Source organism: Vigna umbellata, chromosome 6, assembly GCF_029865625.1.
Source record: "Vigna umbellata cultivar VRB3 chromosome 6, Vumbellata_1.0, whole genome shotgun sequence".
In the NCBI taxonomy this organism is placed as follows: Eukaryota; Viridiplantae; Streptophyta; class Magnoliopsida; order Fabales; family Fabaceae; genus Vigna; species Vigna umbellata.
In genome coordinates this window covers 20,709,965-20,782,053 of record NC_142170.1, presented here as the reverse complement: position 1 = coordinate 20,782,053, position 72,089 = coordinate 20,709,965, and the positions used below count along the sequence as shown (strand labels likewise).

The window sequence follows — 72,089 nt, the reverse complement described above, 5'->3', positions numbered from 1 at the left end:
TAACATCACTTTAGCTAGGCACCCTACACTCTTAGATATTTAAAGTTAGGGTGATAACCTCTCTACAACTCATAGGGAGTTTTATCAGTTTTTTTAAGAGGTAGTCTACTTTGTAAAAAACATGCAATTAGCAAGGCTTCTCCCCAAAGGTTATCAAGTGCACCATAACTAATAAGAATAACATTCATCATCTCCTTAAGAGTTCTATTATTTCTCTCAGCTACTCAATTAGACTCAAGTGAATGTGGTGGGGTTACTTCATGGATAATACCTTCTTTAGCAGAAAATTTATTAAATAATACATATTCACCACCTTTAGCTGGCCTAATGCTCTTAATTTTCATATTTAATTGATTTTCTACTTTTGCTTTATAAGTTAAAAACATATCAAAAGCTTCATCTTTATTTTTGATTAAGTACACTTTAGTGTATCTAGAATAATCATCTATAAAAGTCACAAAACAATTTTTACCTCCTCTAGACATGGTTTGTTTCAAATAAGCTAGATCAATATGAATTAACCCAAACAGTTCAGTTTGACGTTCTATAGGATAACAAATTTTCTTTGTCACTTTAGATTCTACACATTTACTACCCTATTTATTATGCATATTAATTAATCATAGTCGTTGTAATCTCAAAACACATAAGGAATTCACATGTCCTAATCTAGCATATGCCATATATCATATGAGTCAAAAATATAAGCAGAAAAACTTTTATGGTGGCTGGTTGTGGGGACTATAATCTCCAATTTTCAGGTCTCTGCCAACATTTTCTTGTTCATTGTTCTTTCGAATAAAGGTGGAACTTATTTTGAGTACGTAAACAATGTTTAAAACTGACAGTTTCTTTTTTGTATGTCATTAAATTGAAAAGCCAAGAAAAAACAAAACATGTTTCCTTTACACGATAATGGATACAATTTCTTACCACAACTTTTGTATAATTTTCTACTTAAAGACTTTTATCTTTTTATCAATTTTTTATTTACATAAGTAACCGTATAAAGTTTTAATAAAAAAATTATTATATATGACCTTTTCTTTATGTTAAATATTGTTTTTAAGAGTCGAGTATATTTTCAAATAGATGGTAAGCTTTAGGAACTTCTCAAATCTTTCATGGTCAAATATTTTTCCTTTCGTCCTCTTTTTGCTACTTGTTCTCCATGGTGGTGTGCATGCAAAAAACATTTTGGCACCCAAGTTAATCGGGTGCGTCAAATAACAGTTAATGATATAGATGTGAATGTAAATTATTTACCTCGATAGTAGTATTTTTTTTATAGGATAATTATAAGTTTGTAAGCCCTCACCTAAATGGGTCAAGGTGGGTTCAATGACCCATTTATCTTTTATGAAGATTATGCCAAGTTAAAATATAACACATCAGTAAAGTATGACATACTAGTTTATGGTCGAGTAGTAAAATGCTTACTTGTGGTCGTGTAGGAACAAGTCAGGTAGGAACATGCCAGGTAGGAGCAGGTTGGATAAGAATAGGTCGGGTAAGAACAGACTGACTTGTATCTGGATAAGAAGACAACCATGACCTATCAAGGTAGGAACAGACTGACTTTTTAAGCCTTTATATTCTTAATTTTCCTACATTTGCCTTGCCACATTACAACCTATGAATGCATGTTTTCCAAAAGTATGTGAATATTAGAATCTTGCTAAGTTATGGTAATGTTTACTTACACGAGTATTTTGAGTGCAAACATAAGCCTAAACACTTAAGAGAGCATTGGTGAGAAAATATACATTTTAACTTGAGTGATCTCTTTCATATTAAATTACTTGGTAAATTTAAAAGATTAACTCATGTGTTTAAAATAGAATTTTCCCATTCGCATGATTCATGACAACTTGATTTAGAAAGTTGATTAGTTTCCAATGAAGTTCTTTTCCTTTGGTTTAATGTCGATATGAATATTGATCTGGAATAAAGTTTTAAAATTACTCAGTTTTACTCAGGAGTGAAAAAGAATAAGTTTGGAGGTGTGATGAGTGAATATTTATACCCTTATTTAGCCTTTAATATTGAATTATTAATTGATTTTTGTACTTTAAAAGAATATTTTAGTTAGGATTTGTTATAATTGGGTTTATTGAGCATGAGATACAAAAACATGATAAAAATAGCTTTTTAATTTCATAGATGTTCTTTAGATATTTTGAGGTGTGCTAGTGCAGCTACAACTAAGTTGAGCTCATGGAGGTGTGAAAATAAATTGGTTAAAATGTCATGGGACCTTAAAGATAAATCCAAGAATAATTGATAACTCCCAATTTTTTTAAATTATTCTTAGATTATAAGTTATTATTAGGTTCTTTTAGTTTCTAATTTTCTAGGATTAGGTTAGTTTAGAATTTTTGCTTTAATTTTAGGGTTTAGTAAAAATAGTGTTAATTTTGTGCTTTTACATGATAAATAGTATTTTTTTAAATAAATAGTATTTTGCTCTTTACTTTAAATGTCAAATTAAAAAAAGATTTTGTAGAGTTTTATTGTTATAGGCTTCCATTTTCTCCTTTTGCTAATTTACCCTTTTCAATTTTTCTTTCTTTTTGTAGGATTGGGCTGATGATGTTAGACTGAATTAAAAGTGAGTGTTGCTCCCTCCACCACCACTGCATGCTCTCTGCACCTCCTCAAATTCTTTTATTTCCAAAATTTCTTTAGGTTAAAGGTTAAAACTTTTTTATTTTTACAATGTGTTTTTAATTTATTTTACAAACCCTAATTTTACCTTATTCATATTCTCTAAACACAGTAGCTGCATCCCGTCCCATGTCTACTCAATATTCTTCTACCTACTTGTATCCACATCATATATGGATTTTTAATTATCTTTTGTTGATGAAATATATAAAACTATCATGTATTCGATTATACCTAATAATTATCATTGAATTTTAGTTAATTAATCTTTTAAATTTGAATGATGAAAATCTATATATGACGTGGATACAAGTAGGTAGAAGAATATTGAGTTGACATGGAGGTGGAGGGTGCAACTACTTCGTTTGAAGAATATGAATGGGGTAAAATTAGGGTTTGAGAAATAAATTAAAAATTCGTGGTAAAAGTAAAAAAGTTTTAACCATAGTTTTGGAAATAAAAGAATTTGAAGAGTTGTAGGAAGATGTTGTAGTGATGGAGGGAGCAACCCTGGTTAAAAGTCTAGTGTTGTTTTGGTCTTGAGTGCACCATTGTGTTGGAATGGACTGAAGCCCTTTTGGGTTAGTTTAATGAAACACAATGTTTACGCTGCTGTGATGAGAAGCAAAGAGGGTAAAGCTAGAAAGCTCGATCAATTGAAGGATTTTTCCCCAATTCCCTACCTTTCGAGCTAGGGTTCATCAGATGCAAAGAAGAAATGTTGCAGCGAAGGCGAGATGGAATCTCCATGGCCCAAAGGACGCTGACCCAGAAGATTGATCAGTCAGAAGACTGAACAGAGGCACGTGCGGAGCTGGAACGGGCTGAGAAGAGCGAAGCGGTTCGTGATCAGAAAGTTAGTTAGAAATTCGATTCGTGAAGCTTCCAAGTTCGTTACCGGTTCTTTTCCCTTTCCTCCTTTTCCCCTCTTTTCTCTTCTTAATTTCTCCTATAAAAAGGAGTCTTGTAATGTACTAGAACACAGTAGGCAGTGGTGGGTGACAGACATCACTTTAGGGCTTAGATTTCGATTCTTAGTTCCTAGTTTGAGATTTCAAAGCTTTCATAGAGGTAGAAACTTTGCTCTCTACACTGGAGTTCTTGGAGATTATTATTTGGGTGACAAACTTTGGATTCTCTAGACTCTGGTATTCATTACTTTTGTTTTCAGTTTTCATTAGAAATTTTATGCAATAGTTTACAAATTTTTTTATTGCCCTTTTAATTCAATTTACATTTCTGCACATGAGTTTACTTTTCCAACATTGTTGTTGATTCTACAATTAGTTTAGATTTGTCTTTATTTCTTTCTTGTACTGATTCTATCCTTTTATTGTTCATTTCTGAGTTTGATGATGTTTCATATTGTAGAGTTGATGTTCTGATTTTGATTCCTGTTGATTTTAATTTTAGATTAGTATAGTGGTGTAAATAACATATATAGGTATTCTATCTTTGCTTTTAGAAGAAATTTCGGATGAGTATTATGGTTAAGGATATGTTTCTGGATTGTATAAATATTGAATTGCAGAATTGAGTAAGAGTCACCATTTCAAGTTCTGAAATATGAACTCAAAGACCCAAAGTGGGCTTTATGTTACAGGATGTCTTCCTTAGAGTGATTGAGACTCTTTTCATGAAATCAATGTTTGCTAAGTCTGGAAATTGTCTTTATTAAAGTTCTTTCTATGATTTCTTGCTTTATTTGATTTGATAGACGATAGAATTAGGATAAATTGCTTAAATTCAATTCTGTTTCAATTTTATATCTTCTTCCACATTTTTATTTCCATTTCAGTTTTATTTTCATGCTCTGCATTATAACTTCTTATTAATTGAATTACGATTCATCATTTGCATGTTTCATTTTCTGCATAATCAGTTTACTATCAGATTTTGATTTTTAGCATATTAGTTGATATTCATTTCACTATTTAGGTTCTGACTTTTCCTTTGTATAAATAGTCATAGCATAAAAAAATTAGTGGTTGTTTCGAGTAAATTTAGACTTTAGTTTAGGTTTCATACAATCATTCATTTCTAAAACATTACCCATTGCTGAATCTATGTTAATAATTTCCATTAATTCTTTTACTTTACAACTATTCTAATAATCATTTACATCTTTTCTTCACTGTTATCTAGGATTAGGCATTTGTTTTCTTTATTTGTCTTTCATACATCCTTTATATAGATATAATCATGCATTGCATTATCAATTAATTACTCTCTATAGATTCCATTTAGTTTTTCTTTTCCTCACTTAGCTTTAGTTTTAATAAATAACAATTAGGTTTTAATTCTACAATTCTAATCTTAACAAATACCAAGTCCATGGATTAGACCCTAGGTTGCCCTATACTACATTAGTGGGAAATTTAGGTTTTTTAGCTTTGATGCGACTAAAACGTTCTTTCAACAAATGGCGTCGTTGTTGGGGACATTGATGACTTAAGTCTTAGAATTGTAGAGTTAGCTTTATAGGGTTCTGTTTTTGTTTTTCTATTCTTGTTTTTTCTTTCCTGTGTATTTACCATTAGTTTCTGCAGTTTAAAATTTGTACATAGTTTAATATTTTGAACATTAGCCCAAAATGATAAAATTTTGCGCTTGTATTATGTTAATATGTGAAATTGTCAAAGCGCCTGCTGCGGAATGGTTAGCGTGGGATAACAAACCAAGAGGGTTTTTAATACGAACGTGTGCCTTTTAATTTCTACTCAATTAAACTTAGCAAGCAAATAATAAAGACAAATAAAGAGAGTAAGGTTGAGAGAAATTTGCACAGATGATTTTATCCTGGTTCGGATCTTACCAATCTTACGTCTAATTGCTTATCTCAAAACAAGATAAACAGTTTACTACTCACAAAACAATTACAAGTTACAATCACAAAGAAACAATTTGTAAAAGTTTAGAAACCACCTCTCTTGATACCTCAAGAGATGAACCTGCACCTCCTTTGAGTCTTCACAAAGGATGAACACTTTCTCTGAATACTTCACGAAGGATCAACTTCCTCTTCCGAACACCTCCTTAGACACACCAAGGATGAACCGGCTATTTCCTCTGTCACCGTAGCAATACTTCACCAGCTCCATAGACACGAGTTTCACAAGCCAAACAAGAACACACAAGTCTCAATGATTTCTGAGTACTAGAGCACAAGAGAAGAGTTGTTGTTGATGGAAAATGAGAGCCTATTTATAGACTCATGCAAATACTCTTCCCATTGTCAAGATGAAGGCCTTCCCTTTGTCCCCGTAAGATGCTACCAAGGAGTGGTTATTTTCCCATAATGTACCGTAACCAAATAGGGAGAAATGAAGAGAAAATTCCTGGAGAAATGTTTCCCTACATCAAGAACAACAACTGTGACGAAAGAAATTAGTGGGATTAGACAGTTGCCTAGGGAGAACTTATTTGAGTATTAGGAGCGCTTCAACGGGTTATGTTCTACATTCCCTAACCACCAGATTAATGAGCAGTAGTTGCTGTAGTACTTTTATGAAAGGTTGATGCCTCAAGAAAGAAACATGATAGATGTAGCAAATGGAGGAACTGTCATGGACAAGACACCCTTTGGAGCAAGAAGCCTCATTGCAAACATGGCTGAAAATTACCAGTAGACTTACACAAGAGGTGGCAGTAGCAAAGGACTCCATGAGATGCAACTGAATGCAATCTCAGAAGTAGTGAATACTAACATATTCAACGGAAGTAATAACTACACTAGAAGTTTTTCTCCCCTTTTTTATCATAAGCAAAAAGTAAATAAAATCTCCCCCTCAATTGTTGCTCCCCCTCAAAAAGGGAATAAATGCACTTCAAGAGTTAATGAAAATTTTAAATTTTCATAATATGAAATAACACAATACATTAGGAAAATAAAACAAACATAGAAACTCAAATCCTAATACAAATAGAACTCTAAAAAAGGAGGGGATGGAGGATAGTTTGGAGGTTGAAGATTTAAGTGCCCCTCAATATTACCCAATCTAGTATCAAGATCTTGAAACCTTTCAGTGACATAATCATAGTGAGTTTGTTACATTTCAATTATCTCATCAAATCTTGCTTGATGAGCCAAACTCATGTCCTCCATTTGCTTTGAAAGATTGACAAAATATTCTTCCATTGAGAATGTTGAAGATGCAGGAATTGAGGAAGGACCATTAGTAGATGGAGCAACCTTGCGTACTGGTTCTGCCATATGAGCATCTTCATCATCATCTTCATCACTTTGATTTTCTTCATCCTTGTAAAGAAATACATTTCCCCGGGCAACAAAACCCATTTGGCGAAGGGTTGTTTCTCTAATTTCTGTGCCAATGGATTGAATGGCTTGAGTGTGCTCACCTTCCAAATTTACTTATTTAAACTCAATAATTCGAAAAATGAGGAGAGCATAGGGAAGATGATAAGCTGAATATTTTTTTTGCCTTGAGCATAATATCGGTAATGAGTGCAGGCCAATCAATATGAACATGGTTCAAAATTCCATATAGAAGGAGAAGATCTTGCTCAGAGCATTGAGCATGATTTGGAGCACGAGGGCAAAGGATGTAGACAATTAGGTAGTGGATCATCCTCTCCTCCACTTTGAAGCCACCTACTAGTAATTGGCATTGATTTGATTGTTGTTGGGGATTTCGCAGAAAAGATTATAAGCGAGAAGGCGGTTGAAATTTGGAACGCCGAGATGAACTTTTACTGCATCATCCCATATAGTGAGCTTGGCGACATTTGTCCAGATATTGTCATCAAGAATGATTGAGACCCCTTTGACTTCAGAAGTCACAATGTCATCATGGTATCGTAGATTGTGGTAGAAAACCCTAATAAGGTCGGGATAGATACACCCGTTTTGCTCAACCAAATGTGTGAGACCTTGGGTTTGAAATAACTTAGGGAATTGAAAGCCATAAAATCTGTAATATTTCAACCTGACATACTTGACTCCCATTATGCGATGCTCTTGCCAAAAATGAGCAAATTCTGCTTGCTTCTCTAGATCGAAGATTCAACCTTCAATGGTGGCAGGACGGGGAGCACTAGGGCGTGAAGAAGATGTACCTCCAGTGCATCTTCTTGTAGGAATCTTTCTCCTTGCATCAGACATGATTCCAATAGAGTGTAGAGAGAAGATATGGGTAAGGAGAGTGAAAGACTTTGTGAAAATTGAGTTTGGCAGAATATGGGTGCAATGGGTGGTTCTTAATTGATTATAAGAGAGTATTTATAAAGAAAATGAAGAAACTAATCGTTTATGGTCGTTTATGGCTGTTTTTTAACGTTGTAACGACTCTATTTTTGAACCTGTGTCGAGTGATAATTGATTATCACTAATGATAATCGATTATCTGGCCAAAAATTATTTTCCAGATAAGCACAGATAATCGATTATCGATGAAGATAATCAATTATTTGTTCATGTAAACCCAGATTTGAAGAACAAGCAACGATAATCGATTATGACTTGATTATGACTTGAAATAATCGATCATTTGCAAACTTAAGACTTTTTCCTAAACTAAAGATAATCGATTATAGCCTCCTGATAATCGATTATTTACGCTGGATTACGAAAAACTTAAAAATTTCAGGAATTTTAATTCTAAGACATATTTAATACTCTCAATTCTCTTCTAAGATCATAAAACATATCATTGGGTAATGCCTTGGTGAAAATATATGCTAATTGATGCAATGTATATATATATTCTATTTGGAAATCACCCTTTTGAATGTGATCTCTCAAAAAATGGTGCCTAATTTCTATGTGTTTGGTTTTGGAGTGCATTATAGGGTTCTTAGTCAGGTTTATGGCATTAATGTTGTCACATTGTAGAGGAATGTGATCAAGGAAGATATCAAAGTCTTCTAATTGTTGTTTCATCCATAAAATTTAGGCACAACAGTTTCCAACAGCAATATATTCTGCTTTAGTGGTAGATAAGACTACACACGCTTGTTTCTTTGAGTGCCAAGTCACCAAAGAATAGCCCAGAAAATGACATGTTCCACTAGTACTTTTCCTATCAATTTTACAGCCCCATAATCAGCATCAGAATATCCTATTAAACTAGGTGTTGCATCAGAAGGATACCATAAACCAAAAGAAGTAGTCCCTTTAAGATATTTCAAAATTCTCTTAACAACAGTTAAATGAGATTCCTTAGGATTGGCTTGGTACCTAGCACAAACACATACACTTTGCATAAAATCTTGTCTACTAGTTGTAAGGTATAGCAATGATCCTATCAATACCTCTAAACATTGTTTGATTTTCTTCTTCCCTATATTCATCTTTGTCTAGATAACAGGAAGTTGTCATAGGTGTGTTAGCTTCTTTAGAAGTGTCCATCCCAAATTTTATAGGATTAGGTTAGTTTAGAGTTTTTTGCTTTAATTTTAGGTGTAGAAATTGATTGGCATAGTTTCTCAACCAAGAGGGAGGGGTGAATTGGTTTTGCTTTATAAAAATTGTTCTTTGAAAAATCTTTTCAAAATCTTTAAGTCTTTCTTGAATGCAAGCAAATAAAGAATACAAGCAAATAAAGAATGCAAGGAAATGAAAGAGATAAAGGATAGAAATATCAACACCAAGGTTTATACTGGTTCGGTCTCAATGCCTACATCGGGTCTCTTTCAATCAACCTGAGATTAAAAGTAATCCACTATATAGATCGAGTTTTACTGCAAGCAATACAGAGTCACCCTCTCAATGTATCCTCCTCTCTAACTCCAAATCTACTATAGTAAAACACAAAAAGAACAATCCTCTTTTTGCAACCCCTTTGAGATACCACACTTAAAGTAACTAGAACTCCAAAGTTTTCTTCCTAGCTAGCAACAACAGGGAAACCACAATCTCAAAAGATTGCAAACAGTTCTGATCTTCCAGTACACCTCACATTGCAAATTGATCAGACTTTGAAAATTCAACAACTCTTCAAGAATCCTTGCTTTGATTTCTTTCCAAAGGAAATGTTTCTTTGATTCTTGGAGAATAGACGCTCCTACAATTTAAGAACTCAACTAATTTTATCATATATGAAAGATATTATTCAAAAGTTTTTTTAATGTAGAGAGTTATGCGTCAAATTATAGAAATAGCAACTCTGATGCAAATTAATCGATTACATTATCAATGTAATCGGTTAAGCAATTAATACTACTATAACATAATTACATTTAACGCATTTAACAGATTAAGCATAGCATGTAATTGATTAAGCAATGAATGCAATTCATAACATTTAAAAGTATGATCATTAAGGTAGTTATGACTTATCAAGAAAACAATTTTCAGCTAATGAACATTTTAACCAATTAAAAAAAGAGTGTAATCGATTAAGTATAACATTTAAACAAATTTGAAAACTTTTTCAATCCAAAACTCATCAATGCACTGAGCAATCAAGTATATGCAAATGCACGAGTTTTAATCGATTATCCACATAATGTAATCGATTAAAACTACCAGTTATGCAAATGTTGATATATGATGAATCTAATAGATTACATTAAATACTGTAATCGATTAAGTATAACATTTAAACAAATTTGAAAACTTTTTCAATCCAAAACTCATCAATGCACTGAGCAATCAAGTATATGCAAATGCACGAGTTTTAATCGATTATCCACATAATGTAATCGATTAAAACTACCAGTTATGCAAATGTTGATATATGATGAATCTAATAGATTACATTAAATACTGTAATCGATTAATTCATACATATATGCAATGTGCATAGAGTTATATCAATGTCAACCAATGAATATAAATATCACATATATAATCACATATCAAAGATATAAACATGATGAATATGCATAACATATAGTTCAAGCACAATCAAATATATAAACTGCAGTTTTTCTTCTTAAAGTGTGCAAAAAACTATTAAAACATTTTTATTGTTGTCATCATAAAAAACATTTCCATTTTTCTTTCTTTTAGCAGGAAGGCCCCTGGTCAAAGTGGTCAAAATCTAGTCAAACTGGATGGGCTGATGATGTTGGGCAGAATTAAAAGTCCAGTGTTGTTTTTATCTGGGGTGCACCATTGTCCTGGAATGGGTTCGAGCCTTTTTGGGTTGGTTTACAGAAACGCAGCGTTTACACTGCTGTGATGAGAAGCAAAGAGGGTAAAGGTAGAAAGCTCGATCAATTGAAGGATTTTTCCCCAATTACCTCACCCCTCGAGCTAGGGTTCATCAAATGCAAAGAAGAAATGCTACAGCGAAGGCAAGATGCAATTTTCACAACTCAAAGGACGCTGGCCCAAAAGATTGATCGGTCAGAAGAGTGATCAGAGGCATGAGCGGAGCTGGAACGGGCTGAGAAGAGCGAAGTGGTTTGTGATTAGAAAGGTAGTTGGAAAAGCGATTCGAGAAGCTTCTAAGTTCGTTACCGGTTCTTTCCCCTTTCCCCATTTTTTTCCTCTTTTATGTTCTTAATTTCTCCTATAAAGAGGAGTCTTGTAATGTAGTAGAACACAATAGGCAATGGTGGGTGACAAACATCACTTTAGGGCTTAGATTTCGATTTTTAGTTCTTAGTTTGAGATTTCAAAGCTTTCATAAAGGTAAAAACTTTGCTTTTTACACTTGAGTCCATGGAGATTATCATTTGGGTGACAGACTTTGGATTCTCTGGACTCTGGTATCTTATACTTTTGATTTCAGTTTCAATAGAAATTTTATGGTTTGATTTATTTCTGTTTACATTCTCTTTGATTGCCCTTTTAACTCAATTTACATTTTTGCACATGAGTTTACTTTTCCAGCACTGTTATTGATTCTACATTTACTTTAGATTTTTGTATATTTCTTTCTTGTACTAATTCTATCCTTTTAGTGTTCATTTATGAGTTTGATGATGTTTCATATTGTAGAGTTGATGTTCTGATTTTGATTCTTGTTGATTTTAATTTTAGATTAGTATAGTGGTGTGAATAACATATATAGGTATTCTATCTTTGCTTTAAGAAGAAATTTCGGAGGAGTATTGTGGTTAAGGATATGTTTCTGGATTGTATAAATATTAAATTGAAGAATTGAGTGAGAGTCACCATTTCAAGTTCTGAAATATGAACTCAAAGACCCAAAGTGGACTTTATGTTACATGATGTCTTCTTGAGAGTGATTGAGACTTTTTTCATCAAATCAATGTTTATTAAGTCTGGAAATTGTCTTTATCAAAGTTCTTTGTATGATTTCTTGCTTTATTTGATTTAATAGACGATAGAATTAGGATAATTGCTTAAATTCAATTTTGTTTCAGTTATTTTCATCCTCTGCATCATAACTTCTCATTAGTAGAATTAGGATTCATCATTTAGATGTTTCATTTTCTGCACAATCAGTTTACTATCAAATTTTGATTTTTAGCATATTAGTTTATATTCATTTCACTATTTAGGTTCTGATTGTATAAATAGTCATATCATAAACAGATCAGTGGATGTTTCGTGTAAATTTAGGGTTTAGTTTAGGTTTCATGCATTCATTGATTTCTAAAACATTACCCATTGTTGAATCTGTGTTAATCATTTCCATTAATTCTTTTACTTTACAACTATTCTAATAATCATTTACATCTTTTCTTCACTTCATCTGTTTTCTAGGATTAGGCATTTGTTTTCGTTATTTGTCTTTCATACATCCTTTATATAGATATAATCTCTTTAGATTCCCTTAATTTTTCTTTTCCCCGTCTAGCTATAGTTTTAATAAAGAACAATTAGGTTTTAATTCTACAATTATAATCTTAACAAGTACCAAATCCACATATTAAACCCTACGTTGCCCTGTTAGTGGAGAATTTAGGTTTTTCTGGATTTGATGCGACTAAAAAGCTCTTTCAACAAATGGCATCGTTGCAAGGGGCATTGGCAACTTAAGTCTTAGAATTGTAGAGTTAGCCCTGTAGGTTTCTGTTTTTGTTTCTCCTTTCCTATGTGTTTAGCATTAGTTTCTGCAATTTAAAATGTGTACATAGTTGTTATTTCCATTTTAGTTTCTTGTATATTTTTAGTATAATCTTCTGAACAATAGCCCAAAATAAAAACAGGTTCTGCTGGTATTTTGTGAATATGTGAAATAACCAGAGTGCTCCTGTAGCTTTGAGTGTTGAAAGTGCATGACCAAGTCCAACCACAGTTCTCTATTTATCTTAGATCCAGAGATTGGAAGGACCATGAAAGGGATCAGGATGGAAAGGAATCAGAGTGAATTTGAAGCCACTAGACCAATTTCAGAGTCAATTCCATCATCTAAATTCCTATCAGATTCATCAGAAACACATCTAAATTTTCTCATTTAGTCTTTAATATTAAATTCTTAATTGATTTTTATACTTTAAAAGAATATTTTAATTAAAATTTGTTATAATTGGATTTATTAAGTATAAGTAATAAAAACATAATAAAAATAATTGTTTAATTGCATAAATATTTTTTTGGATATTCTGAAGTGTATTAGTGTAGCTACAACTAAATTGAGTACATGAAAATGTGAAAATAAATTGATTAAAATGTCATGAGATCTTAAAAATAAATTCAAAAATTACAAATAATCAAGAAAAAAAATTCAATCCGCTTTATCATCAAGTCCAAGAATCTCATAAAGTTTAGCTTTATCAACTCGCAAAACTCCTAAACAAATATGAAATTATGCCCATCAAGATGAGATTTTGTTACTTTCACACTTTGATAACTCTCATTTTTTTTTCATACTTTTTTTTTTAGTCTTGTTATTCTTGTAATTTTTTAGATTTATAGATATTTTTGTTTTTAGCCACAAAAATAGTTGTTCTTGTGAAAAATGTGTTAAAATTCTCTTTTTAAATAATATTTTTTCTAAGTATAAAATTCCATTTTCTTTAGGAAAATGAAAATTAAATGAAAATAAGGAATAAAATAAAATTGTGTTTTTGTTTAGATAGCTTTATTTCATTGTTGACTTTGACCCTTGGGTTTTGGTCAAAACGCAGTGTTGCAGGTGGGATACATCTCAAGCCCAAAATAATCAAAATTGAATGAGGCAAGCTGGCCTGACCAAGGGATGACCTAAATGCTGAACCAAGCTGCTGGACAGAAGTTACACAGAAGCCTAAAATGCAAAGTTGAATCCAAATGGGAGGCTTACCTCTTTTGAACTCTCGAAGCTGTGAAGCAGAAGGACCAGGGTTTAGGTCGAGGGCTCTCTTGTTTTCTCTCTTGTAAAATATGTTTTTAGAGTCTTAAAAAAAGAGAAACGTTGTAGAATGTTTCAGAGTTTTAGTCAGTCTTCGGAGATTTTCGAAATACACTGTTTCTAGCAGGTTTTGTAGAGAGTTCCATCGTGAGGCAGAGTGCATTTTTCCAGCCCTTATGAGTGCAAAGTAACCTCAAGGGAAGGGGTTTTCTATTCTACGGGTCAGGTTTAGCTTGGGTTCTTGTGAGTTCAAAGTAACCTCAAAAATCAGAGTGCCACCCACTGTAATTTCTTCTGAATCCAATACAAAATTGGCATTCTTTTCTTAATTCAAATTCAGTTTCTGCATTTACTTTACTGTTCCTGTCAATTTAGAACTACTTTGTATCGATCTATATTATTTTTGTCCATTTCTGTTCCTAGTTAATGCTTTCTTTAATATTCTTATGCTGATTTACGTTCCGTTGCACTATGCTTTATCATTCTTATATTGATGTGTTTTGCTTGGATACAAACGTCAGGAGCAAGACATGGATGACCATTCAAATTATCTATGTACCAACAGATAGATAATAATATATCCCTTAGCGAGATTTTCAAGGTAAATTTGTAATATACTAATACACTTATAATTCTAGTAAATTTGTAAATAACTCTTACAACTCTAAAAGGGGATTATCAAGGTAATATGTTGGTTTTTTTAGAATAAAAGCAGTAGCAATATTTAAAACCTGAAAAAGTAACTACTCATTACCATTTTTATCCTAATTTTAATCCACTGTTTCAACCCATAATTAAAAAATAACTAAATTCTAAAAATAAGGAACTGATTTTTACTCAATTAAAAATAAAATATTCCTAAAGCATTTTCTTAACACTCATCCTTGCTTTAGGAACTGTAAAATCTATGAAAGGTCAATCTGGCTTCAGTAAAAAGTTTCTGAATCTTGAACTCTGAATTCCAACATAACCTTTCTTCACAGCTTAAGTGTTGACTTTTTTAGCACCTTTAGGCTCCTTTTCTTCTTCGTCTTCATAATTAAGAAGGTTCTCCTCGTATGTCTCGTTCCAATAACGTATTGTTTTCTGATTCGTCCATGGTCACCCATGATACGATCATGGCACTTCCCACACCGTCACCTATTATTATATGCACCTGCTGAGAAGCATTATAGCTAGATGAGGCAGCAAATACATCACTTTGTAGGAGCATGTCCTCAGTCTTATTAACCTTCCTAATGAAAGAAATTGTTTTGCCTCCATGGCAAACCACAGCCACATTGAGAATGATCAAAACCAATGTTGCAGCCATTGCTACAAAACAAGAGAAACTTTTTGCACCCAACATATGATAAGGATATCTTTTGTGCCAGATTTCTATCACATTTTCCTTGAGTGAGAATACAATTTGCTCCTACTCCAATGGTTTTAGAGCAAAGCTTTTCCCTTTCATTTTCACCTTGAACATATCTTGACCAGCTGCATCTTTAATCAAGCAATTTTTGTCTTCAAAAATAACTCTAAATCCTCTTTCAATCAATTGACCAATACTTAACAAATTTTGGTCAATTTCAGGAACGAAAAGAACGTCTGGAATAAAATTTTGTGCCTGCACAGCTTGTAATTGCAACTATCCCCTTTCCTTTGACTTGGATATAATCACCATTGCCTATTCTGACTTTGGTGATTTCAGTTGGCCTCATATCTCTAAAGAGTGCCTTGTCAAAGGTCATGTGGTTAGTACAACCACTATCAATTAACCAAGATTCACTTGAAGCATTGGTTGAAAAACAGGGTGCAACAAAATTTTTATCTTCCTCTTCATTTGCAATTTGAGCATCTTCTTCGTGCTTCTGATTTTGGTTCTTGCATATGACAGCTTCATGCCCAAGTTGATTGCACTTGTTGCATTTAGCGTCAGACCTTCTCCAACACTTGAATGAGGATGACCCATCGTGTTGCAATGCTTTCAAGGAGGATACTTTCCCTTAGAGCTTCCTGCTTTGCTTTCATTTCTGACAACACCTTCTCTATTTGGTTGTTGGTTCCTTTTTTTGTTTTTCCAACTGTTTTCATGTTTAGCAGGCAAGGCTTCCTCAACAAAGCCTTCTTCTCTCATAGCCCTTCGTTGTTCTTGTGCCTGCAAGGAATTCAGCAACTCTACCAATGTGATCTTGGAAAAATCCTTAGTGTTTTCTAAGGTGGTTATGGTAGCTTCAAATCTTTCAAGTACGGTAACTAGAATTTTTTCAACAATACAAGAGTCCTTAAATTCAGAACCAAGCAATCTTACTCTGTTTGCTATGTTCAGAAGCTTTTCAGAGTACTCCTTGATAGTTTCAGATTCCTTCATCTTCTGCAATTCAAAGTCTCTAATGAGATTCAACACCTTCATGCCTTTAATTCGATCATCTCCATCATATTCTTCTTTGAGATAATCCCATATGGCTTTGGCTGACTTTAGAGACATAATTCGAGTGAAAATGGTTGGTGAAACTACAACAAAGAGGCACGCCTTTGCCTTAGCTTTTTTGGTTTTTCCGTCCTTGTGATTCTTGATTTGAGCCATCGTTGGATTGTCAGGAATTTCATAATCCTCTTCAACTGCCTCCCACAAATCTAGAGCTTCTAGGTAGGCTTCCATTCTTACCGCCCAAATTTGATAATTTTCACCATCAAAGACTGATGGTGCTATTGTTGAAAAATTTGAATCTCCTTCCGTGCTTTCAGATTTTTCTTTCACAGCCCCGGAAGAAAAAGGCTCTTGATACCAATTGTTGGTTTTTTAGAATAAAAATTATTGACTCTAAAATAATGAAAATCGTTACAATATTTAAAACTTGAAAAAGTAACTACCCACTAACATTTTTATCCTAATTTTAATCCACTATTTCAATCCATAATTAAAAATTAACTAAATCCTAAAAATAAGGAACTGATTTTGACTCAATTAAAAATTAAAAATAAAATATTTCTAAAGCATTTTCTTAACATAATATACATAATTTCTGATATATAATTTTTTCCATTTTAGATTTTGTTAACATTTCAATTTTCACTCCTCTGAAAATTGTAAACGAAATACCAACTAACTAGTCACTTAGTAAACTGATGTAAGGAGTTAGATTTTACCTCAAAAAGGATCAAGATTTCTGTGATGGAATGGTGGTTGAAGGATCTCTGTGGTTACTCACTTGTTAGAAGCTTCCTCTTCCGTGATGAAGAATTTCTGCTGAAAAACTTGTCTGAGTTGAATTGTCGAAGATCCTCCTTAAATACCCAACGATACCCGCACTTCTTCACCATAAAACGTAAACCACTCGCAACCCTAGTTTCAAATTTAACTGCTTGAGGATGAATGAATTCTTGTCGAGAGTAAAACACTATCAACAAATAATCTAACCCAACTGTCACCAGATCTTTCTTCAATATTATAGAAACTCCTTTATACGTTTTTTGCCCAAAGTTATTGACACCGTAAAAAAGATCGTTTATTGGATAATCTCTTTCACCCAAATTCATAGGACCTTCGTGTGTGACAAATAGAACACAAATGGAAACACCTATCCAATTTGGGTCATCTATAACAGCAGATGGGTCCATACTTATTGATGTACTTGCCTTTTGTTTACTGAACCATTTTGGAATTTCACTTCCAGGAATAACAATTTCCATCCGAGGGACCAAGTAAACCTGATTAAAGCAAATCCAGTTATACATAAATAGTGTACACAGAAAAAGTGAGACACAAAAGAAAGGATGGAGTCGTCGTCACCTCAAGATTTTTCGTCATCCAAGAAAAAACTATGCTATAACAGTGTTCCATATCACTCAACATGGGGCAGTCAAAAGTGTATAAGCGCCCACTGTATCTGTCAATTGTTTTTTCTTGTATTGTTGGAAGCTCGGGCAAATATTTTAACTCCTTGCACTGTGTCAAGTTCAAACATCGAAGATTGGAAAGTTGCTTGATGGTGCTTGGTAGTGTCACAAATTTGTTTCCCCCCAAATTTAATATTTTTAAAGAACGTAAGTTCCCAATTTCATCTGGGATTTGAAGTAGATTACAGAAGCTTATGTCAAGATCACACAAACACGGGACAGAGAAAGACAAAAAAGACGATAACAAACCAAGTGAAACTTGAGGTTTAGGAGGGTAGAAAAAATGGAAAGGCAACATTAGAAGTTTGTATACAGAGGATGTTGGCAATTGGATGATATTTGTATTTTTATCAACTTTCTCCAAATGTTTTGTGTGACTTGGGTCCATTAACATCTTACTATTAAGTAATTGTGAACAGCCTGAGATATTTAAACTCTTAAGAGAACTGATCCCAAAAAGGATATTCAGATTAAGGACAAGATTTTTACAATTCTTCAAATTCAAACGACGAAGGTCTCTTAGAATACCAATGGATGGATGGATGTGGACTAGTTGTATACATCCTTTGAGATTAAGATTCGTAAGACGTGGAACCTCACTTAAGTCTGACACCTCAATAAGATTTTTACAACTTTTCAAATTCAAACGACGAAGGTCTCTTAGAATACCAATGGATGGATGGATGTGGACTAGTTGTATGCATCCTTTGAGATCAAGATCCGTAAGACGTGGAACCTCACTTAAGTCTGGCACCTCAATAAGATTTTTGGAGTGACTCAGATCCAAATTTCTCAAATTAGGCAGACACTGTAAGAGAAACATAAGTAAGAAAATTTCAATTTTCCATTAAAAAGGTTAAAAGATAAAACGCTAAATGATAAAAGGTTAACCTTCCCCTCTTTTTTTTCTCTATGTGAGATGGAGCATCTTTTTGTTTGTTTGAGAAAAAAAAAATATAAATACCAACAATATAGTACCTTTTTTCCTTCCCATAATTGCTTGATATTGCTACGAGGTAGGATCAATTCTACAAGTTGATCTGGAAAGAAAGTTGATGGCAAAGACAACCAAGGAAAGTGATTCCAAAATAGATATCTCAGTTCATTAGAAATGAAATTGAGAGTTCCATAACAGTTCACATTCTTCAGAATGAGCAACTCAAGCTGATCCATTTTTGATAAAGCATCCACTCTTATTCTTCCTTGTAGAAACTCTTTTTCATGTTGTTCAATAAATATAGCTTCAACATTTTCGGCTTCCTAAAGCATTTTATACAGGGAAAAATCATTACATATTTTTTATAATTTGTAAACTCCTAAAGAATGACAAGATAAGAATGTATATTAAAAAAAATACCTTATTTATTTTCATGACTTTTTGGAGATCCTTGTAGTTCCATAACCTGCTCCACTTCCTTGGTTCTTTGGGTGCTTTTTCTCGGACAATACTCTTACCCAACTCTTTCAACAAGTCATGCATTTTAATATTTCCATTTTGACGACATATAAGTGACTTCTCAATCAGAACTTTCATACCAATGTCAGGATAAAATTGTCGATAGTCCAAAAATTTCTTCACTGTTGGCTCCCATGAGTAGGAATTATTATTGGAGAAGAAACAAGCAATATCTATAAATATTTCTTTCTCTATATTCTCCAATCCATCATAACTTATTCGCAACACATCCATGATATCTTTGCTTGGATTTTCTTCCATTCTAGTCAATGCACTTCTCCATTCACAAACATCTCGATCAAGTAAAAATGAGCCCAATACTTCAATAGCTAATGGAAGACCATTCACATACTTCAGTATATCTAATGTCAACCCTTTATGTTCTTTCCCAATATCATTCGATCTAAAAGCTTTCTTGCGAAGTAATTGAAGAGATTGAGTTTTGTCCAAGACTTCAACTTGGTAAACTTTATTTACTCCGTAATTTTGCAAGATACGACAATTTCTAGAAATTATGATGATTCTGCTCCCTGCACCCAGATATTCAGATTGCAAACCCAATTTCTTTAATTGTTCAACTTGATCAACATTATCAACAACAACAAGCGCTTTTAAGTGACATAATCTAGTTCTTATCAACATAGTTCCATGGGAAGCATTGTGTATCTCGATATTTCCTTGATTTAGAGCTTGACAAAGAAGTTGTTTTTGTGCACTTGCTGCTCCAAAATTACAATAAATTTTGCTTAAATCATCAAGGTAACAACAAGCATTAAATTGAGGAGAGATTTTATTGAACAATGCAGTTGCAAGTGTGGTCTTTCCTATTCCACCCATTCCAACAATTCCCACAAGGTGAACAATATCATTAGCACTCAGATCTAGAAGTTCTTCCAATTTTTTAACACGAGAATGCATGTCAACTAAATCATCGCCAAAATTCCAAATTTGATCACGACCCAATATGTTGATTACCTCTTCAACAACGTTTTCAATTTCTTCATATTGTTGCCTATGCGGCCAAAGTTCAATCATCACAGAGAGTTTAGTTAAGACTTTGAAAAATAGCATAACAAAAGTATGGGTATATGTACTTACTTATTTTGCACATCCCACCCACAACGATCGCAGCTTGTTTCGAGAGCTGCCCTCCATTCTTTTACCATTTCCAAGTCGCCTTTGAACCTTTCTTCGTGTTCAGCAAAAGCTTTTGCAAACTCTCCACTCTGTTTTCGGACCTCAGAAGGAGTGACATCATAGAAAATAGGGAGCAAACTTCGACCTGTTACTTCAACCCAATCGACGATCTTCGTAAGCTCTTTCATGCACCATGTGGATGATGCATAGTCCTTTGAGAAGACAACAATGAAAACGCGAGATCCTTCGATTGCGTGCAAGAGTTCAGACTCCAAAAAGTCCCCTTTCTGGATTGTTTGGTCATCTCTGAAAGCAACAACTCCTTTTCTTTGAAGAGCTGCAAAAAGGTGATTTGTGAAACCGTTACGAGTATCTGCACCTCTAAAGCTAACAAACACATCAAAATTCTTGGTGTTTGATGAAGAGCTCCGTTGTCTTTTGTTGCAAGCCATTGCAGAAGGTGGAGAGTGACCAGCATAAAAGATTAATGTGCGTATTGGATAGTACTCTCAAGGTGTCGATCATAGTCAAGTCGTTTATAAAACAAATGACAAAAACGCGTAATTGGATGTCGTTTTCGTAGGTGTGGGACTCATCGAAATCATTTCTATAAAATATACATTCTGTTTAATAAGTTTTTTGTTACGTTATAAAATTATTACTTAGTGTGATATTATTTTTAAATTACTGCAACACATTCATCGGAGTTTCTTTTGTGTCAATTGTAATTTATTTTGCCTTGAAATTATTATAAAATAAATGTTATGAAGTATATACGTTAGTGCCGGCAACCCCCTTGACTTAATGATTGACCAAAATTGATATGAACTTATTTCTTTGTTGGTGATAATTTGGCGCTTAGAAATTTCAAGCAAAGTAATGGAGTGCTGCTTAAAGAGTTCATTCTGAACAGAGTCAAATTTGTTTAAATTGTGTTTAGAAGAAGTATCTTTCGAGAGTTTAAAAAACCTCCACTAATTTCCGACATTTTGATAGGAAACTATAGTTAAGTTTTGATTTTTTTTTTAAATAATTTTTTTGGCAATTTCCTTCCTCACTTCTTCACTTCACATGCCCTTCTCTTATAATTCTTAATTCTCTGGCTTTTGCACCAAAGTAGGCAAATATGCCTTCTTTATTACCAAAATAGGCAAAATTTGACCGAAAGTGAAGTCGTGGGGGGCCAAAACGACTTCAAAAGAAGAAGTCGTGCCCCCCTGCACGACTTCACACTGTTCATAGGTACAGTGTTGAAGTCGTGCATCCCAAAAACGACTTCTGGATCCTGTAATCGATTACATTGATTTGGTAATCGATTACCGAGTGTTGAAACTTTCTGAAAAAATCGCGCGCCCGGGCGCGGACGATCTGTATGTGGACGAGCGTTCACTGAAAATGGACGAGCGTCCACTTCTCCTGCCGAGCGTCCACTGAGCGCATCTCGACGAGCGTCCTCTTAGCTAGATGGACGAACGTCCTCTTAGCTTTCTGGACGAGCGTTCTCTCTGCCTGGCTGGACGAGCGTCCTCTTCTGCCTGGCTGGACGAGCGTCCTATTCTGCCTGGACGAGCGTCCGCTTCTGCCTGGACGAGCGTCTCTTTTGCCTTGCACCAAAACAACCTGGTAATCGATTACACATGTTTTGTAATCGATTACCAGTGCTTTTGGTGGCATACAAATTTGAAGTCGTGCAGGGTGGTCATGATTTCAACACTCTGTAATCGATTACCATTACATTGTAATCGATTACAAAGTCTTGAAGTCGTTTTTGGGGTGCACGACTTCAACACTGTTGCTATGAACAGTGTGAAGTCGTGCAGGAGGGGCACGACTTCTTCATTTGAAGTCGTTTGGGCCCCCACGACTTCCCCATTTTCGTAAATTTGGTTGAATTTGCCCATTTTGGTAATATTATAGGCAAATATGCCTAGTTTGGTGCAAAAACCTAATTCTCTGGTTTTTCCCTACTTTCAAATTCCTTTTTCAGCTACCTATCCTCTTCGGAAAACCCAAGCATCATTTAAAAAACCTTGTTCCATTCACATGTAGGAACGGGCATGTAAGAAGACCTTCTTGACATTGGATGGAACATACAATTTGTTGGGGTTTGGGTTTTGGCAGCCATGATAAAATGTAGAAGATTCTTTTCGGGGTTTAGGTTTTGGTGGAAATTTGGGAGGAATTAGGGAAGCTGTGAATTTATAAAAAGAAAAAGGTGATGTGGATATAGTTGTGAATTTATATGGCTTAATATGATCAATTTCTTTGATTTTTGTGCTTAAAAGCTTACAAGTTGTTATGGCTGTAAAATCCCTCAATACTCTTTTTCTGAACATTACTTGGTGGTTCAGTGTGTATTGGTAACTCTTAAAAGTTTTAATTTTCTCAAGGGCAGAAATTTTTTCTTGCATAGGTTTCTTCCAATTATGATTTTGGGCAGCTTCCTCAAAATTCCTTGGTTCATTCTCACTGTCATAGGTTCAATTATATTGGAGAACAATGACCTCTCCGGTTCGATTCCCTCTGCACTCGTTGAAAAATTGCGCAAAGATTCTCTCACTAAGGTATGAATCTGATTAAAAAGTCCCAAATTCACAATTTATGCTGATGATTATTAATTACTTAAGGCTGTGTTTGAGATTCATATATATATATATATATGACCTACCCAATTTCTAAGCACAACCAATGTATTTAAATTATGGATTACTTGTAAGGTTTACTTAAGACTTGAAACATATTTTTTTTGTGATTTCCATGCTAGTGTATTCATACTATGACGTCCTTCAAATCACTAACAATTTCAATAGAATTATTGGTAAAAAATGATTTGGAACAGTTTATCTGGGTTTTATCAATGACACTCCAATTGTAGTAAAAATGCTTTTCCCAGTTCATGGTTATCAACAATTTCAAGCAGAAGTATAAGTTATTAATCAATTTACTCTAGATTTCTGACTTTGGTACCGAACCTATATGGTTTAACATGGTTGTGACTTTTATTTCCAGGTTAACTTCTACTCATAGTTCATCACAAACATTTGACATCCCTTATTGGTTACTGTATTGAAGGAACCAACAAGGGCCTCAAATATGAGTACATGGCTAAAGGAAACTTATAAGAACATCTCTCAGGTTGGTTCCGAATAAAATTATTTTGTTCTTAAAAGTTTGTGAAATCAATTTCCAAGTTAGATTCGATTTCTGAAACTCTGGATATGGAATTTTTAATATTGGAGAACTGTATGAGTCGTATGAATAAGTTCTACCGAACAAAAAACAAACATCTATAGAATAGAAAGTTACAGAAGTTGTTCTTGTAGGTCACAAAGAATCACCATTCTTGAACTGGAAGGACAGATTTCGTGTAGCAGTGGATGCAGCCTTGCAAAATATTTTATAGCTTTTAGTAATTTTTCATCCATAATAAAAAATTATTAGGAAAAATGTGATAATACCTCTGTAAATCTAAATACTATATATATACTTTAGATTAACTCCACAAGTGGTAAAGGAAATTGTTTTTTAAATAAGGTTTTTAGCCGAAAGAGCTTTGCCCTTTTTAAATGGGCCCATCCAAATAGACTTAGGTAAGTTTGAAATTTCAGATAGTGAGAATATCGAATGGAAGAAAAAAACTAAGTAATTTTACTCAAATGCTTTGTTAAAAAAAAATGGATGAAATTTCTCAGTCATATGTAAGTTCCTAGCAATGGATTAAACTATATAATGCCAATGGTTTAACCAAGACAATAAAGCATATTAGTATAGTACTCACAACTCAAACGTTTTTCTTTTTTACATTCTCAACTTCTCAAAGCAAACTAAACCATTTAGATAAGATTGTTCAGTTCAGCCACAACATATATATTAATCAGATATTTATGTATACAATTCTCTGCACTAGCACTATTCCAATAGATTGACTCAGAAAAGTGATATAGATTAACTTGTAGGGTTTTCATATAATTTCCAGGCTATTGGAAAACATCTAAAGGCCATCAATCAATATCGTGCTCAGAAGAGGAAGGTGATGATGTTTAATATGTCTTATGATCTATTTCTTTGTTGAACATTACTTTTATAATGTATGTAATTGATAGGAGGCTAAAGGTGTATGTGAAAAGAAACAGACGGGAGAAGTAGTTAGTTAGTTAGTGGGTCAGTAGCCTAACTGTTTTATCAGTTAGGAAGGGAGATGTATCTGTTAGGAGGTCAAACTTGTATAAATAGCTAGAGAGGAGAAAGATAGGCACTTTTGTTAATTCTTGTATCTGAATCAGACTTGTAGTCTGCTTGGGGGAGATTAGGCTCCCACGTTCCTATATTCTTGTATTCTTTCTTGGTCTCTATAAATCAGAGGAGGTTATTCAGTATTCTGGTGGATTCTGTGTGAGTTAAAGTGTGGGAAGCTTATAGGTTTCAGAGGAGGTTATTCAATATCACTAGTGCAGAAATGGCTTTAAACGTCCGTTCTTTTGGCCTTTTGACGTCTGACCTTCCTCCAACTTCTTTGTGGGTGACGTTACTCAAACGTCAGGGGTCCACATCGGACGTGTATATAGACGTCCGATGTGTCAGGCCCGACGCCTATCTAGACGTCTGGTGTACACCTCGGACGTCCACGTAGACGTCCCACATGCTCGTCAGACGTCCGCAACGACCACCTTCTGAATTGTTTTGTGATAGGGCTAGGGTTGGACGTTCGTTTGTGCACTGAAGACGTTCGTTTGTGTACTCGGTTGACTGCTTCTATAGATAAGGCGGAGCGTCCTTGGCTCAGCATTTTAGCACATAGGGCTTCGGCCGGTGCTACTACAGCGCTTCGCTAACTCAAAGCCTCTCAGTAAATCTAGCTTCGCTAACTCGAAGCCTCTCGGTAAATCTTGAACCGTCGCACTTATCTTGCTCCCGGTAAATCTAGCTTCTCAGTAACAAAAGCGCTTATCTTGCTCCCGCTTCCTCGCAACTGTGCTCGTCAAGCCAACTTTGCTTTTTGGGAGGTGAAACTGCGGTTGAAGCGGACATTTCGAAATGACAGCATCGAAGATCCCCCTGCTTGCATAAATGAATGGATCAGAAGGTGGGGCTGGATTCTATTTCCGGGCCGGGCGGGAGGTGAAGGCCGTAAGATTGCGCTCCCGGTAAGGAAGAGAGGAAAATGGTGCTGTCATCTAAATAAGTGAAACTCTCGACGTCCGTTATGGGGGGGGGACGGACGTCTAAGAGGCTGGACAATCACCTCTTCAACTCCCCTCTGTCAGCCCCTTAAACGTCCGGCCCCCTCCACAACGGACGTTTAAGGGGCTGAAGACAATTAATTCTTCAACCACCCTGTCAGCACCAGAAACGTCCGATATGGGGGGACGGACGTCTATATAATTGTAGACGTCAGTCCCCCTCCACAACGGACGTTTATAGACGTCCGTCCCCCTACAACGGACGTTTAAGGGGCTGAAGACAATTAATTCTTCAACCACCCTGTCAGCACCTGAAACGTCCGATATTGGGGGACAGACGTCTATAATATTATAGACATCCGTCCCCCTCCACAACGGACGTTTAAGGGGCTGACAGACAATTAATTCTTCAACTACCTGTCAGCACCCTAAACGTCCGATAAGGGGGGACGAACGTCTATAATATTATAGACGTCCGTCCCCCCACAACGGAAGTTTAGTGGGCTAACAGGGGAGTTAAAGCGTTCATTTGTTCAGCCTCTTAGACGTCCATCTACCCAGGACGGACGTCTATAATATTATAGACGTTCGTGCCCTTCCTAAACGGAGGTTTAGTGGGCTGACAGGGGAGTTGAAGCGTTCATTTGTTCAGCCTCTTAGACGTCCGTGTCCCTCCCACGGACGTCTATATATAATATTATAGACGTCTGTCCCCCCGCACAACGGACGTCTAGAGTTTCACTTATTTACGAATATGCCACCGATTAATTATTTATGTTGGGGCTTTTGTGGACGGACGTCTATGCGGGGACGTTAAAAGCCAATTCTGCACTAGTGTATCGTGCTCAGAAGAGGAAGGTGATGATGTTTAATATGTCTTATGATCTATTTATCTTTGTTGAACATTACTTTTTTTCTGTGCCTTAGTTTTGATTTTGCATCATTTTGGGAGGAATTCGGGAAGCTGTGAATTTATAAAAAGAAAAAGGTGATGTGGATATAGCTGTGAATTTATATGGCTTAATATGATCAATTTCTTAGATTTTCGTGGTTAAAGGCTGACAATTTCTTATGGCTGTAAAATCCCTCAATACTCTTTTTTCTGAACATTACTTGGTGATATAGTGTATATTGGTAACTCTTAAAATTTATATTCTGCTCAAGGGCAGAAATTTCTTCTTGCCTAGGTTTCTTCCAATTATGATTTTGGGCAGCTTCCTCGTAATTCCTTGGTTCATTCTCACTGTCATATAGGTTCAATTATATTGGAGAAGAATGACCTCTCCGGTTCAATTATATTTGTTGAAAAATCACACGAAGATTCTCTCTTTGGTATGAATCTAATTAAAAAGTCCCAAATTCATAATATTGTTATTTATGCTGATGATTACTGACCTACCCTATTTCTAAGCACAACCAAAATAAGTTGAAGAATGTATTTAAATTATGGATTACTTGAAAGGTTTACTCAGACTTGAAACATAGTTTTTCTGTGATTTCCATGCTATATGATGTCCTTCAAATCACTAACAATTTCGATAGAATTATTGGTAAAGGATGATTTGGAACAGTTTATCTGGGCTTTATCAATGACACTCCAATTGTAGTGAAAATGATTTCTCCATCAGTTCATGGTTATCAACAATTTCAAGCAGAAGTATAAGTTATTAATCAATTTACTCTAGATTTCTGACTTTGGTACACCTATATGGTTTAACATGGTTGTGACTTTTATTTCCAGGTTAACTTCTACTCATAGTCATCACAAACATTTGACATCCCTTATTGGTTACTGTATTGAAGGAACCAATAAGGGCCTCAAATATGAGTACATGGCTAAAGGGAACATATGAGAACATCTCTCAGGTTGGTTCCGAATAAAATTATTTTGTTCTTAAAAGTTTGTGAAATCATATTTCCAGATTGATTGTCACAAAATAGAGGAACTGGTTGTGGTAGAGGTTGTTTCAAATCATGGAGCAAATACGGAAGCCATTGAATTTCACATGTTGTGGAAGCTAAGGCTCTATATTAGGCTTCGGTTGATGATCTAGATAAACAGCTGATTAATGATGCACCATAGAACACATTAAAATCAGTCACAAACCTTCTAGTGTCAGGGCAAGCAGCCCAATCAGAATCACTAAAAGCCTTGAGAGCATGTTCTGTGTTGGAGGGAAAGAATAATCCTTGTCCTGGATTATTCTTGATATATCTCAGGATCCTTATTGCTGCTGCATAGTGATCTTCCAAAGGATTTGAAAGAAATTGACTAAGAGTACTAACAGCGAAACATAAATATGGTCTTATGTTGGTTAGATATAGTAACCTGCCAAGAAGTCTTCTATAGGCATGCACATTTGAATAGGGTTTCCCTTCTGTCTTGGAAAATTTTGTGTCTGGTTGTATGGGAGTAGAAACAGGTTGACATCCCAACAATCTTGCATCTTCTAGTAACTCTAGAGCATACTTCATTTGTGACAAATTAATGCCTTGTTGAGATCTTGCAATTTCTAAGCCCAGAAAATACTTGAGTTGGCCTCGGTCTATAATCTTGAACTTTGCATTCAATAGAGCCTTCACAGTTTAAATTTCCTGGATGTCATCACCTGCCAATACTATATCATCTACATAAACAAGTAAGATGGTAATATGAGCAGAATCACTTTTGACAAAAAGTGAATAATCTGATTTTGATTGTATGTAGCCCAAAGAGAGTAAAGTAGTTGTCAACTTGTAATTCCATTGTCTAGAGGCCTGTTTGAGTCCATATAAAGACTTCAACAACTTGCAAACTTCCCTTGGTTTTTCAGTTTTGTAGCCAAGAGGAAGATACATGTATACATCTTCATCTAGATCCCCATGTAAAAAGGAATTATTTACATCTAGTTGATGTAAATACCAATTTTTGGAAGCTTGTAAAGTTAGAACCAATCTTACTGTTGTGAGTTTGACAACAGGTGAAAAAGTCTCAAAGTAATCTAATCCTTGTTGTTGTGTATAGCCTTTAGCTACTAACCTTGCCTTGTATCGTTTAATATTCCTATTAGCATGCCTTTTTATTTTGTATACCCATTTACATCCGATAGGTTGCTTTATCCTTATCCTTGTTAATCCTTATCAATGATGGTAAAAAGTATCACCACCAAAGTCAACCAGCTTCGGCACTTGCTTGCACTCAGCTTTATTCAAACATACATTATTTTGATAACTATTTTTATACAACCATCTTAAAATTATTTTATTATTTTTGTTGAATAATTTAATTTATATTTTAACTCAATATTTGATCAGTGACGTTATTCTAGGAAAAGTGGGTTGTGTAAAGAGTCATCCTTGCCCACAACGGTAGTTATCAACAATTATTCCTACTATCCTTGTTCATCAAATTGGATCAAGGAAAACATTTCCCCAACTATAAGACAATTAAAAGCACTCAACCAGATGATTTTGAAAGTGAAGTCGACACCATAGTCCCATAATCATAAATCAACCAAAAAATTGTTAGCATGTTGTACCACTAGTTAGAATATTTACCCTATTTATCATCATTATATATGTCTGGTGCTGGTGCCTTTTTCCACGGCGTTCCTCTTCAACGTTGTCAGTGTTATTTGTTGCTGTCCGTCGTTGTCCACCATCGTCCGCCAACGTCTGTCGTTGTCCACCGCCGACCATTATTTGCCGCCACAGTTTCATCAGGCGTCCATTATCTGCCGCCAACCCCGCTGGTGTTGAAGGCTAATTCTCATCCAAGCATTGCCACATGCGCCACATTTGTCTTACGTTCGTCATTGCCGTTGTCGTGTTTTCTTTGACCAACTTAGGGGTTTTGTGCACCTCGAGGAGCGTGACCCATCCCTGGTGGTCATTGCCTCATTCTCCTCTATTAGCAAAATGATGTAGATGAAGTTTTGATGATGCCCAAATCAAGTCAAGAACATCCAAAGCTTTTGTAATAATTGTATTTTGATGTTTAGAACTTAGGAAATTAGCGGTTTTTGATTTTGTATAAAATAGAGATGCAAAAATGAATTTATAGTAAAAAATGTATAGGGTTAATCGATTAAGCAGGGGAGTTAATCGATTGACGTTAATCGATTAACCTGGGTAGTTAATCAATTAACCAGGATAATCGTTGGATTTTTAGCCGTTTTCTAGCGTTGGATTATCCGTTGGGTAAGTTAATCGATTAACACTGTCAGAAAGGCTAAAAATGAAAAATGGAAGAGTCTTTGCGTGAGTCTATAAATAGACTCTCATTTTCTCTAAACAACAACTCTTTCCTTGTGCTCTAAAACTCAGAAACTCTAGAGAATTGTGAGCTCTTGTTCGGCTAAAGAAGCTCCTGTCTGTGGAGCTGGTGAAGTGCTGGTAAATAAATAAATAAAAAAACTTTGTTTCAGCATTATACCTCTGTTTCAACATTGTTTCTTAGCCTCCTTTCATAATGTGTTTAGCTTTACATATTGTAGCAGCTGCGATTTCTTGTTGGCCCGTGTCATTTATTTACAAGTCTCCAAGGAGAGTCTGTGTTATCAGCTGGTTAACGCCAAGGAATTTCAACACCAAAGTCATGGGTTGAAGGTTGCTCATGGCATGAGGGGAATCTATTTCTAGCAAGATTTAAAATCTTAGTCAACAATTTCCCCAACCCTTTGTTAAATATGTTTTTAGGTCCTTTGATTAATAAAGGATACTATTATCATCTTCCACTTTCACAGTTTGTCATCGACGCGCCGTCATTTTCATCATTCGTCGTGAGGGAGAGTATCTTTCAGCCTCTAAAGGCCTCACCAGTCAAAGAGGCCAGTCCCTGCAATTTTGTTGCTTTCCAACCACTACAGGCCCCATCAGTCAGTGATTGTAGTCCCTATAGTTTTGTCGCTTTCAGCCACTATAGGCCCCATCATTCAGTGATGGCAATCACTGCAATTTTGTCATTGTCTACCACTATTGACTGTCATCCACTCTTGATGGAAATCTCCTTTGTCAAAGTCATCCTACTATGCTAGTTGAAGTTTCACTGTTTTCCACCATTGTCCAATCCATAAGTTGTTATGAGTTGTTCGTTGACTTGTGTTTGCCCTTTTCCTATCCGCTAACCATTGTCATTATGTTGCCACACACTCTTGAAGACAGATCATATATCTCAGGAGGAGTCTCTTTGGCTATGCTAGTTTGTGAGTCCAATTTGGTTTATTGACATTCTCTCTCGATAGTGTGAAGCATATGTGCATCTTGTTGGAACCCAAAGTTACCATGTTTATTGTCTCCTTTGAGACAAGTTGATTTTGTTGGATTGAGTTTATTTGTTCCAAGCTTGGGACATATAATTTATATGCTCTAGCTTGAGGGGGAGTGTTATAATATTTACCCTATTTATCATCATTATATTGTGTTTAGGGTTACCCTATTTATCATCATTATATTATGTCTAGGGTTACTCTATTTATCATGTACTTTATACAAAAGCTTTCTTATATATAGAATGAGAGTGAGAGGGATCTTTCAAGCCCTCTAAAAATATTTTACAGTTTCTATCTCAAGTCCACCAAAACCCTTTCTCCCTCTCTCACTTCTCATAGTGTAATACCATCACCTTCTCAGACTTCGTGGTTCTCTTTCTAGTCAGCAAAGCCAAAAGGAAAAAGAAAGAAAAAACATTTTTTTTCCTCACTTAAAACATCTTTCTCTTTTCATTTCACCGACAACAACGTTAGTTAAACCTAAAACACTAACATCATTTCCATGACAGACAAGGTGTACCCTTCGACAAAGCTTGCCATAGCTCCGAAGGCATAACTCTACGGCGCCACCCGCCCATCAGTTCGACGTCATAGTCTTTGCCACCAATTCCAATAACAAGATCCTTTTTGCCTACGACCCCACCTCCATCTTCATCCTCTCCGGCGATGTCGACACCAATGATGACTCCGTTTGAGCCTTCCTACACGACAAGAATCCATTGTGAGAACCAGCAGCACGCTCTGGAGCTAGGAAGCTGGAGAAGCTCATGCTCACGCAGGTGAAAGAGTGTGTCTTCTGATGGACAAATTTATGAACACCAAAATATGATGTCACAAACTTGTTTTTTTCAATCGGCAAGTATGACCGAATCGTTCAAGTAATAAACTTGGTAAGACCAAGTATCGTTCTTCCCAAAGGACTCACGACCTAGTTTAGTTGTGTGGTTTATTGATTAGCTAAGACTTAAAGACGAAAATTAAATATGTATGCATGAAGTTTTGATCAATGGCAAAAAAACAAAAGATAAACACTTTCAATGAAATATATGAATGAATATGTTGTTGGGGGGTCAATTTCATCTTATCCACTCTCATATATTTTAGGAATTCAACATTCAAATCATCATTGTTAATGCCGCTCTCTAAAGTACCTTTCAAGAAGGCTTCTCCCTAATCACGAGTTCATACAAATCCTAGCATTCCTAATAATTAGTTCATAAGTGCAGGAGCTTAACGACAACCAATATAATATTGGGAGAAATTCCCCAGATCTAGACTTCCCCGTACGTGCCCGTATCGACAAAACCAATAATCATGCATCGAATGAGTTAAACAATGCAAGCATTAAGCAAAGAGGAAAAACCCTAACTAATGATGAAAGAAAGCATAGATCTTAAATAAAAGATGTAAAAACAAATTCCATATATGAGAGCTTCAAAAGATTACATTGATTCCCCAACAAACATACAGAGTTTAGTTCACCATATTCATGGTGAACCTAGATGAATAACAATGAAAGAATGAAAGATAAAACCCTAAAACGGTGAAGAGGAAGCCTCAGCATCCAAGATCCTCCTTCAAAGGGGTGGAAGAGAGAGTGTTTTCTTCGTTCCAGCCAAAGATACCTAACCCTAGGAAACCCTAAAGCTTATATATTATTCGTAAATTACAGAAAATTAGGTCCAAGCCCATAAAAGTGCCGCTCAGCGGTAAACTGCCGCTCAGCGGTAAGTGCGTGAGTCGTTTCTTCCCCTCAGCGGCCATTTTGCCCCTCAGCGGATCTCCCGTAAGCTCCTGAGTGCCGCTCAGCGGTAAACTGCAGCTGAGCGGTGACTTCGGCTTCTCCTTTTGCACTTTTTGATGTCTTTTCTGATTTCATCTCTCTCCTTCTTCACTTCTCTCACTAAATTCACCTTAAAACCTGCACAAAAACACTGAAATCAAGCATAAACTTGTCCACCTCTCTTATTTCTGAAAATATGAACAAAAGCATGATTTCAAGCTAGTTTCTAAGTGTTAAAGGTTGCTTTTAGTATCAATTTAAGCATGAAAATAACAGTTTTTCAATTGTTATCATCTTCGAGAACACCATTGCTAAAGGGAGCCCTCCCGGTATCTATGCCAAGATCTCTATACAGAAGTTTGTTATAGGTATGGATTGGAGCTGCATTCCAACAGGGGCCCCATTGACTGATGATTTTCACCCGTCATAATAGGTCGTTGATAATGGTTGATTAAACCGTTATTTGAGAGTAAATTTTGATAACAAATGAACCCTTTTTGACTTAGAAACTTGCTTGTTCTCTTGTTTTTAGCTTATTTTGGTGAACAAGAGAGTTGACGTTATACTTGAGGAGATTTTATCACTAAATTCCCTTGATTTTGTAGGAAACTGGGATGAATTGGAAAAGGAGTTAAATGTCATGAACTTGGAACTTAGAAAGGACAGAAAACACACCATAAGAGAAGGTTGTTAAAGGTCGCAGGACGCTTGGGCGCCCTCCTTTGGGGCCCTCAGCGTAGGAGTCTCGCAGTCACGCTTGAGCGTCCTTTCAAGGACGCTGAGCGCCAGTCTTCAAGAAACGTTTCACGCTTGGTCGCCCTTCTTGGGGCGTTAGCGCCATCCTTTCGCAAGCTCGCCTAGGCGCCCTAAGTAGGGACGTTGAGCGGTGTCAGTGTTATGTTTTGATCGTTCATGGCATGATTTTATGGTCTTCTTTGTTATTGGGAAATACCTAGAAACCACGATCTGGAGAATTTCTCCCAAAAGCAATATTGCCCAAGGATGGGGATATGAGGGTTGGTCGTCTTAAGCTTCTAATCGTAATGCAGAATTAATTATTAGGGATGCAAGAGATTCTGGTATAGTAATTAAGGATAGGCTTTCTTCGCCGACGGATCGAGTTTTAAGTAATTTAGAAAGTGACATTAACAATTGAATGAAGAAGATAAATTCGTATATGCATGAGAGTAAACTAGGTGAAATATAAATCCCAACAACATACACTACAAGAAATATTGCATTTATATATGGATATTTATATACGGATTATAATCCGTATGTAATTCAGATATTACATACGGATTTTATATACGGATTTTGAAAAATAAATTATATACGGATATTATATACGGATTTTTATCTACTAAATATTTATATATAAAATCTGTATATAAAATCTGTATAACTAAAAACAAGTTTTATCTACTGATAATATATACGGATTTGAAAAATCATTATTTAAAAGAAAAATTAAAGTTTCAGCCTCTTTCCTCGAACCCTCTTTCCTTAACCTTCTTTACGTTTCTCTCTTCTCTAAGCTTCTTCCCCATCTTTACTCCTCCTCACGCTTCTCCTTCAATTCGACGTGAACTTCTTGATCCCTCCTTCGAGCTTTTTCTTCGTTTTCATCAGTTCGTGCTTGTGGCTTTTCCCCTTCGTCTTGAACGCTATCTTCCTTTCAGGTTTGCTCTCTTCTTTCACATTTCGTCTTCCTCGAGCTTCCTCTTTCCACTCGAGAGCTCCTCATTCGCAAGCCATTTCTCTTCACACAATCTTCTTCTTCTTTCATATTTAGCTTTTCCATAGCCTTTGCAACCATAGAACGTTTGTTCTATCGATTCATTAGTCGATCTACATCTCTCGTTAGGGCTCCAACCTCTTTTCACCATTCTCTTCATTTTCAACCGATTAAATCCTCTTTTCTATCGATTAAAAGCCTTTCCACCGATTGATTCTTCGATTAGCATCATTTACACCGATTAATCGATCCATTTTAGGTTTCCTTCGTCAACCTAGGGTTTTAGGGTTCTTCGCGTCGAATCCTCTCTGTTTTTGGAGTATTCCTGGATTCTCAGGGTATGTTTTCGTTCTCCACTGATTCGGATCTTGGTCTCGAGTTCTCTTCCCAATTTACATCATTCCGCTGCGTTTCTTCACTGGAGGTGCCTCATTACAGTTTAAATCGCGCCTTCAGGTCTTCATACAATGATATTTGTATTACCGATGTTGCGTTTAGGGAAGATTCAGAGGGCTTTTAAGGTATTTTTTTTATGTGATTTTTGATTGAGAATATTATTGAATGAGTCACAAACGCAAGACTATTTCTTGTTTTCTTGTATTCTAATTCTGAAATGCAAATGTTATGTATAGAGTGATGAGAATGTATAAAATGTGGATATTAACTATTTGTAAACTAATCCAACCTATAACAGTACCTAAAATGTGAAGAGAAACAAACTCTACGAATATGTTTGATGAAATTCGTAAGAAAAGCTTAAATGCACTCTAGGTTTTTGATGAAATGATTGTAAGAATGTTCATGGAGTTATGTAATGGGGAGAGATTGGTTTGCATCACTTTCTCCCAATTTCTGTTTTGAAGGCTACTGCTTCACCACGACAGGTATTGTTAGACTTTATAATGTATATTTGGAAATTTGATCTGAATCTTATCTATAGTCCAAAATTATTTATTTCAATCATTCTATTTTCAGATGAGATCAGCAGATGAAGGACAAACTACTTTCTATACATGTACCCGTTATGGTCATCAATCTCAGGAGAATTAGTTGTTTACTTTAAGGCTATTTTTGGAAGGAATGTACAGGAAAAATAGAATGATCTTTAAGGTTATTTTGTTTTGAGCACCTGACCCCAGTAAGATTGTTATCTGGAACTTGGTTATTAATTAATAAGCCATTTTACCTTAAATTTCGTTTCTATATCAGCTATAAATAATTAAGACTACCTGGAGAAATGACGTAGCAGTACAACCCAAGTAGGCTAGATTCAACATAAAAATTGGGTTGTCTACTCTGTCGAACATGAAAGTTTTTTGTGGCTTGTAATAAAAAAGTAGCTTTAGTGTGTAGCCTTACTTTATGAAATCAAATTGTGTAAAATATGAATTACCAAGAAAATTATCGTCTGATTTGGTTTCAAAAAGAGGAGAAAAACTGTGAATAATATATCATTCAAAGCAGAATTATATTTGTTAGCTTGTACATTTCCTACCTTTAGGTGATACTAAAAGTTCATATATTTGCAGGATGGTAAGACCTTACCCAATGGACCTGTTATTTCTCCTGACAGATTTTATTGAGAAGGTGAGACATTTTTAATGTGAAAGCAGTTATAATTGAATAGGTATTGCCATGCTCAAGTAATAAACTCTTGATCATCATGAATTTGAAATCAGGTTGTGTGTTTGTATTCTTATAATGCAAAGGATGCCATTTATCACTGTGTGGCCCAAAATTAGGTAGGGGTGATGTAATTCACATGAATATTTAAATGCTCAATCATAATCCTTGGCATATAGAGAGTCTTAATTTTTTTTTTACTTTAACTTGTTTGTATAGCTACTTGACAAGTTCCAAATTTAGTTTATGCATGAGTTAAAAATAAGAAGTTAGAGGAATTATGATAAAGGTTCTGCAAAGTAACATATGGATAAATTAATTTTAGTTTATGATAAAGGTTCTTCTTATATTTCTCTTTTAAAAAGAGCTTATAAAGAAGCTAATCCAAAGAGGCTCCTGGTACTCAATTAGTCACCAAAAAACAGATTTGATGAAATGAATTCTAAATAGATCAAAACAGTGCAAAAGTTGATTAGATGGGGAAAAAGGATTTTTGTCCACCCCTAGACATAACACATAATAAATCTATATTTTATTTGATTATCTTGGATCTTAAATTCTTTGTCTGGATCATTGTAACATCATTACTGTGAGAAAAGGGTCAAAACGAAATAAGTGAAGTTTTTTAACAAGTGAAATAAAGTACCTTTTCATTATATTTTAATTGTAGTCGAAGAAATATCTTCGTCTTTGGTAATTATAATTATAAAAAGGAAAAAAAATACAACTTTAACATAGGTGTCATTTTAGTGTGAATATCATGGGACATTACTGTCTCACATTCTTTATATCCATAAGATTAAAAAGTAAAGTGGTTCTACACTTTTCTATGTTTTCTTTAGTTTGATCCTAGAAATATTTTTTTAAATTCCCATTGCCTTATCATCATCCTAGGATTTCTAATTAAAGTTCCATGTTGATGTATTGATATACTGCAAATTTTATGAAGTGTAAGTATCCTTTTTCAAATTAGTTTTAGTTTAATTTCAATTGGAGGCATGTGTTTCATTGTAAATCTCAATATAAATTTTTTTATTATTTTGGAAAAATTTAATTGAAGTATGTCGTGTTTTATTTCTTCTAGCTTCATTGGACGCCTTGTACCCCATTCAAAATGTGCTGCCATCTTTTGTGGGTTATAGGTCTACAATCATTATGTCTCAATTTTAAAATTTAGCTACAGAAAATCCAGTAACAGACCAATTTTAATAGTACTTTTCTCTTTTCAGGATTGTAATTGAGATGCTTGAAGTGAAAATTAGAGAATTTGTGTGCAATTTCAACACTGTATTGGAAGAGATATCATTATCCAAACAAAATCTTTCCACGCCTCTTGATTGTATGAAAAATCGTAAATTTGATATTGTAAGTGTTCAATAATTCATTAATAGGTTTGAGTATATTTTGTTAAGTTGTTTATGTAATATATCTATTTAAATGTAAAATGTTTGGTATGGTGTTGAATGAAAACTATTGTGATGGATAGTTGTGTTTATATATATTATAGGTTTGTATTGTGGTATATGCAGTTGGCAACTGTACACATTTCCAGATATTGTTTTCAAGTTGATGTTAACTGGCTCTAGTTTCTGGGAAAGTATTATTTTCTATTTTTAATCATGTTGACAAGTGCTAACTGTGGAGTGCTGTTTCCTGATTTCTCGGCCTTAAAAAATATCAAAATTTTTCTTAACCAAGCAACCATGCCATTCTGGTTTTGTCTTTGGTATGAGCCCACAGGATTTGATTGAAATACAGAATAAGGATTATTTTTGACATAGGCCCCACCAAGAGTTCCAAATAAATACAAAATTATGAAATGTTGGGTTGAAGCTTCTTCAATTATCAAAGATTGAAAGACGTTATTTTGTGATTACAGGGTTTAGTGATAGAGAGAATCCAAGATTCAATATCAGAAGAGGATAAGAGGTTGATCTATCTTGGAGATGGAAGTGGAGACTATTGTCCAAGTTTGAGGTTGAAAGAGAAGGACTTTATGATGCCAAGGAAGAACTTTCCATTGTGGGATCTGATATGCAGAGATCCTTCACTTCTTAAGGCTGACATTCATGGTTGGAGTGATGGAGAAGAACTTGGAGATGGAAGTGGAGACTATTCTCCCTTCATTTCCTCTTATTGCAACCTTCAGACTTTGTCAATCACTGCTCATGAGGCTTTGCCCAAAGCTCTACGAGTTCGACCATAGTTTCATGGTTTTGTAACTTTTGCAATGGACCAAAGTACAATATAACATGACTAATTTTTGTCTCAATAGTATAATAGTATATATTGCATAGGCAGTTACCTCTGCCTTAATTTCTGTAATATCCGATGACAATCTAGTTACAATGAGGTAGGACCATCCAGTTGTAAACATCACGTTTTAATAAAAATTCAGAGATATTTGGTATTATTTTTTATAATTTGACAGTTTTATTTGATTTTTATCAGTATATGAAACTATTAATTATTGGGTGTAGATGTGAGATCATCTAATTATTTTTTTAATAAAATCATAAGTTACATACGGATTTTTCCGTATATAAATTATATACAGATTGTATATACGGATTTTTCCGTATATAATTTATATACGGATTTTATATACGGATTTTTCTGTATATAATTTATATATGGATTTTACATACAGATTTTTCCGTATATAATTACATACGGAAAAATCCGTATGTAATTTAGCTACGATAGTTTTATATACGGATTTTTGTCCGTATATAAGTCGTATGTAACCAAGTGTTATATACGGATTTTGGGCCTTATATACGGATTTTGTCTGTATGTAATTCAATTTTTTCTTGTAGTGATACTCATCTCATAATTTCAATATCATTCATTCACCTTTATGTTTTTCTTCAATTGATCAAAAGTGCATTCATATTTACTTTCTTGTTTTTTGCATTCAGAAACCCAAAATTGTTCTTCAAAGTCTTAATTAGTTGAGTAATTACATGACTGTTTAGTGCCTTGAGTCTCTTGGGAAACGATACTTGGTCTTACCACTTATTATTACTTAATACGATTTGGTACACTTGCCGACATCTTAACACTCGTCATAGAAACCTATTTTTCCACTTGATTCATTAATAATTTCATAAACATTTAGTATGAAGAGTCCTTAATCACGATATATCTTTTCCACGAAAACATTATTTTTTGTCATAACAATCTTGTCAAATTCAAATGACACTTTAACCCCCACTTTTCTCAGTATTGATACAAAGATTAAATTAACTCTGATAGAGGACACATGCAACACATCATTCAAGGCCAAGGTCTTCTCAGATGTGAGTTTAAGAATAACCTTTCCTTTTCCTAACATAAGAGTTGTTTTGGAATCACCGAGGTACACATGTTCTTCTCTCTCTTACACTAGTGTAAGAGGTAAAGAGACTTATGTTTGCATAGATATGCCTGGTAGTCCTAAAGTCTACCACTCACTTGCTCACATTGATCATCATATTTACATGAGAAATGATCGCAATAATGATGTCATCTCCTTTGGCTATATTTGCCTTAAGAGCATTTTCGTTTCTTATTCTACGCTTACATTATGGTGCTTGATGGCCTAACTTTCCACATACGAAGCAATTTCCTTTCTTTCTAAAGGTGAGGTTAGATTCATTAGAACATGATTTTCAAAAATTATTTTTCTTTTTATGATCAGGTTTGTGTTCATACCTTTTGGTAGCTAGATTGACTACTACCACATTTGCTTTTGTAGATAAAGTTTTAGCCCTTGCGGTAGAACACTCCTTCTGTTGGTATCTTCAATAATTATGTGTGTGATAAGCTCTGGAAGTGACATATGCTTGTGTCTATGTTTAAGCTATTGTTTGTAGTCTATCCAATTTTGGGACAATTTTTCAATCAGGTGTTCTGAAACAAATTCATCTGGTAGAAGAACCTTCCCCGCTTTAATAGCTTCAAGCAACTTATGGTACTCATTGATTTGAGACTTTATGTCCTTATTTTCAACCATTTTCCAGCGATAATAATTCCCAATAATGAATCTTTGTTTGACAACATTTTCAGCAGTACATTTGTGAATCAACAAATCCCAAATGTCTTTGGCCTCCTTATAGGAATAGTACACATCGAACAAATCATTAAATAATGCATTAAGTAAAGTACGTCAACATACTTTGTTTGCATGAACCCAATTTTCAACTTGTTTTGAGTTTGGAGTCGAGTTTGGGAGATGAAAGAGCAAAGGCGACTCCATACATGTCTAAAAGGGTTGACACACATTCTTGTCAACGCCAAAAATTCTGACCAGAGAAGACTTCGATTTTTTATACATCCATGAAATGTTTTGTGAAGACCGTTTGAGTTCCGAAAATAATATTATGATTTTCCGAGATTGAGTTGTTGATGTCAACCATAAGTCCTTAAGATTGTTGTAGAAAAGCTGAAAAAATCACGAACAAAAAATTCCCAAAACGTGTAGATCACTGTTCTTAAGGACTTATCGGTAGTGTATTGCGCAAGCCCTCCAAGATACAACAAGAACTTCTCAGAAAATTTTGAGGATCTCAGAACTAGCAAGGAATTCTAAAAAGAGTAGAAAATAAACTCAGTATATTTTTAGAAAAGAAAAGGAGAAATGATGAAACTTAAGAGGAAGGAGAATGAGAGAAAAATGTTATGTTTTGGAATGCAGGAAATGCTCTATTAATAGAGCGTGAGGCAGTCTCCTTAGGTGAGAAACTTGATCAGAGATCGTTTCCACAATAATGAATAATAAATAAATAAATAAAAATTGAACGTTGCACCAAAGAACATTTTTCCAACAATAATGAATAATAAAAAACTTACCCTTTGAAGTTTTGAATGTTTCCCATGTTAAAATCCAATATTTCTTTTGCAATAAATATTATTTTATAACAAACAATTGATACGGAAGAGGACGAGGTCCATGGAGACTAGGTCGGTCGAACAACTCAAATGTTGAGTGCTTTGAGTGTGACAAATATGACCATTTTCCTACTCGAACAAGTGCTTTAATCGCGGCAAGGTCAGACATTTAGCTAAGAATTATCTATATGAGAATGGAACAGAAGAAATAACAATCTTTCTCACAAAAGATGTTGAAGAAAAGATGATCAGAAGGTCAAACAGGTCGAGGATTTGAGTGAAGAATCTTCCTAAACATGTTGCAAAGGATGAACTACAGGAATTCTTTTCTGAGAAAGGAATAATCACTCACGTCAAGCTCATGCATACCAAGTAATATACTACTCGTTCTCTCCTCTAATTATTCTATCCTTATTAAAATTGAAATTATAACTGTTCTATTTGGTTTTGACTTGCTTTTTAATTCAAAGATGGTAAGAGTCGGCAATTTGTGTTTACAGGGTATGGAACAGAAAATGAAGCTCATGAAGCCATTCGATATTACAATAATTGTTTCCTTCGCACATCTATAATTACATGCGAGGTATGTTATATGTGTTAATTTTTTCTTATATGTTTTACTATGTTGTTTTTTTGTTCAAATTTGTGTTCTTGAAACTGAAAGCCATGACAAGGGTTTTACAATGTTCTTCTCATTAACCAAGCAGGTAGCTCAAAAACTTGGGGACGAAAATCTTCCTCGTCCATGGAGTCGCCATTCGAAGAAGAAAGACGACAAAGGGACTACACCGGATGTGGGGAAACCTACTAGAGCTAAGGGCCAGAAAGAAAATTTGAAGAATGGAATGGATGTTGATGACCTGCAACTTCAGGATTATATTCAAGTCATGCAGCCTCAGGTTAACTCTAAGATGAGGGCAAATTATATGTCTGGTTTGACCATTGTTGGCCACAACCGAGCAGTCTCAAATAAGGATAATGAAGGTGCATCAGTTTCAATTGATGATAGTGACTCATTGGAAGATGGATTTCTTGATATTTTCGAACCTAGTGGCAAGTCACTTGAGCCTGAACGTGACAAGGTCATTTCAAATATGGATTATTTCAAGAGTAGGATGACGAAAGAGTGGTTTGATTCTGAAAGTAGTGATAAAGATGATGACGACAATGATGATAATGATACCTCATTGATGACAAAGATGATAATAATGGTGTTAATGAAGATGGAAAAAGAAGTCATCCAAGAAATCATGCTCTGAGAGGTAAACATAGAGAGCAAAGAAGATACTAGTAGAGAGAAGGTTACCCATGAAAAATCTCAAGTAAATCTGACTGGGCATGAGGGCCAATTATCAAAAACAGAAGATGTGAAAGGAGGTTTTGAGTCTTGTCAGTTGTTTGTCCATAATCTACCATATATATATATATATATATATATATATATATATATATATATATATATATATATATATAGTGTTGTCAAAACGGGTCAGCTAGCCTAACCCGACCCGATCCACCATGGGTTGATCACTTAGTGAGCCAATCCAACCCGACTAATTTATTAGCGAGCCAAAAAAATTCGAATCCGGCTCGATTCATCACGGGTTGGCTCACTGGCTCACTTAATTATATTTTTTGAAATAAAAAATTTTAAAATTATAAACATTTTGCAACCCAACATTAAGCAAAATGTATCCCGATTGCCGGAATGCTAGTAACCCTTTTCATGAATGTAGTGATTACTGTTTTAGAGTAAATATCGATAAAACTGTAGTAGTTGAAATTGTTAAGACTATGTGCTTGGTCGAGGTCTTGAGAAATACAAGGAGTTTTCCAAATACAATTTGAGGCAATTAACAACAACTAACCTGTGTTGGGGGTTGGGGATGATCAGCAGCGAAGTAAGAGCACCGTGAGAGCAGAGTAGATTCGTGAGAGCATAGTCAGGAGACACTAGTGTAAAAATAGTGTATAACGTCACGCGTCCAACGTCCAACGTCCAACTACTAAATAGCCAACGTTAAAAATGACTAGTGACATTTTTTTAAATAAATGTAATTATTAGACGTCGTTTAGAATTGTAATTCGATGTCAAATTTGTTATATTGGGTAAATTTTGCGAAAATGTTTGGCGCGAAGGTAAAAATGTATTTACGTATGATGTCGTATTCCCTAGAATTAGACGTCAAAAGGATATAAAGCGTCGAATGCCCTATTGTTAGACGTTAAAAGGTTAGCGAATTCAATAAAAATTTGAGTGGGAGATTGAAAATTCATTCACTTTATCTTAGCGCGTGATACCCTCTTCTCTGCTCAAGCTTTTATGGAACGAAGTTTGACAATCATCACATGTAATCTTTCTTTCATTTGTTACAAATGCATATTAATTAACTACTTTAGGTATGATTTTCGTTTGTTTTGACCGATTAAATTCGTGTTCTTGTCCTTCATAGGCGCATTATGTTTTCTTTCTCACTGGTGGGAACACTTTATTTAGACGAACCCACCTTTTGAAGGTTAGTTTTCGTTTTGAAGAACTTATTTGTTAAACTTGTTTGTTGTCTTGTTTTTGTTGAACTTGTTTGTTGTTGTTGTTGTTTGGTTGAACCTGTTTGTTGTTATTGTTCAGTTTGTTGTTTGTTATTGATATTATACTACACGTTCATAGTTCATGCTTTATAAAATACGTCAATTATTGACAAAATTTGACGTTAATTTGCTTTACGTCAAATTGTTCTATGTTCGACGTCAATTTAACGTCTTCTGATATGACGTCGACCTTGAATTCGATGTGAAAGGCCGAAAAACACTAACATTATACAATGTTTTCGTACTAGTGAGAATACATTTTAGGATTTCATAAGATAATAAATTAATAAAATAAAATTAGGTGGTTGGTGAGCTAACCCGACTCACCATGGGTTGAACCCGGATGAGACGGGTTTAAATGAATTAGGTTGAAAATTGACCCACACATAAAAAAAAAGTAAATTTTTTTCAAACCCAACCTGACTTGAACTCGTGATAGACAAGATTGATCTGCGATTTGTAACCCATTTTGACAACTAACTATATATATATTATGGTTTCTGTAATATATTTAATAGATGCTACTCCAGTTTATTTTTTTTACATATATAATGTATCTCTTTCAAAGTGATTTTATTTTAATAACTTACTCTTTCAAATAATACATTATTATTGAGAAAATATAAACATTTCGAAAATAAATAAAAATACTAATATTTATTGAAAGTTAAAAATATCAGTTAATTTAGTTTTTGTAAAAAGTTAAATTTCTAATAATATTGGAACATAAAAAGAATAGAAGAAGAAAAAGGAAGTAAAAAAATATAAGTCTAATTAGTTTTAATTTTCTCATTGTGAAAAATGTGATAGTTTTGAGTTAAATGTCATGTTATTACGTATGAATGACTCGTGGTTCAAGATTTATTGAGTCCAATTTTTTATTTTAATAGGAATGATTCTCTTCAATATATCCACTCAAAAAAATTAGTAGAATGAAAATAAAAATTAAATACATAAATCATGTTATTAAAAAAGTGGTTTCCAACTAAATAGATAATGTAATAAAGAAATGAGAAAAAAAGGAGAACATCGTTATCTTTTATGCTGCATATAAGTAATGCAACATCCGTGCAATAGACTACTTTAAAAAATTATATTAATAATCATTGTTTCATTAATTAAAATAAAACCATTCCGTATGCTTGTTTAAATATTCAACTAATTTTCAATGAATAAATAAACATTATTATATATTTTTTCAATCCCTTTAAAATGAAAAAATAAAATAAACTTTAACTTTCATATTCCTCCAAAATAAAAGGTAAACAAACCGTTAACTATGTGAATAATAAAGACTCTAATGATAATTTATAGTGAATTAACAAACTTACATGCAAAATTACTGTAATTGATCTGCATGAGAAAAATAAAAATAGATGAAATTTGGTTTAATAGGTTCGGAGGTCCTTATATTTGTGGGTTCGTTTCAATTGGGTCCTCCAATTTTGAAAGTGATCAATTTGGTCCCTAATTTAACAAAATTGAGTCAATAATACCATTTCCGTTAAATGTAATGGATGGTGTTAACTTTTTAAACATGTAGCATGTTGAGACATCCTTTTATTTGCAGGTTGCACAGTTTTATTTGAAGGATGCTTCAACATACCACATGTTTAAAACGTTAATGTCGTCCATTGCATTTAACGGAAAGGGTATTATTGACTCAATTTTGTTAAATTAGGGACCAAATTGATCACTTTCAAAATTGGAGGACCCAATTGAAACGAACCCACAAATATAGGGACCTCCGAACCTATTAAACCATGAAATTTTTTACAACAAAATTAACTGATTATTTTATATATTCTAAAAATATATTTAGTCAATAAAAAAGAATTAAATATGTTTAGAACGTCTTATGTTTTTCTTAATTTTTCTATATAAACAAGTAATAAAGTTTATTAAAATCTCTTGTCTATTTAGTCTTATTAAAATGTTTATATATAATTATTTAACAAATTAAAAGTATTTAGGTTTACAACAAAGACTTAATTACATTTTTTCTTCTTGTATTCAAAATGAATATTTTTTCTAGAAAAAGACTCATAGGTTGGCTTGATCTATAAGGAGCTTTTTGGTCTTCGTGGATTTTTCAAGCTCCAACCCATGTGAGTAAGGGGCAAACCAAGTCAGAATGGTCAAATTGATGAGTCATAGATTTGTATATTTATTTATAATAAATTGTTTATTAGAAATTTAATATTCTTATAAACTGATGTGAATATAAATATAAAAGGTATATTTAATTTAATATTTATAAATTAGTTAGAAAGAAAAAAATTTGAAATGTGATTATAATAAATAAGATAATTTAAATTATTGCAATTATGATAATAGAAAATTTATCATAATAAATATTATAATTATGGTTTTTTTTTGTAAAATTAATTTTGATAAATGTTTATTTATTTGGTTAAAATAGTTAATGTAATAAAAAAAATTGTGTAATAAGTTAGAAAACCAAAATTAAATAATAATATGATTATAGGTGGAAATATTTGAAAATAAATTTAATGTAAAATTAAAAATTAGTAATATGAATGTAAAAATTTTAGGTTTATTTCTAAAAAAATATTTAAAAAAAATGAAATATAAATTTAAAATATTAAAAAATATAAAAAATTCTTAATTGAATGTTATCAAAATTTTAAAATACAAAAGATATAAAATTCAAATTTAATCATATTATTTTATCATTTAATAAAAAAAAACAGTTCGGAATATTTTATCAAAAAATTCAAAAAAGAATTTTAAAAAAATTAAAAATTTATCAATTTTTATTAAAAATTATACATTTTACTAAATTTTTAAATTTTATTTTTTTATATTTTCTCTAATTAAAATATTTCTTTCAGGCTAAATTAAAAATATTCTTATATTCACATCAGTTTATAAGAATCTTTAAATTTCTAATAAAAAACAATTTATTATAAATAAATATACAAATTTATATAAAAAAATGCCGTTAAGAATTCGTTCCTATAATAATAAACTTTTTAATTATATACTCATGTCAATAAAATTTAAAAATGATCTAAAATAGAAAAAAAAAATCCAATTTAAGAGCTCAATCCAATTCCAAGTATAGTGTCACTTCGGTTTAAGTTATATTACTTAAAACTTGTCATCATTAAAAAAACATACTGACAACTTATTGTCTGTTACACTCTCTTAATCGCTTTGATGACTTCAAATTAACTCTCTAAAATACCATAATTGCTAAAAGAACATAATATTATGTTATCTCATGAAACTCTACCGTGTATTTGAACGTAATCTAAAAAAAATATGAGTTATCTTCGTAAAAATTTACAATGCTCCACTAAAAATGATGTTTAATAAAAAAAATACATTAAAAATTTAAAATTATAAAAACTATAAAAATAATTTAATTACTTAAAATTAGATAACTTTAAATTTTACTTTAAAAAATAAGAAATTAAAAAATTTTATACTCAACTTCTCAAATTAATGTTAAGACTACTTGACTAAAGTTGGTATCTCATAGGTTTGATCACATATTTTTCAAATAATTTCAACAAAAGTTCGTTTGGAGTTAAAGTATTTTATGCTCCTTTTCATCCCAATACGTAGTTTGGTAAATACGTGAAGTGGTTTTAGTATTATTTGTATAGGATATATTGCAGTAGTCCATGTATAAACCTCATTTTCTTCTTATTTAAAGAAATGCAATTTTGAGGTTCCAAGAATGATACATTCTGCAACCATATAGTACATATACAGATGCATGTTACGCTTTACTTTTTCTCAGGAAGCTTCTCCAGTAACTCTGGTATCACCTCAAACAGATCTCCAACAACTCCATAATCGGCTACCTGCAATTTAATACACATCACATAAATTTGCCAAAACAGTTTTCTTCTTCCAATGGTTTGTGACCAATATAGGTAGAAGTTTCATTCACTTATCTTAATTTTTTTTTTTAATTTAAAATTTTGCTTAAGAAAGTCATCGGATACTCCTAATTTCAGTACGTCAGCTTTTACACTACATTAATGCGCTCTCTCATTGCTCACCTCTTTTGGTGTTTTTAAAGCAACAGATAATTAGAAAGAGTGTAAAACTTAGTGATAATTACTTTGAAATGAAGAGTGGCTTGATGAATTTAAAAGAGCCATTACCTGAAATATAGGAGCATCGGCATCATTGTTCACAGCAACAATAACTTTGGAATCCCTCATCCCTGCCAAGTGTTGAATAGCTCCAGATACACCAAAAGCCATATAGAGCTCAGGGGCAACTATCTTTCCAGTTTGCCCAACCTACATATCAAATTTCCAAAGGAAACATGGACATGAGAACACTATATTACGCCATGAATAAAAGATAAAGGGCTCGCTGAGATTCGATCAAACGCCCTTTACGACAGAGGCCTTTGAAATATTACTACCACAGAAGGGGCATAAAGGTCACTAGTGGAAATGAGTCTGTTATGAGTGGAGGTAACTAACTGCACACGTGGCAGGTGAGGATTGGGGGAAGGAGATGCAGGGATACGTGGGGAGGAAAAGAGAATAAAGGCTAGAGAGTACGGGAGGTAGGGGGGAGGAATCATGTTTAGGGTAATGTAGGGTGACTGTTGTCACAGGGCAGAGAGCATTCTCTGATTTATGTTTTCTGGTTTTCGTATTTTTCTCTTCAGATGTGTACTTGTATCACAGGAATTCTTTCTTCATTTACATTTCCGATTCAGTAATACCAGGTCCTATCAGTATGTATCTTATTCAATGCATTCAATTGATATATGAACTCAAAAATCCTGTCTGTGTTGTAGCAGCATAATCAGGGGAGCCAATGTTGTAAAAAGAAGAATGAGACTAAATTTTTTTTTTCTCGTTCAGTTTTGCTTTCGTATGTGCAAGAGTATGTGTGGTCGGAGGTTAATCTTGAAAGGAAGTAAAGTTGTCACCTGGAGATCATTAGGAACATATCCTGCATCCACGGCAGCACGAGTGGCACCAACTATGCAAGGAGAACCAAGTTAGCAGATTCTACTTAATTCATATAACAGAATAAAATGTAAAAACTGATGAGATGACAGCGAAACCAGCCATCATGTGTAAAGACAAGGATTTTGATACTAAGATTTTCCATCCTATCAATAACCTAGGAATTTAAATCAGGAAGCATATGAATCCTAAACAAAACAGAAATAACAAGTCTGTAGCCATTAAAATAACTGTCATAATAGCATATATAGAAAATAATACCAGCAGCACCAAGTTTCTCGGCGAGAGCTTCTATCAATTTGAAGTTCTCAGCGCTCTTTAGTGCTCGGCCACCAGTAACTACAACCCGTGCATTCCCAAGATCTGGTCGTTCATCATCCTGAGAACTTTGGGATATATATGTAGACCTTCCCAGATCTGCCCAACGAAAGAAAACAATTTAAGATTCTTTCACCATGATGGAGGTTCACGTATCTAAGTCTCAAGGTAGTAATTGATCAAACAGAGATTTAAAGGACTAAGACTAGTTATATGTGATATTATTAACTTCTCTCTTTATAGAAATAACACTCTTGAAAAAGAAAATAAGAATAAGCTGAAATGAATGTCTAGATTTTAGAAATACTTTTCCTAATAACCATAGAGATATTGAGATATTTTTATCCCAATAATCACTCATTCACAATCCTCTCCTTCAAGCTGTTAAATATTGATCACTCTCAACTTGCCTACAAGATATAGGAATCTTCCTTGAAGAAGTTCCTTAGTGAAGATGTTTGCCAATTGAAGTCCGTAAGGGACATGGGTTGTAACCACTAGACCTCTATCAAGATTCAAAGATTCAATAGACTCTTTGGTAAACAAATGAGGGAACAAAGATTTGATAACACTAAATGAGGGATGTCCAAATTTTCTATGATGAGCCATATTTAGGAATTTGCCCATGTTTTTGTTATTGCTCTTTGACTTATGGCTTATGACTTCTCTTTTGTTTGGGTCATTGGACTCTAACACACACAACCCATCTTGTTCCTTAGCAACTAAAATCATCTCCCTCACAACAACGTCCTAAAAGATATAGTAAGAGGAGAGAAACAATATTGAACAGTTGAAGTCTTTTGTAAGTTTTTGTACAGAGATAAGATAATTGGTCAGTTACGGGACATATAAAACATGCTTTACTTCAATAGATGATTTTAACATTGTATTCCCAAATCTGTATGAGTATACTATCACTATTTGCAACTCTGATGAGTTGTTCTTTATTGATTTTAACATATGAATTGAAAAGCATAGGAAAAAGTGTCATGTGATATGCTATTCTTGTATCAAGAATCCAAACTTCTTGAGGTACATGCCCAGTTGTATTGAATGAACTCTTACCTCATGGACAAGGTACACAATCCAATCATTGATTCAATCATTACTCTAGTTGAGAAGGAACATTTGGTTGTTTTGTTTCTTCGTGTTCTAAAATAGTTTGTTTAACCTGCCCCATTTTGTGAGGTTACTTCCTGTGCAATCTAGTACTTCATCTCTCCCATGCAGTTTGAAGCAAAGTTTCTTCAATATGCCCAAATCTTTTCCTGTATGAATAACATTCTACATGGTTGCCTTTTGTAGTAGACTTTCCTCTAGTGTTTAATCCCTTGACAACCTCATCATTGTAAGTGACATCAATTATTCTGTGGTGTAGATCAAACAAATGAGTCAAGTTACAATCCAATCATGGTGTTTGGGATACTAAGCTTTAAGTAGAAAGAGTTGTATTCTAATTCGAAGCTGTAACTTTTGGCCAAGTGGTAAACAATCAATCCAACAATCGCTATCAAAGCCAAGGTTATCAGTTTTTCCAATAGGACAATTGTTAAGGGGAAAATTGTTGCAAGCCCAGTTGACCCACAGGTAAGCAGCAGTGGTGTTACGTATCCGAGTATGGAACGTAACTAGAACAATCTCTCACACACTCTCACAGACAAAGAACAATAGAAGATGAATGAATAAACCTGTTTTATTGATAAGAATAACTGAATCAAATAGAAAACAAACAATAATTGGGAGCATAACCTCCGTCAATTATTTCAAATAATTGGGAGCATAACCTCCATCAACTATTTCAAATAATTGGGAGCATAACCTCCATCAACTATTCTGGAGCATAACCTCCTTTACAAAACTCAATAATCAAAAGCATACCTTTAACCCTAGACTCTCCCTTTATTTATATTAATTATTTCCTAAATAAAATATTTCCCTAGAATAAAATATTTCGCTAGAATATATCTGCATTGAATATAAATATCCTTATATTTAATATAAATATCCCCCGTGTATTATCCTAGCATATATCCTTAATTATAAATATCTTATATTGAATATTTCCCTAGAATATATATTTATTTACTCTAATTAACTTATACTGAATATTCTCCTCGAATGTGGCTCCTTTTACTGTAATTAGTTCCCCCCCATCTTAACCGTTGCGACTGTTAGGATGGTAATCCTTCAACCATTCGGCTTGACTCTTCACAGCCTACCATCGTTCGGCCTGCTCGCTCCCCGTTGTTTACCGTTCGACCTGTTCGCTCCTCGCCTTCCACCGTTCGGCGTGCTCGGTCCCCGTTGTCCACTGCTCGGCCTGATCATTCCCCGCCTTCCACTATTCGGCCTGGTCGCTCCGCGCCTTCCACCGTTCGGCTTGGTCACTCCCTGCCTTCTACCATTCGGCCTGGTCTCTCCCCATCTTCCACCGTTCGGTCCCCTTCTCTCACCGTTCAGTCCCCTTCTTCTATACTTTCTTCTCTCATATACTTTCCAAACCTTATCATTACCCCTTACCTTATACCGTAACAAGTGGTGACATCAAAAACAGAATCCCAAGATCGGGAACTCTATATCAACTTGAATAATTAGAGAGAGAGAGAAGAAATATTTTATTAATCACAAACCTGATAATTACATTCTCAGTTCATCTATTTGTAACAATCCCACTCTTAAAAAGGGAAATAAATATCAGCTAAAATATTTTTTTCTAATTACTATAGAGATGCTAGGATATTTTTATCCCAATAACCCCGTATTCATAACAAAAGTGTACATTTGTCTTTTTCAATTTTCCATAAAATAAAATGTCCATGCACCAGAAACGAAATAACAGACCTTCGTCCAAGGTTGAAAGGTCAACCTGGGATATGGAAGCCTCATTAGAGTCAACTGAGTTCTGAAGAGCAGGAAAAGACGTGGATCTAATTGTTAATATACAAGGACTGGCACCAGTATATCGAACAGTACAAAGTGCATTTCCAGCATATATTGGCCTATACAAGAAATCAAAATCTCATATTTAGTTAGAAAAAGAACCCATCATGTATTCATACTTGAGATAGAAGCAGGATCATAATAATTACTCTAATACAAAAGGGTGCTGCATAATCAGCTGCTAAAGCTACAAAAAGGAAAAAGAGATAATTGCAGTAGAGGTCCATTTCAAGAAAAATATTCCTTATATGCATGAACCACCATCCATACTGTATCACTTCAGTCACACCTACGAGTCAGGATTATCACTAGTTCATATCTATTCTGATGTCTTATTATCCAGAGCCAGAAGTTATCAATAGCATATATACTCTGATTGCAATACCTTCCCAGAATTCAAAAGTCCAAGATAATCCAGGTTTTTCGGCTGTCTACTCGCTCTCTAGGACTTCAATTTACTATAAGATCTCTAAGCAGTCAATGCTTTGTTTATAAATAGTTTTTATAATCATGAAAAAAGAAAGAATGATAAAACTATTAACAGCATTGATTACTGAGCTGAAGAAACACGATCATACTAGAACTGTGACCGAGTGAAACATGCTTCATAGCTAAGGCACCAAAAGTTAACCTTCCCAGCCTGACATTTCTAATATTGTTATGCAAATAATCTTTCCAATCACTCATAACATAAGATAGTAATGATAATTAAGAATATGATGCATCCGTGGTAATTTTATCATTCATGCTCTAAAAGCCTTAAAAATTCAGAAGCATGCTATACATTGAAGTGGACTAAATGGCAAAAAAGTTTCTTTTTAGATACAGTCCAAAATCAGAGAGATCTTCCATGAAATCCATGATATGAACACGAGTGCAGCATTGCAAAGGCTAGAATAATAGTAGTATGGCCCCATCATTACAATGGCTTAAACAGTCAATGACTCGCATGATAACAAGGGAATCTTGGTTAACAGGCAAACAACCAATAGCATGGAATTTACATAATAAAAGCAACAATTTCATGCTACCAAAAAGTACAATATAAGCCAACAGCACAATTCATCCATGACAGATTTAATTGTAGGTGACCAGCATCACAGTTTGCACCAAACAGCCAGGTTCTAGTTACTAAAACATGAAAATAAAACACGGCACATCGTACCTTATAAAAGTATTGGAATCAGAAATTCCAGTAACATCAGTAATTGGAGAAACATCTAAAAGAGCAGCGACTCGTGGCATTATGTTTTTCCCAAAAGAATTTGCTGCAGCAAATATGTGAGAGTAACCACCACTATGCTGAACCAAATGAACTAATTTAGCCCAAGGTTCTGCCAAAGGGTTTTTGAATTTATCGGAATCTGCTACCAGCACCTACACCAGAAGCAGCACACCCACACTAGACATCAAAATCCTGAAACTCAACCTTCCTTTCCAACACATATCTTCACAAACATAACCCACACTCCTTCTCAATAACAAAATAAACATTTCCTTTCCCCTTATCACCATTTCAAGCTCAACACAAATATCCAACGCACCAAAACATGAATTCATCTATAGCATATTTGAAAAATTACAATATCCAATCAACGCCAACAGTAATTAACATTAAAACATTATTGTAATATTAAAAAAATAGCCAACAGAGAAACAGAATCCCGCATTATCTTGCACTTGTGCTTTAGCTTCTAACTTTACTTACCATAAGTGTTTCAATTAACTTATTTCAAAGAACCAATAGTTTTTAAGAGAAATTTCCTGTAAAAATAAACTTTATTTGGACTAGCTTCTCTTTAAAGACTTGCAAAAGAAAATAATTACAAAAAAAGTGAAATTAACTTTTCTGTTAAAATTAGTTTATGCATGAGTTAAAAATAAAATTTTTAAAAAACCGTGATAGAGATTCTAAAATTAGCTAATGCATAAGAAATTAGTTTCTTTTTTCATTTCTCTCCTAAAAGTTCTAATACAAAAGCTCATCCAAACAGCCCTTCATCATCTAAAAAATAAGCTTTCCCAAACACCCCTTAAATATATAAACACAGGGATTCATTCTTTTTTTTGTAAATCACTGATATAGTTATTTTCATAGGAAAATTTGTTCTATTTAAATAAAACTATTTTTTATTGCAAACCTATCTCCTTAAAACAATTGTATTATTATTTTTTTACTTAAAAAAAATACAACAGTATAATACTCTTGAACTGGAAACCATTTGTTAACTTAGAACCACTTGGAGCTGGTAGTTAATTTTAAGAATTAATTTGTATTAAAAAAAAAGTCCTAATTACATTTTTCTTTTATAAAAAAAAAGTTTGGGTTACCTTGGAGATTGAAGGGTAGGACGAAGCAGCGTGTGAAGCAGCTTGATGAAGAGAAGGACCGGAACCAGCCAAGAGCACCGAAACGGAAGAGTCAGGGTCGGGAAGACACGTGGCAGCGGCAAGTGCAGAGAGAGAAGGGGGTTTGATAACGCCACCTTCGTGTTCCGCCACAACGAGCGTGCTACCCTACAACAACACCACCACCACAATGAATAGTATAACAAACAGAAGAAGAAATGAATAAAAAATAGCTTTCATTTATTTTGGTATGAATCGTTACGTGTCGAAAAGTGTAGTGGCCGCGGAATGCGGGGCACGAAACGGCGCGTTTCTTTATCACCCTGAGCAACGCGCGAGCGGCCATGGCTGAAGGGTGCGGGTGGCGCTGAAAATTGCTGTGTTGCGGCTGATGGTGTGAAGGGGAAGAAACGGTGTCGTGTTAAGGTGGGAGAGTTGTAAGCTGATGATGATGAAGAAGATGATTATGATAAGTATAACTAACGATGGCGCTGACGTGTTGTTGCGTTTTTAAATGATTTTTCAATAACTGGGGAGCATGCCATGTGCGTGAGGAGGGATGCTGGTTCTCCCCATTTGCATCGGGGTAGGGAAAACGTTGCCAAACAGAGAGTATCATGAAGAAAATTAATTTTAGGTTCAAACGTGCTTTTTATTTAAGTAGGGATTAAGGATATGGTTAGGTAAATCTCTAGATAAGCACCTTTGGAAGAGTGAAATAAATAAAAATAATAATATATCCAAGTTAAAATTAATTAATAGAATTTTCATATATGACCTTTTTTTAGTATAATTTAAGGTTTAAATACCATTGCGATTTTCTTAATAATATACTTATCATTTTACCTTTTCGTCTCAAAAAATATTTTTTACTGCATAAAATATTATTGTTTTGATATTCATATAGTTTTGCATTTAAATGAGATGTGATAAAGACCTTGTTAGTAATTAACACGTGGTACCACAATATAAGTTTTCTCAAATACTCAATGAATTTAGTTAATTTTAGGTTTAATACACTACAAAAATATATAATTTTTCCAGCGATTATTTTTAGCGTTTTCGGCGGTTTTAACCCCTGGAAAATTCGTTTCCCGCAGTTTCATTAAGCTCTGGTAAAAGCAGCACCGCTAAACATTACCGGCGGTTTTCTACGAAACCGCCGTAATTTCCAGGGGTTTTTGAAAAACCGTCAAAAATAACCGGAGTTTTGTAGAAACCGCTGGGAATAGTCAGGGTTTCTTATAACCGTCCCTATTTCCAAGGGTTTCCTCTAAACCCGCCGGAAATATATCCTTTTTCCAAATCTTTCCATCAAAGCAGTCACCCTTATAATCTAACAAAGTTTGAAATAAATACAAAAATAAAAATTGTTTTATAATCTAACAAAGTTTAAAACAAATACAAAAATAAAACATTTAGGAGATCTGTGACACCTTTTTAGATTGTCTTTCCACTTTCCACTAACCTGCAAAGTACAAAAACAACCCCTCTGCTTTATAATACAATTTCTTCCCCAAACCATCTCATAATTTTGTGGTCAAGTACATTTCATGTTTGGTTTTAAAAGACTTTTGGTTTTAAAAGACTCTTGCTAGTATGAGAGATTCATCAAATAAATGATATGTTGATATTAGTTAATGGGATTCACGTAGTTGATAGAACCCACCGAAATTACTATAAATTTTCAGGCCATAGACATATTTATGAAAGTACCATACCCCACTAACCATTGCTACCAACAGTTTCAATGTAATGTTTGAATAAACTTTAGTTACACCAAGAACTAAAAGACTGATTTTAAATACTTCTGATTAAAAACTTGCAGTTGGAGAAGTAAGAAAAAGACAAGAATGAGAATGGAGACTCATTACTACATGTTTTTGATAACCAACTTAACACATCATTGCATTCATTACTAGGGTCACTCTATCCTGATATTTTCTCCACTCATACTGCTGCTAATCTTCTGATTCTGATACATACTGATTCAACTTCATTCAAACCGTTTGGAAGAGGTGAGTTAATTCCTCAAGTATAAATATAAATAAAATATATATAAAATGTGAAAAATATAAAATATCCAAAAACAGATGAAACTCATTCATTAGAAACAACCATATTAATATTTAGAAATAACCATAATAAAACCAGAATTATATTTAAGAGAGACTAACAAGGAAAGTGATTCAAAAGATGAAATATACATGGAGACTAGCCCAGGGACTGATGAGGATGATCCTTCCCTTGTTTGGCAGCTTTATGAAAGCACAAAAGATACTAGCATATCAATACATACACAACTAAAAGGATGACAGGTGATATTTGCATCCTCAAAACTTCATATCATATCAAGCCAAACATAACTAATTGTTCATACATGTCTAATTTTCTTCATCTTCATTATATTCATCGTTTGGCACACTTCATTATATTACATAATGTTAGTTGGTTATATATTTTAAAAAACAAATCATACAAATAAATTTAGTAATTATTACCGATGGTTGAAATCCAGCAAACTTTGAAGGCAGTTGACCTTGATAATTTTGCAACATAAATGCTATCATTTCTTTCATTTCATTGACTTGTGATGTCAATGAAGATACCTATAATAGATGAAATTATTTAAAAAGAAAAATGATACCTAACAAGTTAATCATAAAAGGAACAAATCAAGTAATTGATAAAATATTCATTAACCTGAGTTTGTAATTCATCATTAGAAGGGGCAGCTGAAGATGATCCACCATGAGAACGAGCTTTGACTCCAAAGACTTTAGATAGGCAAGGACCCAAACCTAGACCGCGAACGCGTCCACAATGCTCTTGGATTCCTAAAGCATGAGCCAATGAATCTGAACGGGATATTTTTTTCGATTGAGACGATGTTGTGGATTCATATGCTTCAATTTTTTTCCTATATTCAACATTTAATAAAATAGTGAAATTGTTCAAACCAGAGAAAACAAGTGCACAATTTCAAAACAACAAGGTCAAACACAAATCAGTGAGATTCCTTTGTTTAGAACCAAAATGATTCAAATTTGGTTGAATTAGAAAAAAAATATTATTCTTTCTAAATATAAGTTAAATTGAATCTTGTTTACGCTGAGTCAAACATGTTTAGGTGAGGTTTGAGATGAATTCACAGGTAATTTACAAATAATATTTTTTTGTAATTTTTTACTGTATTTGTTTCTTGATTTTAGTTATACAAGTGTGACACTTGATTTCTTTAAAACTAAAATGTTGTTTAATCAAACAACTGTGTATGTTATACTAAACAATACAAAACTAGTCATATAATCTTCACATATTTCATATGGTGTATTGTATGTAACTTCTAAATCATCTAACCATACCAGAGTTGTCTATGATTTTATAAGACATAATCATACTTTACAAACTGACATCTCTTCCACCCTGTTGTAATTTCTAAAGTAGTGTTACGTAAAAAAAAATTAACAAGAATATTTAGGTTAACCTCCAAATCTTATACTCCAAATAATAAATTAATATTGAATATTGTTGCTTAAACATAAGTCTATTTAAGAAGTATCACGTGTATTCATAGGAAAAAATAAAAAAAATAAAGTATACCAACAAAGAAAATGAAAATTTGTAAATAACTTAAATAGTTAAAACCAGTTTCAGCCACTGAAAAAAAAAATACTTCAAGACATATTTAAATTGTAGCTATACCATAATTAGGCTTCTATAACTTACACCAATTTTCCTTGCCTCATCACTAACAAAAGCTTTGTTGGTCTTCTTATGGGTAGCTATCCACACTTCTCCTCTACTAACTTTGTGTCCACATTCTCTTTCTTATGAAAATGAACAAATGCATATTAAGTATGTCATAAATATAATGAGAAATAGAAAACTGAAGAACAATATCACTTCACCATTTCTTCCCTCTTTCTTGCAATGCTCTTCGACCCCCCGTGTGAGCAAGAGTTTGCTTTGTCCTATTGCGCTTATTTTTTAGGGACATCTCCTAACATTGTCATAAAAAAAGTTAATAAATTATATCATAATTTTAAGAAAAGAAATTTAGGTTTTACCTTTGTTCTTTCATCAAGTCGATAGTCAACAAACGAAGCCCAATGATCTTTATCTATTCCTTCTGGAGCCATGGCAATCAATTTATCTCTAGTACGTGTGCCATCATCTCTTTGTTGCCACAATTCTTGCCGATAATCTCTCCATTTATGATTAAGCACTTTCAAGATGTAATTTATTTGAATATCGGAATTGATTGCAAACTTTGTCTTCAAAACAAATTTTAATCAAAATTAACAACAATTATCAAATAACTCAATTGTGAATTGAAACTTTACATTACTTACTTGAATAGTATTATGAATTATGTCTTCTTTATAATCTTTAGGAATCTTCTTCCAAGTAGAATAGCAAATAGGGAATGCCTTAAAGTTTCTAGCAATACTCCCTAAGAATCAGTTCAATAATCCACCACCATCTCCAATTGGTTGATACTCCTCATTCCAACACACAATAATCTTTTCATTTAGAGGCAAATTCCAAACATCATTTGTTTTTAAGTGTTTGGTAGCCATCTTGCATTGGTCATCTGTGAAGAAATCAAAATTGTGTCAAATACCCTTGTGTCAAACAACTTCAACAATTATTATTGATATAAGTAACAATGTCTTACCAATAACATCAACCAACCATGATCTCTTGTATGTTGATGGCCTTTCTTGTTGCACTTCCAATAGAATATCTTCATTTTCATCTTGTTCATGTTCATCTTGTACATGACAATTTCCTCCAACTTGAGGTGGTGAATGAAGAGCATCTTCATTTGAGGGCTACACAAGCTTAAGTCTAAGTTAAACTTGTGAGGGACCACATCTTCAAATGGCAAAACAATGTCCTTCAAATCAGTTCTAGATTGTAGTCCCCTCACATTGCTAAATTTGCACCTTGAGATAAAAAATACACAGGGCATCTCTTAGAAAGCAGAAATGTAGATTAAAAACATGATTTAAGTACAGTGGTGGTGGTTTGTAGCCCTCAAACCTTAGATAAGGTTTGTAGCCTTCAGAAAAATATCTTTTAAAAATAAAATCAGGAAGAAATTATAAATTGTAAACAGATATCCTATATAAAATAATTAATTTTAATGATATTAATTCAATGGGTTAGAACTTCATACAAAACATAAATTTGTATCACTATAAGCATATATATAAAGGCTTGAATACAAAAGTGGTCCTATTTGTTGTTGTTTTACTATTTTTTGTGTGGCATAAAAGTACTTATTGTATCTAGCAAATTGACCATAATCCATATAGAGTTAGAAGAAATAGGTTAATTATTGAAGGAAACAGAACACTTACATTCACTTGAAAAAAAGAATTCATTGGAGGACTGAATAAGAGTAGGAGTGCATGTGCTTTGACTTGTCGAAGGTAGCTTTAGTCTGTATGTTCCTGCAAATAAATGAATGTCAAAAAATGACAATAAGATGAATAAAACAATATATAATAACTTACTTTTTTGAGGGGCGGATAGAGAAGGAGATGATTGGACTTGAGGAACAACACTTTGAGTTGTTGGTGGATGATTAACAATATGACCCCATGTATGAGAGGCACTTTGTTGTGTATGATGTTTTGTCTCCTTCTTAACTGTCATTTTCTTCATCTTCAAGTGGTCTACAAACAATTACATAATTAAAAGTTAAACCACCTATATATAATATAATAAAGAAGAAAATAAACAGAATAACAGCCTATATAATAACTAACAATTAAAATTAAAACCTTGTTAATGGTATATTTCTTTTATCATCTGGAAATAATGTTTCTAAGTTTTGTTGTTGAAATGGTTCACCTTCATGAAAGTTGTCAACATCATCTTCACCCATGTTGTACAAGTCTCTAGGCTTTATATGTACAGGGATGCACCAATTTTTATCAAACTCATCATCTACATAATATACCATTTGTGCTTGTGATGCCTGAATGTATGATTCATCATCATCATTATCACCGGTATGAATCAAGCGTCCAAAACATACACTTGTAAATCCCAACTCATCAGTCACAATCCCCCTAGAAGTAGTTGTATTAGCCCACATACATTTGAACAACACAACTGAGAAACGACCATGGTAGTTTATTTCAATTATGTCCACTAATCGACCATAATAAGGCACACCTCCAAATTGCATTTGATTATCACTAGAACTTGCATAACTCCTTGTCCCAAATGTACCAAACACTCCACTATTTTGTGTTTTAAGCCATAAGTCACGCTCCAAGATCCTAAACTTGAATCCGTTAACATTGTAGGCACTATATCGCTTTGCAATATCAATTGGACCCATGGCTAAGAATTTGAAATCAGTTGAGTGAAGGCTAGTTGAGTCATTCCATATCTAAAAGGAAAAAGAATAACATATCCAAGTCAATTATCAATTATTGCACAGAATGAAACCAATCATCAATGGACCCAATATACGTACACGACGTGACAACCAATCTGCAAATTCCCTATGAACTCTTTTGTCTATCAAAGATGATTGTCGACTCCGATTTCTGAATTGTTTCCGTATAATGTCTCTAAATTCCCTACACGAAGTGTCCAAATTATACACAGTTACTTTCTAATAAAAGACTAATTAATAGAATTGATCAAGTGAAAATACTTACTGAAGAAATGGGTCAACTATGGCACTATTTGTTAGGATATGACGATGTGCCTGTAACTTTTCCTTTGCAGATAGAGTGAAATAAGTGAAACCTCCAACTGGTTTTCCGATTGGTGGGAATAAAGTGCTCACAGTACAAGAGCCAATGCTTGGTTCATCATTAACATGGCACAATCTATTAAACACAGTCTCAATTCCATCTAAGTATCTAGAACAAAAGGTTAAGCACTCTTCAGCCATGTAACCTTCAGCTATTGAGCCTTTAGCTTGTGCCTTATTACGCACATAAGACTTCAATTTTCCCAAGTACCTCTCAATAGAATACATCCATCGATATTGGACAGGTTCTCCAAGCTTGGCATCTTCTACTAAATGTACAATCAAATAAACCATCACTGTGAAAAAAGAAGGAGGGAATAACATCTCCATGTGACACAATGTGAGGACAACTCTATCTTGTAATTGGACAAGTTCATCTATCTTCAAAACTTTATTACATAATTGTTTAAAAAAAGAGCATAGATCAATCAAAATAGACGAGACTTCTTTAGGGAGTGTCTTTCTTATTGCCAAAGGGAGAAGTTGCTCCATCAACACATGTGAGTCATGACTTTTTAGTCCTTCAATCTTACGTTGTTTGACATCAACACATCTACTGATGTTACTTGAGTACCCATCAGGTACAGTTATATTTTTCAAAGTTTTCAGAAACATATCCTTATTTACATTTGACAATGTATATATAGCAGGAAGATATCTACCATTCTCGTCAGGCCACAAATCTGGTCTTATACCCCAAAGTTGTAAGTCCTTTCTTGCCTTTAGATTGTCTTTGCATTTATTATTTGTACTATCATTCAACAATGTAAACAATATATTGTCACAAACATTTTTTTCAATGTGCATAACATCCAAATTGTGGTGTAATAAGTTATCTACCCAATAAGGAAGGTCAAAAAATATACTTTTCTTTCGCCATTGTAGAGTCTCTACCTTAGGACGATCAACTATGTGTTGTCTTTTTGATCTTTCTTCAACTATAGGTTCTTTCCCAAATTCAACATGAACAATACCAAGTTGTTGTAAGATATCATGACCTGAGATTGCCATTGGTTGACTTCTATTTTCAATAGTTCCATCAAACCTCATATGAGTCAATCTAAACCTATGTCTTCCATCTAACCACCGACGATGACTTATAAAATAGAATTTCCCTACCTTTGACAAGCTTCTTAGGAGTAGTGCCAAAGTTACATCTCGAACATGCCAATCTTGTATGTGTGTTCCACCCAGATAAGGTTCCAAGTCCTGGAAAGTCACTAATAGTCCACAATATGGCTGCACACATATCAAATACTTCATTCCCATATGAATCAAAAGTTTTGATGCCAATGTTCCACAACTCCTTCAACTCTTCTATTAATGGTTGTAAGTAAACATCAATATCATTGCTTGGTGCTCGCTTTCTAGGAATGATCATGGAGAGAATGAACGAACTTTGTTTCATACACATCGAAGGAGGAAGGTTGTATGGTATGAGAACAATTGGCCAGATACTGTGATTGGTGCTCAAGTTGCCATATGGATTGAAGCCATCAGTAGCTAAACCGAGTCTCACATTTCGAGGGTCTAAGGCAAATTGAGGGTGCATCAAGTCAAATTTCTTCCATGCTTCAGAATCTCTTGGATGTCTTAACATGCCTTCATCCGTACTTTCTGATGCATGCCATCTCATATGCTCGGCTATTTTAGATGACAAAAACATCCTCTGTAATCGAGGCTTCAAAGGAAAATAGCTTAACACCTTTGCAGGAATCTTCTTTCGCTTATTAACAACAACATCGTCACCAATTGTATTTCTCTTTTTTGGCTTCCATCTTGATGTCTTACATTTCTTACAAGAATCTTTATCTTTGTCTTCTCCAACATACAACATACAACATTTGGGCAAGCATCAATTTTGGTGTAATGAAGACCAAGCTTGTTAATCACTTTTTTGGCTTCATAGAACGAGTTTGGAATTTTAGCATGTTCAAATGCATCTGCTAGCAACTCCAGTATCATGACATAGCTTTGTCACTTATTCTGCATAGACATTTGATGTGATACAACTTCACCAAGAAAGAAAGTTTTGAATATTTATCACATCCTTCATATAAGCTTTGTTGTCCATCTTGCATTAATTAAAAAAAAATATGTCCCATCATGACTTCTAGTATGGCTTGACTCTGCACCCATCTCATCATCAACCGTCATGTCGTTGTTAGAGCAATGATGTGAAAATACATCATTAATCATTTCACAGATATTATCATTAATTTCAACTCTTCCACCATCTTCTTCAACCGTTACTTGAGGAGCTTCGGCCATTACTTGAGGTGCTTCATCATTTACTCTTCTCTCCCTGTGTAGAAGCCACAATATATACCCTTTTGGAAAAGGTTTAATAATTAGGTGCTCTTTTACTTCTTCACGACTTTGCCATTTCTTAAAATTACATTTTGGACATGGACATATTATCTTTCCCCTAACTCCACTATTAGTGAGTGCAAAGTCCAAGAAGGTATTCAATCCTCTCATATATTGACTTGTATTTCGAGGCATGTTTATCCATGATTTGTCCATTAAAATGACCTATGTTCATGCCAAGAGGATTGGAAGGTTAAAATAAGTGACGATATTCAACGAAACACTACATAAGATGAATTTACTAAACTTTGAGAACAATCCACTTAGATCAAGGGATTTATTTCAGGAGCTAATTTCACAATTAGCTACTTTATTAGGATTGTTTCTGTTTCACTTTTTATCTACATAAATCATATTATGTACATAAATCATATTATAGGAAGTTGGAATGAGATAGCCTCTTCATAGAATAATGAATTAGTTTGCTTAATAAATTTCAATATAAATGAATAAAAAATTATTATTAATATACAATGCAAATATAAAAACCAGGACATCCTAGAAGGCACAAAATGCCACTGTGAACGATCAAGCACATAAAAGTCAAGACAATAAGCAAATATAAGAGGCATAAAATCATATTTCCCCATTAAAAACGTATCATAGTATCCAAACACTATTTAATCTAATAACCAACGTTTTTGTAATGGGGTGGAGATAACTTAAAATAAGTTTGAGGCAACCAAAAAGCCAAGAATCAATAATTCAAAAATTACAAGACATATCATAAGAACAAAATAAAGGAAGTTAAAAATTTAAAAACACAACGTGAGAGGTTTGAAACTGAAAAAACATATTCACATCAGTTGTCATGTTCTTGATTCTTAACATGAAAATACAAATTCCTGAATGTATTGAAAAGCCTTTCTAGGATAAAATGAAGTTATGGTATTAACTGGACATAATATGAATGGAAACAACTCTGAACATTGGGTGCACTAAGAAAGGCTTGTTCTGGATTTTGTTTCTAAGGAGTTGTGTTAAATATAAGCTAATACTACTTTCATTAATTAATTAATATTACAATTCATAATTAACATTATATTAGTTCGAGAAATAAATTAAAAAAAATCTCATTCGAATCTCATACACGAAAGTAAGATATTAAAAAAAATCATAATATATATGTATATAAGGAGCTAGAGATGGCCAAAAGAGAATTAAAGATATATTGTACATAAAATGTCATCATCATATCATATAAAATATATTCCGTGAATGGAAAAAATATATTCACATCGGTTCTCATGTTCTTGATTCTTAACATGAAAATACAGATTCATGAATGTATTGAAAAGCCTTTCTAGGATAAAATGAAGTTATGGTATTAACTGGACACAATATGAATGGAAACAACTCTGAACATTGGGTGCACTAAGAAAGGCTTGTTCTGGATTTTGTTTCTAAGGAGTTGTGTTAAATATAAGCTAATACTATTTTTCCTTTTCCTTAAACAGGCATGCTTCTTTCTGGTTTACCTTTAGAGAAGAAATGACCTTGGAAGTTTTCTTAATGATTCTCTCTGTCTCTGTTTTATATGTTTTGCACAATGATTGCTTAGGTTAGTATCAAATTTAAGTTTAATATCAAATTGTAGAGAACAAGCTCAAATGTGATAATTGTTTTCATGAAGAGTACTTAAGCTACCGTTTCCACACTCACATGTGTATTTATTCTGTGTTGTTTCACATGTGGTCCTAAAATGTGAACAAGAACTTGGTGGATTATGTTAAATTCTGGAGAAATTGAATTTTATATAATCAACCAAGCTGTACAACCCTTACTTATGCATCCTAGTCTATCTCTACATTGAATTGGATGTGCTAAGAAAACAAAAAGTTTTGGGTTTATTCTATTACTACTCTTATAGGGTACATTCTCTTGCTTCTAGATTGGTAATGAGGTATAATATCATTTATTGACGATTCATTTGTTCCAGAGATGGTTTAATTTTATTTCTCACTTTTCTCAAATTATATTATAAAGTGCATGCAGATGTATAGTCATAACTTACTACCTAAAAATTTGATTCCACAAAAGAAACAATCATACCCTGGAATCAGAACAGCAGAAGCAACCATTCACAATCAATCAGATTAAAGAAAACCAGGTAGCTATCCTGATCTGTGAAATTGACAATTCATTCCCCAGTGAACACCTACAATAAAGGAAAGAGAATAGAAAAAAGTGAACTACAAAGTCTCATTAAATACATTACATTGTAATAAAGTAATACTAATTAAGGAAACAATTTCCCTCTAATTTATAAAATTGAAAACTTACGTTGCAAATATACTTATCAGACTGTTGAAAAAGTTCTCCCAGTATCTATATCTTCTGCCAAATTAAGTAACAGATGATGAAAGAAAATGGCACACCGTAGCAGAGCAGAGTAGCTTTATACGTTCTCCCTTGATTTGTGCTGGAAAACACCTTTCCTATCCTACTACTCTTGCATTTCCTCCTGATAAAAAAACCATCCTTTTTTTTCTACCACTGGTAAGGTGGCTATTTTTTAAATACTTAGGGTCACAGAGTATTATTACAAGCTACTAAAAATGGTTATAGATTACATTGATTACTCATTAGAATCATTGTATTATTGCAAGCTACTAATTTTCTTCAATTAAATACATTTTATAACTTAATACTTAACCAATTATTTGATCTATGCTTGGATAAAGACATGCATATCTATCATCTTTCTTTCGAAAACCTCTGTGTGGTGTCCATACCAAAATATAGAAAAAAAAATTAGTGTACTAAATTAGCAGACATAAAATGTTCAAGCAAAAACTCAATCAACTCATCTTTCATACATTCATGGACTAAACTTATTAGGATGACCAAGGTCTAACTTAAATTAATTTGATTAAAGATAAGAAACTTAAATTTAATTTTACCATTTTATAACTCAGAATACTAAATCATGAATCTCAAAGATACTAAACTAGATATGAATTTAAACCAGGGATAAGATGAACATACCATGAAGGATTTGAGTTTGAGGGGTTGGAGACAGAATGTTTTGTAATCGCCCCAGCAGATTCCTAGTACCTTCAACAAGTTTCATTAACTTTTACGTAAGTGCCAAAACTAGAAAGCCAAAACCAGAGACAAAATGTTTTGAGTTATAACACAAAGATCGAAAACTAGAAAGCCAAAACCAGAGACGAAATGTTTTGAGTTATAACACAAAGATCGAACATCAGTAGATCGAACAAAGAACGAGAGAGCCAAAACCAGATCAAACACATTCTTAACTCGACCTCGACCTATGACCGGTCAGTGAGGGACCGCGCCAGAGCACCTCGACCTCGCTCAACCCACAAATGCCTCGACGCCTCGACCCCTCCACCTCGACGCTCAACCAGATGAACACGAAGCCAAACAGGAGAAGATGAACATGAAGCCAAGGAGAAGATTGTAGTGCGGGAAAAGGTTTGAGAGAAAATTTGATGAGAACGGGAGGAAGGTTAGGGTTTAGATTTCAGAGAATTAGAGATGAGATGAATAAACGACTGAAGGCCGGGGAGAGAATAATATGGGTTGGGTAAGTATTCTAAAAATAAAAAAGTTTAAAAAAATAATAAAAAATAGTAACCTGCGGTTTTTAGAGATAAACCCCCAAAAATTATTGGGGTTTCCAAAACCGTCTCCAAAAAACCCCTCCTAAAATCAATCATTTTTGTAGTGATAGCTTTCTTTGTCTCTAGTTTTGCTTGGTTGTATATATTTGGTCCCTTGTTTAAAACTAGCGTCTATTTGGTCCTTATTTAGAAAATTTTGTGTCAACATTATCTCTTTCGTTAAAAAACACTAACGGTGTTAATGGATTGATGATATGGCATTATGAATTGGTAACGTATCATTTTTAAGTACTATGCGTGGTGACGTGGTAAGCGATTAGAGGTTGACGTGAGTTATAGAGATTGAGTTATTGAAATTGGGGAAAATCGTAGTTAGGGCACAACCCATTTTGATTTCTGCGAGAGAACAGAGAATCCTTATTGCAGTTCTTGACCTTCATTGCGAAGACAGACTCCCCATACGCTAATAGGGATTTAGTTGAATGAAGTTTGTTTGGTCATTTGGACATGCAATTGCAGACATCGTGTTGATGGGGTTTTTCGAAAAGCGACATTTGAAGGTGCGTGTATGTAGCTTTTGTTTTGTTTAGTTGCTTTCGCTGTGGTCCCCCATCACTTTTGCTTTGGGATGGGTATGTTTTGTTTATTTATTGTCCCCCATTAACTGTGTTTTTCCATTACCTGTTTTGTTTATTTTGTGGTGTCCTAGTGTCGTAGTGGTCCCCCATTAACTATGCAACTCCTTTGTTTATGTTGTCTTTATGCTCCCAGTAGAAAGTTGTTTTATTTCATTATGGTCTGTTATTGGTGTGTTTATGGTTCCCCACACTACTATTTTGTTTGTAGCGTAGATAACATTTTGATTAAGCATAGAAAAACTACTTTTCATATTAGTTTAGATGGCCAACTCAGACATTGAAGTCGTATTTCACCATGGGGGTAAATTTGAGAATAATGAGACATTCAGATACCACTATGATTAAACAACAACTTTAAATATTGACCCAGATCGATTGAGTTATTATGAAATATTAAGCATTCTTAAGGAAATGGGTTATAGGAATGTGAAGGAGTTGTGGTATTCATTGGGTCGTGGTCCTATGTTAGAAGATTGTTTGGAAATATTATCTTATGACAAAGGTGCATGTCATATCGTCAATATTGCTTTTTTGAATGGTCAAGCTCACATTTATGTTATACACATGGTGTGTGAGCCTCAATATCTTCTAGAGTTGGAATACTTTCCTGAACCCCAAATTGAGAGACATAGTGGTCAACCAGAAGTTCAAACAAAGTGTGGTGAAAAGCAAGTTGAGATAGAGGTTGGTGAAGCACACATTGAGTTAGACCCAGAGGAAGAGGATGTTGTAGTGGCTAATGTAGAGTCTGAGGTAGTGCCCAATGTAGAAGCAGAGGTAGAGGGTGATGTTGGTGTGGATGTAGAGGGTCAAGTAGAGGCAGAGGTTGAGGTAGTGGGTGATGTACATGGTGAGGTACAGGTTGAGGTAGAGGGTGATGGATTTCAGGCACACTGTTAGGCAGAGGTTGAGCCAAATGGGGAGGGAGACATTCATGTTGGTATCAATGTAGAGGGTCAGGTAGATGCAAAGGTTGAACCAATGGTTGAGGCAGTGGGTGATGTACAGGCTGATGGTTTTCAGGCACACTGTCAAGCAGAGCCTCAAGCTGAGGTTGAGGCAAATGAGGAGGGAGACATGGATGTTGGTGTCAATGTACAGGGGCAGGGTGATGTACAGGGGTAGGGTGATGTACAGGTGCAGGTAGAGGCAGAGGGTGAGGTAGAGGGTGATGTACAAATTGGTGGACCTAGGGGTTTATCTAAATGTGATTGGGAATCTGACACTTTGAACAGTGTTGTGGAAAGTGATAACACAGATGATGATAGAGATGGGTATGGAGATTTTGGGATTTTTTCAATGCCCAAAAGTATGGAACAATATAAATGGGAAGTGAACACGTACTTCCCTAAAAAGAGGATTTTGTAGAAGCAATAATAATGTATGGTGTAGAGAATGGTAGGAAATTAAAAGTTTATAAAAATGAAAAAAAAAAAGAGTTTGTGTTAAAGGTTGTGGGGCAAAAGGAAAATGTACATGATATGCATATTGTGCATATAAGGCAGCTCAAAATACATGGCAGCTAAGGAAGATTATAGACAAGTACACATGCAGTAGAGATTTTAACATCCGTTTAATGACTTCAAAATGGTTGAGTGGGAGTTTAGAGAAAACCATCAAGGAGAATCCCAATATTAATCTGTATAACCTATAAAACAAAGTTTCTAAGAAGTGGAACATTGGTATTTCTCGATCTACAACGTATAGGGCAAAAGCAATGGCTTTTAAACAAATAGAAGGTGATTTTAAGGAACAATATAAAAGACTGTATGATTATGCAAATGAGTTGCTTCGATCAAATCCTAGTTCAACTATCAAACTTCATGTTGAACCTAGTGAGGACAATCCAATATTCAAGAGACTATATGTCTGTTTGAGGCCTGTAAGGACAACTTTGTTTCATGTAGGCCTATTATAGGTTTGGATGGGTGTTTCTTAAAAGGAAAATATGGAGGTGAGTTGTTAATTGTAGTTGCAAGAGATGGGAATGAGCAAATGTGTCCTTTAGCATACGCTGTTGTGGAGGTGGAGAATAAGGACAGTTGGGCTTGGTTTTTACAATTGCTCATTAATGATCTTGGTGGTGTGGAGGTTTGTTCAACAATTACATATATTTTAGATCAACAAAAAGTGAATAATGTTTCCCATTGTTGTTTTATATCTTTCAAACCTTCATTTGCAATATTTTGAACTTGTATAGCTTCATGTTTTTACTTTGATAGGGACTTGTACCAGCATTACAAGAACTTCTACCTGATGTGGAGTGATAACGGTTGAATTTACCATTATTTGTGATGAAATTTTGATACTAAATCAACTCTCTCTTTGACTTTGAAACTTGCTTAAACTCTTATTTTAGTTGAATTTGGTGAATAAGTGAGTAGAGGTTATACTTAATGATTTTTATCACTGATTACCTCAACTTTGTAGGTTATTGGTATGTTTCGGAAGAGGAGTAAAGTATCAAGGAGTTGGAACCTAGGAAGGGCAACAAAAGCACCAAAATATAAGGCTGTAGAAGGCTCAAGGACGCTTGGTTGACCATTTTTTGGGGCCTTGGGCACTGGTTGTCATGCAACCACGCTTGGTTGCCCTTTTCTGGGGCCCTTAGCACTGGTGGTCACGCATGGACGCTTGGGCGCCCTCTTTAGAGGTGCTGATGGCCAAGGATCTCGCAAGCACACTTGGGCGCCCTCTCCAGGGGCACTGAGCGCTAGTCAGCTACACCGTAGCACGCTTGGTTGCCCCCATTTGGGGCGCTGAGCGCCAATCTTCTCACAGTTGCACTTTCTTGCTCCTGTCCAGGGCGCTCAACACCAGCTACATGTCACGCAGCTCACCTGGTTGCCCCACTTAGTGTGTTGAGCACCAGCGACATTGGCCCATGATCCATGTTTGATCTATTTAAAGGCTTTTACACATTAGGGTTTGTATCTTTTGGCGGCTGAAGCACAGACACACAATTTTGGACCCCTTAGAGGTAGATTAGGATGCATGAGCTTTCCTTCTCACTTTCTAGGGTTTACATTCATTCATTCTTCCATTGTACACCAAGGTTCTCCATGACAATGGAGAACTAAACTCATTTGTTGTTGGTGATGATGTAACCTCTAAACTTTCATGTATTTGAACATTTTTTAAATAATTTATGCTTCTTTCATTGAATGTTAGTGATTTTCTCCTATTCGTAATGTTTGTCTTGTTTTGGCCATTCATGACTTGATGTTGGTTTGTTTGAGTATTGGAAAATATCTTATGAATCATGATTTGGAGAATTTCACCCAAAGGGAATATTGCCTAGGGATAGGGATATGACGTTTGGTTGTCTTAAGCTTCTTTTCTTAATGTGGAGTTGGTTATTAGGGATTCAATAGGCTAGGCTTTTTACGCCGAGGGATCAGGTTCTAAGTAATTTCGTAGTGACCTTAACATTCCAATGAAGAAGATGAGTTCTAATATGCATGAAAGTAATGTAGGTGAAATCTAACCCCAACAACATCATCATCTCATGTCATTTCAATATCATTCATTCATTATTGTTTAAGCCTCAAAAGATCAATTTTACATTCAAGTTATTATGTTTACTTTTATTGCAATTTAATTGCAATCATTGGAATTGTTCTTTAGTCTTAATTAGTTAAGGTATTATACGATTGTTAGTGACACGAGTCTCTTGAGAAACGATACTTGGTCTTACCATTTTATATTATTTGATATGATTTAGTACACTTGCCAATTAGTTAACATGGAGCAAAGGTTTTATGTGCGCCACATTTATGCAAATTTTAGGAAGAAATTTCCTGGTCAAATTTTAAAGCATCTATTATGGAAGGTAGCATCATCAACACACCCTCAAGCATGGGAGGAAGTGATGAGAGAAATTAAAGATGTCAATGCAGATGCATTTAAATACTTGCTAGCCATTACACCAAGGTATGTCAACCCATAACAGCTATTTAAATCCATTGTGCGTGTTTACTTTTGTTTGCTTTGCTGCCTCATATGTTTGACATGTTATTTCTTTAACTAGATTTTGGTCACAGTCAAGGTTTATGGGTAAAGCTATTTGTGACACCTTAGTCAATAATATGTTTGAAGCTTTTAACAGTGTGATATTAAGTGCAAGGGGTAAGCCCATCATCATAATGATGGAAGACATTCGTATGTACCTCATGAAGAGATGGACAACAAATAGACAGAAAATAACTACATGTGAAGTTTATCTTTTCCCGAAGATTAAAAAAAGATTTGAAAAGGAATTGTACATGACTAAATATTGGATACCTACATGTGTGCACATCACTACATCACAATATGAACTTGGTCATGGTTTAATTTGTTTACTGATTTAAATTGGTTATGATTGCAGTTGGTCAGGACTTCAAATTTTTTAGATTAGACACACTTCAACCATTGGTAAAAAGTTTTTGGTTGACATAAATAAAGTTGAATGCAGTTGCAGAAAGTGGACTGTATCATGAATTCCATGCTGCCATGCACTGGCTGCCATGTCATTTTTGAACATCAATGGAGAAGACTACATCTCACATTGGTTTAAAAGGTCAATATATCAAGAAACTTACATTCCAATGATATACCTTGTTAACAGTCCTCAGCTTTGGGAAATGACTTCTCATCATGATGTGCTACCTCCACCCAAAAGGGTGTTGTTGCCTGGTATAGACCAAAAAAGAAAAGAAAACTAGAGCCTTGGGAGCTAAAGAAGGATGACACACAACTAAAG

General features: G+C 34.2%; 5 protein-coding genes, 1 long non-coding RNA gene and 2 pseudogenes across 14 annotated transcripts; 2 read left to right on the top strand and 6 right to left on the bottom strand.

Annotated features, from left to right (window-relative positions):
- Window positions 1-9,259: 9,259 nt before the first annotated feature.
- On the bottom strand, window positions 9,260-20,846 carry LOC148196946 (TMV resistance protein N-like). Its single transcript, XM_088093081.1, has 6 exons — window positions 20,314-20,846; window positions 19,117-20,227; window positions 18,738-19,019; window positions 17,653-18,567; window positions 17,010-17,570; window positions 9,260-9,689 (listed from the first exon to the last, which is right to left on the bottom strand). Exons 1-5 carry the CDS (start codon window positions 20,802-20,804, stop codon window positions 17,064-17,066), a joined length of 3,306 nt encoding a protein of 1,101 aa, XP_087949207.1. The 5' UTR covers window positions 20,805-20,846; the 3' UTR covers window positions 9,260-9,689; window positions 17,010-17,063.
- LOC148196947 (uncharacterized) lies at window positions 13,678-17,003 on the bottom strand. The gene has a single exon (XM_088093082.1). The coding sequence runs from the start codon at window positions 16,519-16,521 to the stop codon at window positions 15,847-15,849; it is 675 nt and encodes a 224-aa protein (XP_087949208.1). The 5' UTR covers window positions 16,522-17,003; the 3' UTR covers window positions 13,678-15,846.
- Window positions 20,847-22,357: 1,511 nt separating the features above from the next.
- Window positions 22,358-23,481, top strand: LOC148196945 (uncharacterized). The gene is made up of 3 exons (XR_015780219.1): window positions 22,358-22,567; window positions 22,831-22,916; window positions 23,362-23,481. It is a non-coding gene; the product is annotated as an uncharacterized LOC148196945 (long non-coding RNA).
- A 10,560-nt stretch (window positions 23,482-34,041) lies between these two features.
- On the top strand, window positions 34,042-38,348 carry LOC148196944 (inorganic pyrophosphatase 1-like). 9 transcript variants are annotated; one of them, XM_088093013.1, is made up of 6 exons: window positions 34,044-34,823; window positions 35,278-35,440; window positions 35,832-35,889; window positions 37,010-37,067; window positions 37,155-37,290; window positions 37,805-38,348. In XM_088093013.1, exons 5-6 carry the CDS (start codon window positions 37,168-37,170, stop codon window positions 38,129-38,131), a joined length of 450 nt encoding a protein of 149 aa, XP_087949139.1. In that variant the 5' UTR covers window positions 34,044-34,823; window positions 35,278-35,440; window positions 35,832-35,889; window positions 37,010-37,067; window positions 37,155-37,167; the 3' UTR covers window positions 38,132-38,348. The 9 variants fall into 9 exon arrangements, with proteins under 9 accessions (XP_087949142.1, XP_087949141.1, XP_087949139.1 ...); XM_088093012.1 differs by lacking the exon at window positions 37,010-37,067 and adding an exon at window positions 35,074-35,186; XM_088093007.1 differs by lacking the exon at window positions 37,010-37,067.
- An 8,692-nt stretch (window positions 38,349-47,040) lies between these two features.
- On the bottom strand, window positions 47,041-54,568 carry LOC124822482 (electron transfer flavoprotein subunit alpha, mitochondrial). The gene is made up of 8 exons (XM_088092387.1): window positions 54,226-54,568; window positions 53,946-54,131; window positions 52,780-52,991; window positions 51,516-51,673; window positions 48,618-48,773; window positions 48,317-48,369; window positions 47,529-47,669; window positions 47,041-47,222 (listed from the first exon to the last, which is right to left on the bottom strand). The coding sequence occupies exons 1-8, from the start codon at window positions 54,307-54,309 to the stop codon at window positions 47,145-47,147; spliced, it is 1,068 nt and encodes a 355-aa protein (XP_087948513.1). The 5' UTR covers window positions 54,310-54,568; the 3' UTR covers window positions 47,041-47,144.
- Window positions 54,569-55,195: 627 nt separating this feature from the next.
- LOC148196943 (uncharacterized) lies at window positions 55,196-59,630 on the bottom strand (annotated as a pseudogene).
- A 121-nt stretch (window positions 59,631-59,751) lies between these two features.
- On the bottom strand, window positions 59,752-60,324 carry LOC148196942 (uncharacterized). The gene has a single exon (XM_088093550.1). The coding sequence runs from the start codon at window positions 60,322-60,324 to the stop codon at window positions 59,752-59,754; it is 573 nt and encodes a 190-aa protein (XP_087949676.1).
- A 321-nt stretch (window positions 60,325-60,645) lies between these two features.
- On the bottom strand, window positions 60,646-62,532 carry LOC148196941 (uncharacterized; annotated as a pseudogene).
- Between the last annotated feature and the right edge of the window lie 9,557 nt (window positions 62,533-72,089).

Coding starts and splice junctions, on each gene's coding strand:
- LOC148196944 (XM_088093014.1), top strand. CDS start 37,168: ATGCTTGAAGTGAAAATTAGAGAATTTGTGTGCAATTTCAACACTGTA. Junction 37,291..37,804: donor AAAATCGTAAATTTGATATT/GTAAGTGTTCAA, acceptor TTGTGATTACAG/GGTTTAGTGATAGAGAGAAT.
- LOC148196947 (XM_088093082.1), bottom strand. CDS start 16,521: ATGGAAGCCTACCTAGAAGCTCTAGATTTGTGGGAGGCAGTTGAAGAG.
- LOC148196942 (XM_088093550.1), bottom strand. CDS start 60,324: ATGGGTCCAATTGATATTGCAAAGCGATATAGTGCCTACAATGTTAAC.
- LOC124822482 (XM_088092387.1), bottom strand. CDS start 54,309: ATGGCCGCTCGCGCGTTGCTCAGGGTGATAAAGAAACGCGCCGTTTCG. Junction 54,132..54,225: donor GCCACTACACTTTTCGACAC/GTAACGATTCAT, acceptor GTGTTGTTGTAG/GGTAGCACGCTCGTTGTGGC. Junction 51,674..52,779: donor GATTCCAATACTTTTATAAG/GTACGATGTGCC, acceptor TTTCTTGTATAG/GCCAATATATGCTGGAAATG.
- LOC148196946 (XM_088093081.1), bottom strand. CDS start 20,804: ATGGCTTGCAACAAAAGACAACGGAGCTCTTCATCAAACACCAAGAAT. Junction 20,228..20,313: donor GGGTGGGATGTGCAAAATAA/GTAAGTACATAT, acceptor TTGGCCGCATAG/GCAACAATATGAAGAAATTG. Junction 19,020..19,116: donor AAGTCATGAAAATAAATAAG/GTATTTTTTTTA, acceptor AAAATGCTTTAG/GAAGCCGAAAATGTTGAAGC.